Below are 72,089 nucleotides of genomic sequence, written 5' to 3' on the forward strand. Positions count from 1 at the left end.
AACAGATGAGGAAATCCTTGTATCCTGAATTCCGCTGGCTGAGCAACATCAATTTCTATGGGACTGGCAATTTTTGGCAAAAGAATAATGTGAACAAAAGTTGGGAGGCAGCAACTTCAGCTTCCACAGATGTTCCAGCAGTGAATAGCTGCTCAAGGCAGAAGTTTTGATGCTTAAGTGATGGAATGTTTATCTTAATTAGAAATTTAGCTCCTAAAATGCATAGAACCCTTTTCTAAGTGTTATTCATTAAACATAGTCCACAGGTTTATGTGACTTGTAACTATATTATTAGTATCTTTCAGGAAAAACTGACTTGTTGTAAAGTACATCAGTGAAAATAAAAGCAAAGATTTTCCAACAAAATTGCTAAAAGAGAGTATTGAGTTTCAATAACTTTTCATTTTTTAATGATAATCACTTTTAAACTGATTTTAAAAGATTTTAATACACTGGTATTAACCATGATTGAAGATGCTTAAATCTGCAGGACAGTTCACTCAATACATTTTACTATATTACATAATCAACATCTCTCTTGCAGTGCTTTGAAATGTAATATGGGTGGGAATATCTATCTCTAGATGTAAATCAAAACTATTTTTTGCCTGCTTACTTTGTCCTTTAATAGAGCCTTGAGATTCATATGTATCTTTCTTTTGTTTCTAAGAACATGACATAGTATTTCTGATTTCAAATCAGAATTAATTGTTCACTTAAGGGAATGTAACAGAGAAAAGTTATAATGATTTATGATAATCAAACATGTTTAAGTTACTTACAAAAATTGTTAGGTATGATTTTCTTTTTCACATGAGGACACTTTCTTCTAAGGTATTTTCAGAAGAAATTTCTGAAGGAAATATTTACCAGCCAAATGTTTTTGAAAACGATTAGCTTCTGGTTCAGATCCTATGTACTAAATTTTCTATTGAACTAAAAAAAGAGCTGCGCAGATGTGTAACAAAGAATCAAGGGCAGTCTTTATATCTGTTGAAGCAAGTTCACATTTAATCATCAGGTTCTTGGCAAGAATATTTCTGCAACCTGTCAGTGGAAGATATATGAGTTTAGAAAGGGAGTTAATATAATTATCTCATTATCTAATCTCAATAATAAAATAATTGAGTTGTCTAAATGCCTATCAGTGGAAAACCAATGGCAGTGGTAGTTATACATAGAAACCTTAGCTTGTCATTCTGACGGAATCTGCCTGTTCTCTGAACTCCTTTTCTTTCTGGATGAAATGGTTGCTTTCTATTAGTTTTTGTTATAATGCCTCCAGTTAGTGATTTTATTTACTAATTATAATAAATAGTAACTATAGTAGAAAGACCTTCTGCAGCTCCCCCTTTAGCTCTGGCAGCAGAACAGTGGACTCGTAAAGAAAACAGTTTGTGACCAGGCAAACAACTGAGGGCTCCAGGTAGGCCAGTTGTTACCTTTGCTTTAGGGCTGGAAGTGGCAGCTATGGAAGCAACATATTTCAGATATCGATACACCAGGCAAGGTGGGTGAGGCATTTCCAGAGCATCTGGTTCTCTGGATGGATGGACACACAGATGGAGAAGTTCTGAGTGACTGAACATCACTGAGGTTATTCAGCAAGCTGGCACAAATTTGTTTCTCAGCTAGGAAGCCTGCAGGAGAGCTGAAGGCCATTGCAGCTGAAAACCTGGAACTGAAAGGATGGAAGGTAGTGGGGGAATATAAAGAAAACTATATTAATTAATATTATTTTTAGGAGATTAGATTTTAAATTAAAATCTTAAGTAATTATAGAGGAAGTTTATACATTAAGAAAAAGTAGGACATTGAATAAAAGTACCTTACTTCATTTAGAATCCAAATGGAAGTGTATAAATTTTTTTTTTTTTTCTTAATTTATTATACTCTTAGAAATTAGGACTCAACTTACAAATATAAATCATTACAATGGGACCAACAAAATAATAATTGTTTGCTTAACAGTAGCTGTCACAGGAGGGTGTCTGTTAAATTATATCCAAATTAATGAAAATTTGAATTATTTACCTGTTGAATACCACATTGAATTATCCTTTTGAAGAAGTTTAACCATAAGTTAATGGCATCAGCTTATCCCTACTACCCCTCCTGCTTTCCCAATTTATAAATTCTCTGATTTTTGGCAATTTTTGGTTTTGTACTTAGGCTGTATAATTTAGCATCATAAATAGCTGTGACTGGCAAGCAGTGTGTAACTGATAATGTATCCAGCAGTTTCTTTTATGTTCTGGGCAATTGTAAACAAAGAATAAAACTGATTATTTCAGCAAATGTAGCAATAGTCACAAAAGTTGGTTTTAATTTTAGATTTTTGTCTATGGGCAATAGAAAAAGGATGGCACTCTGTATTGGTTAACTTCTACTGAGGATGGAAGGAGCCAAGAACTACCATAGCTACACTTATAAAATTTTCCCATGCATGTCTTTGTTTTGTAGCACATTGTGTGACTGTGGAAAAAGAGTTGGATTTGTGTATTGCCTGCAAGCCCATCATTTCACTGCTGAGCACTTTATTTATCCATTCGCTGTGAAAGATGCATTTTGTTGTCATGTTTGATTGTTAAGACTTTTTACAAGGTCTCGTAAGGCATAACTACATTTGGAATAACTTTAAGGTTATTCTGTCCTTAAGGCAGAAGTAGTAGGACTCTGTTCTCACTGGAGCGTGGGTAACATTCAGGAAGACAATGTTGCCAGTGAACTGAATTCTTCAGTGTGGAAGAAAAAGAGAGTCCCAGTGAGCAGAATTTTGCTCATTTACTCCCTGCAGAGAAATGACATTTGTTCTCCACAGCATTTTCTCTTGAGAGGACCAGTTATTGGCTTATGTCACAAGCAGTCTATCATTCCTCAGTGATCTATTCCTTAAGGCATACATGGATCATTTTCAATACTCAGTGATCCAAATTTCCCTCTTATTGATTGTATGAATGTGTGGTGGCTGTGAGAACAGAAATTGTTTTTGAGTATGTGTTAAAGTTCATTTGGTTTTTCTTCTGATGCTGCAAGGTGTTGCTCCCTCTAGGTGCTGTGTGTGTATGTATAGACATCTATGTGTTTAGATGAATAAAGGGCTCCAGTGACCTTTTACTATTAATTAGCTGACCCTAATTCTACCCAGGCCTCTGCCACTGACATGGACTTACAGAGTCTGTCTAGATAATCAGAACATCAATAGATAATCAGAATGGCAAAAGTTCCCCTTCTTCTTTTACCCACTGCAGCTGGTTTGAGGGTAAGTAGCAGAAAATAAATATAAATAACAGACAATATGATATTAGCCTATATTTTATTTTATATAGGCTAACTTCTTATTGCTTAAGAATATCTAAAGCAACCAAATTCAAAACATGTTGAGGGTTAAAAAATTAGAATGGCAAAGTGATGTCAAAATTAGTGTCAAGCATTTGGGCACATCCCCACTTTGCTCCTATTATTAGAGTTCTCTGGTGACATCACATTTTTTTCACTCCTAGAATGAAACTTCTATTCCCATTTCTAGGTAAAGTTTTAGTATTTCTGCTCTATTTTGCTTTCTGAAGGAGCCATTGTAGATGTGAACTGTACAAGAATGCAGTAAAATAATTAAATGCTCTGGTACCTGTTGTGGTGAGCAAACCCCCTCAGGTTGGCTTGTACCAAGTGTCAGCTCAGTGTCAGGAACACACCCAGTGTGATGCAGTCAGCTGGGACTCAGCAGTGACTGGGACTTGCACTGTTATTATTGAGGCATGTCTGTATTGCAATACAGTTGTTCCAGAATAGAATATGAGGGGAAAAATAAATAATTTAAATATAATCTAAAATATTAGGAAGGGAACCCACTTATGAACTTCCTCCAGCCTAAGCTCATGGCTTTTTTAGCCTTCCTGGTTAAATATACTAAGCCAACTGTTCTGCTACTTTACACAGTACATTAAACAACTTAATCATACTGTCCTCTCTTGCATTAATAAATTTAGCGTTTGTATTCTTGAAGCAGCTGTTTTCTTCTCTTGCTCTACTTTAGTTCTTCTTCAGAATACAAATTCCAGCTCATTTCCATTTTTTCCAGACCTAGCACTTCAAAAGTTTTGTTCTCCTGTTTGGTGTTTAACCCTCTAGACCAATAGTTGAGTGCCTTGAGGACCCCTGTCTTATTTTTCAAATAAATATTCCTTTTGCTGTTAAATATTTCTCAGTATTCTTGATCATCCTTCTGGAAGGAAGGTGTTCTGGGGCAATATATGTGAGACAAAAGAGCTTGTTCCTTTTCTTGAATTTTACAATATTGATTGCTTTCATGCAGAACTAATTGCCATGTTTTCACAGGTAAGTCCTCGTTCTGGTTGCACTTCAGTTTTTACACATCAAAGAATAAGACAGACTAGAGAGATGATACTTTCATGATGGAGATTAATAGGGTCTGTGCTTTGTCCTTCAGAAAACCCTGGATCATAAATTTGGTAGTTGAAAATTTTTGTCCTAGTTGCAGATACTGATATCTCCCCCCATGCCCCCAGCTGCAGAATGAACTACTGCACAGTGAAATCTGCGTCTCTTTAAAATGTGGAGAAGACTGCTTAGAGATGGTGAGTTTAAATATCAGGCTTAGATCAAATGATTTAAAAGGTTTCTTTTTTTTTTATCATGACTTTTTTTTTTTTTTTTAAAAAAAAAAACTTTGGGCTTGTAAAGACTGTTAAAACTAGGGGCACACCAGAAGATCAGATGTACTTCAACCAGGACAGATGACCCCAGCTGACCAAAGGGATATCCCAGACCATGTGGCATTGTGCTCAGCAATAAAATCTCTATGTAATTTGTCTTCCCAGGTAACTGTTACATCGATGAAGCCCTGCTTTGTAGAACAGTGGTTTGGGAAGTCTTACCTGATCTACCTGAAACAGTCATTGCAAGGAACCACGTGACAAACTCCTGTTGGCACCCAGGGAGCTACCAACCATGCTGAGAAAGAGATTTGGTTCCAGCATGTAAGTGTTACCATATGCCAAGATGATGATTGGTTTTTATTATAAATATTCATTTGAACAAGCAGTGTCTCTGTGTAGCATAGGATGCAGCTGGGGCACCACATAACAGGGTAGAGATTCATTTTGTAGAACTCCTTTTCTTTAAGCTACTACAGAAGCAGACTGCTGACTAGACCTTGAGACTGCATTTTTAATGTGCTTACTACAGTGGATGTTGTGTGACAGTGTCTGAAAGTGCAGGAAGGAGCAATTTAGCAAGAATTGCTTGTAGCTTTTTGTTTTAAACACAGCCTTCCAGGAGTTTTGCATACTATTGCCAGGCCAAAACATCATTTGAACACTGCAGGAATTAGCACAACATGCTTCACAAAGACTTTAAGGAAGCTGTCTAAAGTTCTAACACTGCTAATGCTTGAGGAAAAAACTTTTGCAAACACTGCAGGATACTGCAAATGGCAGTGCTGGAATCTATTTTATTTTAGCTGACTCCCTTCCAGTGCTCTCCTGTTATTTTTCTTCAGATCCTGCTTTTGTGTACTACACAAAGGGAAGCGTATGTTTTGTTTATTGCCTTTACTGTGCCAGCCAACATGCAGAATAAGAATGACTGATGTTCTCTGAGCTTTCTTATCTTTCATGGTATGATTTCTTTAACAGCCATTCTAACTCTTCTCCCTACATATTTTGGTGCTGAATGCAATTCATCATTTCACATCTTCTTTTCTTACTGCCTTCTCTGCGTTATCTACTTTTTCTGGCTTAGAGGACAGCAAAGTTGTAACAATCATGGTTAAGAAAAGGAAAGGAAATGAGAGCTCTGTATTACTGTCAATACAGAGCTGTTTTTTTTCACAGATATTTAACAAACCTTTACTAGAAACCTACATTTTCTTTTATTGGCTCATTATTAAGGCAAGTCTTGGGTCTGAGAGTCTCTTTGCCTTGTTTCCCTTACCGCCCCACCCCCCCCCCCCCAAAAAACCAAAAAAAAACAAAAAAAAACACAAACCAAAACAAAAAAAAACTCCAAGAAGGACCATACTTGGAAACAAGTGACAGATTTACATTTCATTCTGCTTTTTAATTCCTTGTTTCCTGGGCTGAGTATTTCCTTATGAATCCCTTTAAGTGGGAAGGTTTTGATGCTACATGTTGGCTGGACAAATGGAATGCCTCCATCAAACAATCTTACTTTACAATAAGCCACTTCATAACCATAATTTCAGATTGTCAGTTTGTTGTACTGAATTTCATTACTGATACAAAGGTGAAGGTATTTTAATTGCATTATGCTACTTACGGATCAGGCTTTTAACAGAACTGAATTGATGCAGAGATTGTTAGAGAGGAAGAGTGATGGTGTTTACACTGAGGAGGTTAAAAAGCCCAACTTCCAATTATAAAGTCATTTTACTGCCTTAGAAGGTCACTACCTGTATACAGAAGTTACAGCAAAGGGTGTCAATGAAAAGGAATGTGTTGGAGTGATTTTTATGGAAGGCACACAGCAGGTCAGCAGGAGAGGGAGGAGTAAATTTCAATTGTTGTGAGTCCCAACCCAATGTCTTTGCAGCAAAGTCTGCTGTTCTGGGAATCTCATTACTTACTGAACAGACCAGAAGGTAAATGTTGGGTTGCACAGACTGTGTCAGGTGCCAATCACTGTGCTCTGGTTTTAAAAAAAACCCAAACCCAACACTATATTAAACCTAATTAACCTTGACCTATCCCTGATTACAAGAAAATCCATGAAAGATGAAATGCCACCTGCTCTAGCATTTTATGATCTCTTCTGCAATAAACATACTTGGAGTAGTGGGAGAGCAGTCCCTAAGAGCAATAGAAATGTATCACACACTGAAGGACTGGGTTGGGAGGGACGATTCTGCAGACTTCTCAGGTTTTCTAGTTCTCAAGATTTGGGGAGTGTTGTTCTTTTTTTAATTGCCTATTGTGCAGAGGAGTTTTATTTTTTTATATGAACTGTTTCTATTTTTGTTTCAAAAACATCCAGTTACCTTCTCAAACAATTTTTTTCTCCTTTTCCTATTTTATTTCCTTTACCACTTGTAAATCACTTGGAGTCTGGTGTTTTGTTTTGCAAACCAATGGTCAGAAACCAAAATCATAACTTATGATTATGTTGCTCAAACAATTCTGCAAAGAACCCTTTAAAGGTATAGGAAGAGTTGCAAATGTGTCAGTCTTTATTTATAAAGAATGTATATATGCATTCACTAAAATAACTAAAAAATCAGCTAAAATTATTGTTCCTTTTTAGAGATTTACAGCACATGGATAGAAGAGCTTTCAGAAGTACTTGGGGAAAAGATCTGGCAGAGACTGTAGATTAAGAGTCTAATACAAAATGTGGAAAAGCTTGTCTAGTTTTCATTAATGCCATCTTCTCACTTTGTCCCTGTTCCCTCCCAGAAGGCCAATCTGTAAGCATAGACAGACAACTGTGAAGCAATTTGCAGCTGGCTGGCAGGCTGCAAAAAACCCAAACTGAATATCTAAAGTTTATATGGAAAAAAAAAAAATTAAAGTCAGTTCAACTACACCCCCAAGGTCATAGGACACTTGAAAACCAGATCAGAATAAAAAATATTCAGTCACAACTTAAACTACTCAAAAATGATTACCTTCTTAATTGGAATTGAAACACATAATTTCCTATCATATGAAATACATAAGGCTCTTTTTTTTAAGGAAGAGCTTTCCCATATACTAATGTATTTGGATTTCCTTTTGGAATGAACATTTTGATAGGATAGAAGAACAAAAAATCACAGAATGGTTTGGGTTGGAAGAGACCTTGAAACCCATCCATTTCCAACCCCCTTACCATGAACAGAGATACCTTGTACTAGACCAGGTTGTTCCAATTCCTTCCAACCTGGCCTTCAACACTTCCAGGGATGGGGCATCCACATCTTTTCTGGGAAACCTGTGCCTGTTTCTCAGTTCTAACAGAAAAGAATTTCTTCCTACAATTTAATCTAAACCTGCCCTCTGTCAGTTTAAAACCATTTCCCTTGTCCTGTCACCATGTAAAAAGTCCCTCTCACTCCTCTTTATAAGACTCCTTAAGGTACTGTAAGACCACAATGAGGATATGGAGAACCTTCATTGTAGTTCAGCTGGACATGGCCCTAATCACTCACAAAGCATGGAGGAAAAGAAAGACTTTTAAGAATCAAAGCAATTTTACAGACCAAGAGTCCTCTTCAGCTGTGAGTTAGAATATGATGTACTGTCAGGCTCCTGAGGAGCCTGTTTATCTTAGTGATGCTTATAGGTATATGATGCATGTAGGTATATGTGATGCCATCTATCCTGAGATGGTACTTGTCCAAATGTTAAATCTTCCAGGTATTTATATGTATTTTCTTGGCACATTTTGCTTTCCTGTGGTGAATCACACAAGCTGTGTAACGTGGAGCTTAAACCCCAGTGGATGTTACTGCCATGAGCTGGTGGCACAGATTCCACTTTTCCACTATTCCCGAGGAAATTTACTGCTGAGGCTGAACCCTGGGAGGTCACTGCTGTCACTGAAAGATCTGGATGTTAGATTACAGTAGGAAAAGGTGGTGTTCAAAGACAGGGAAAGTGTTTGGAGCCTGTTCTTTTGTTTACTCAATTGGGAAGAAACACCTTACATTGAAGTAACGGGAAATTAAAAAGAGCTTGGCTCTACCATTTTTATTACACAGGACTTCAAGCATGTAAGGCGTGGTGCAATTTTGGGAATATAAATAGTTATGGACTGCAGCTGTTGTGGTTTTTTTTGTGTTTTTTTTTTTTTTTTTTTTTTTTTTTTTTTTTTTTTTTTTTTTTTTTTAGTATTTTGTCCCAGCTGTTAGTAAAGAAGGGATCCAGATAAAATTAATTATCTTCTTATTTTTATTGTGCTAGGAATTGCTCAACCCAACACTCTTTATGTATATAAACACACCTTGCACATGAAAAAGACAGCTGTTGTTTCAGGATGCATCTTAATTCAGTAGAATCTTGAGGAAAGGATGATGTATCACAGGCACTACTCTGTGTCATCCCTAAATGGACCATATGAGACATTAGTAGATGAATTCTCTTCTGTTTTCTCTTCTTTCTTCCCATGGGAGATGTTCATGGCTTGGCTCTGTTTCCTGCCACATGGGAGACCCCAAACCAGACCACAGGTTTACCATATAACTGTACAAGTATAAAGCAAGAAAAGCTGGATGCAACTGTTGTGAACAGAGGGTGAAAACATCAACACAAACATGAAACTGCTCCTCTGTTATTAGACTGGCATGAAGACATGGAGATTTTTGCACATTTGCTCCCAAAATCTAAGTGGCCCGCTGAGAAGTTTAAAATGCTGGCATAACTGCACTAGGCTTTAATTAACTATGCCTGCATCTATAGCTCCCAAAGCTTTTTAGTTCCACAGAAAGATCAGAAAAAAAAAAGTCCTATGGCTGAAAATAAAACTGAGATTTCACGAAAATACAGGTTGATCAATAGTGCTGTAAGAGTTGTGGGTATGTAATCGTGTGTGCGTAATCATATGCTTATGTCTAAAGTAAAAGTTATAAGCAAACCCTTGGCCAGAATTTTTTCCAAGATTAGTTTCATCAGAAAGTGACAATTTATTAAAAGGTTTTTAAAAAAAGGTCAGTTTCTGATAGAGCTTCAGAAGGGAAGTTATTTCAGGTCCAGCATGATTACCTGATAATGAGAGACCTAGCAGGCTGCTTCTTATGGTATTCATTAAGGGGTGATAGAAGCAAGATCTTAGGTCTGATTTAATGGCTATTCCTTTCTTCTCCCTCAGAAAACTTCAGGTTAGCAGAAACACAGAAAGTGAGTAGAAAAAAAAAATATTTTTGCATAGTTATCTTGCAGCAAGAAACTTTTTACAAGGGCATGTAGTGCCAGGACAAGGGGACTTCAAACTGTCAGAGGGTAAGTTTATCTTAGATATTAGGAAAAGAATTCTTTACTCTGAGTGTGATAAGGCCCTGGCACAAGTTGCCCAGAGAAGCTGTGGCTGCCCTATCCCTGGGAGTGTTCAAGGCCAGGTTTGACAGGTCTTGGAGCAACCTCGTCTAGGGGATGTCTGTTTGTGGCAGGGGGCTGGAGCTAGATGATCCTAAAGTCTCCTCTAACCCAAACCATTCTGTAATTCTTACTCCAGAGTTCTACCTGAGTGGAACCCCTCCCTTAGTTCTATCACTAACTCAGCTACTTTACAACAGTTTTATTTTCAATATTACCTCTTTGCCGGTGAATCAATTGTCAGTGATCAGTTCATGAATGCATAGGGAAGAACGCAGTGAAGACCAAGATCACTGACCCTGAAATAGCTGTACATGTGAGTTGTAGGTGGCAGCTACTTCTACATTAACTGTGAAATGCCTTCCCCTTCTGTTCCTTGGTTCATTCTGTCCAGGCAGATTTGCTCTGTACGTGCTGAAGTTGGGAGTTCTGAATGCTCTCAAACTTTTCTTGTGGAATCAAAAGTAAAATCTCCTGTCTTTGTGTGCCGTTACAAAAATTCTGTTTGTGACTGGAGAGAGGAGCACTGTTTCATTAAGAATGCAGTCAGAGTCAGGTGTCAGCACAGCTTGTTAGACCACTGGGGCAATAAACTCTTAGGCAAGAGGCAAATAATAGATTCAGATATAGATTTTTCTTTTATTTCATCTTTCTTAGATATCTTTATTTTCAGAAGGAATCATGTAATGCCTTTACACTGATAAAAGTCAAAGCAAAAATACTGGTAAAGGAGCTCAGGAGTGTTTGAAACAACTACTACAACTTTCCAGTATCTGAATTTCTGTCAGGTGTCTCCATGCATTTCATTTCTGCCTTTAGCAGCTGTTTCAAGTCAGAGGCCTTGACTTGTATAATTTAGTACTGATTTGTAACTGGGATACATATATGTTCAAATAAATATAATATCCAATTCAGAAGTCGTAATTACCCTCTTCTTAGCTTCCCAATTATGGAGCTGCCATCTCATTTACATTCAGCCCAGTTACCAGTGCTCCATCTTCTGCTAGAGAGAAGAAGAAGGTGTCCTTATATTTAAAAATAAATTGTCTAATTTGCTGCTGAAGGAACAACAAATTAAACCAACTTTGCACTATAAATGCCATATAGTTTTTGCATCAGAAGGACTAAGTGTTGATAGGGAATACTTTGGGAGGTGTCTTAAGATATTATGAGTTTAACAACAACAAAAATCGACATGGAGATGCTGAACAATATCCAAGAGAGAGAATTGTAGTAGATTGCTTCCAGGTACAAGTTGGTAAGGAGGCCATAACAATGTGTTTCTTCTTAAATGAAGGGAGAAATAAGAGCCATGATTAAAGGAGACCCAGGAGAACATGTTACTAGTCTTTGTGGCTATTTCCATGCTTCATCAGAACACAAAGCAAGACTAATAACTAAAATCTATGCTGACAAGAGTTATAGAAATTTGTGAAGCTGTCATTATCAAAACTTATGTAGGTCTCCAGTCATGGTGTGGACAATTAGAAATTTGTAATATTTTGTATTGGTGCAAAAGCTGAAGCAATGAATGACAATATACATTTATAGGCAAATACTGTCAACAGAGTGTTGGACTTTCAGAATTTTAAAAATGCCCATGGCAACGTAATTGATGGATGGATGTAATTTATTTCTTTTTAAGGTGGGCTTTAAAGTTTTGTAGTCCTTTACTACTGCTCCTTCATTCTTTCTCTCCACCTCTCTTTTATGTCTCAAACTAAAATACCACATGAAAGAAATGTAAGTTTACATTTGTGGTCCCTGGAACTGAATAGCTGCAAGGGAATTTAAAGACTCTATTTTTTGAATACCCAGATGATGGAGACATACACTGCATCAAGTCAGACTTCATAACCTTTGTCCCTCTCAGAAAAACAAGAAATCCTTTTAGAATATAAAGTGGGCTTTGGCTGCGGTGAGGTTTGGCAAGTGTTCCTGACTGCCACAGCACATTTGTAGCTAAACTGACAGTGCAGATTCTCTAAACATCCAAGCACAGCCAGGTTTAACACATCCTCATTCTTGATGTTTGTAAATTAGTTTTGCTTCTCTCTAATAAAAATTCTTGTAGCAGAACCAAGTATTCAGCAATTCTATGACAGGAGACACTATTATTTTGGAAGCACAGCTATTTTTTTTCAAATTACCTTGTTGACAAGAGAAAAACCATGCTGGAGTCACTCAGAATGTTTCCTTCTACATGACAAAAAACGACTATCACTTGCAATTTTAGCATGCTGTGCTTTTGTGGATGAAAGAACTTTATACACTGACATCTCAATGACACATCTTTATATCTCAAAAATACCAAACTACAGGTCAGTTCAGGAAAACAATTCCAGATCTGCTGAAGGCTCAAAAATTAGCTTTTGTCCCAGTCTTGACCAATCTTTGGGTTGATATCCTTCTCAGTCTAAAGGTTTAAACTGCTTCAAAATGTTGGTATAAATTTCCTATTACAATAGAAGATAAAAATGAAGATCACCATATGTGTTATATAATATTTAAGCTCTATTCCTTGAAATTAGATTAAACTAAAATCAAATTGACATTGTTGTTTTAGTTTTAAGTTCTCTGCTGGTGAATTTACGTTATGAAGCACTACAATTTAATACCAGAAAGAAGACAATATTCAATCAGTTTATCTGCTTTTACAAAGAGAGACAGAGCAGCAGAATTGCTATCATTTATTTTTAGTTAAAAATCTCCAAATTATTATAAAGTATGTAGAAACTTTATGCAACCCTATGTCCAATGGCACTGACTAAAAAACAACTGATGTGCAGGAGGGGCCTTACCCTCCCCCTTCCAGCAGCCTTCTCAAATCCTACAGTCCTTCCCCAAATGTGTAGTTGGCAGTTGTACCTGCACACAGCAAAAAGAAGTGTCTGTGGTTCCATAAATAGCAAGAAAAAAAAAGGTCTTTACAGCCCTTCCCCCCCAAATTCACACATTTCTGCAGCTCACCAAGAAACCTACATCCCAACTGCATCTGCACACAGAGCAGAGGGAGATGGAGTGATATTTTTTTGTTTTGAAGTGCAGAACTTACATAAAAAGTTAGGCATTCTACAGTTTTGTCCCTTTTACATTATTTTAAGTGCAGTGTTGTTTTCCAGCACTCAAAAGAAAAGCTATTCTAAGCAATAGCCTTTCCAGGGAGAGTGCTGCAGCAATGCTCTGGAGTATAGATTCTGATTAGGCTGTGGTGAGCCTTGCTGTCAGTAGCCTATTTGCTGGCCTCTCTTCAGAGACAAACAGGGATTTTACATCTGTGCTTTTCTCTAAAAGCAGTTAGTGACATGAAAAGATTTGATTTGTAAATGTCTAAGGCAATAGACTTCATCTCTACAGCACACAGAGAAAGGAAGTATGAAGCACTGAATTGCACAGCTGCCTGGAGAAGAACCACTTTCTTTTCCAAGATCACAATTTATCAGACAGATGAAACAGGAGTATTTCTGTGAGAATTGTCTCAACAGCACTACAGAATACATCTACTACCTCCTCAAGCATGTGCAGTTTTAATGAGTTTCCACCTGCCAACAAAGTTCTGCAGACTCCCTTGCCCTCCTTCTACACCTTTATTTCCATTTATTATGCTCTAACTTTATATAGTGGGCTGAATCTACTGGATAAAACAAAAATCCATCAATATGGATTTTTTTTTTCTTTTTTAATAAGCAAGAGTCAATAAACAAGTGGGATATTAGGAAAAATTTCTTAACTGAAAGAGTGATTAAACGTTATAATGGGGTGCCCAGGAAAATGGTGGAGTCACCATCCCTAGATGTGTTCAAAAAACAAGTAGATGTGGCACTTCAAGTGAATACCTCTGTGCCCCCTAAACCATGTCATGAATGTTGGACTTCATGATCTTTTAGGTCTTTTCTAACCTTAATGATTCAATGATTGATTATATTATTACCATTACGTTATCTATAAATATATTTTGTAAAACTTTCACTGTCATGGAATATGTGAGGTATGACAAAAAGGGCAACTACAGCCATAATATGCACAAACTCTTGGCAATTTTAGAAATATGCAGATGCAAAACCCAAAACTCTAGATAAAGAATTCCTTGGAAAATTATATTTAGTAAAATTTCATATTTGGACAGAGGTAGCATGTTCTTAGTAGGACACATGTATTATTAGCTGTGAAGTTCTAAATGGAAGATCGTTTAAGGCATTAAAATGCTCTTTCTTTAACTCTCTGCAGATGCACCCAATGCACAGAAGGAACAGTGAACACACTGCTCTTAAATTCTCAGAAGTTCAGACATTGGGGTGGGTGGGAATTCTATCTATTTTTAGGAATGGCAAAGGATTTCAATCTAAACTTCAGTAACTCTTATCCTTTATTGAAGTCAGTTATAGAAAACAACAAAGTGCATAAAATTATAGACAGAACAGTATTAATAATTTAAAAAAATTATTTCAGTGACTAAAATTGAAATAATGTATAAAACTTTTACACTGAACTAGACAAAGAAGATAACATTTTCCTTTAATAAACCCCTCCTAGATATTGATTACTATTTCTCTTAGAAGAGTTTTGCTGGATATCTCAAAGAAACTGTCCTTTGAGCATAAAACCAGTAGAGACCAATTAAATCACAGAACATCCTCCAGTAACTTACATTGGACAGCCAGAACTAAAATATTTTTAGTGCAGCTTAGGAAGTCAGAGCATTCTGAATTTCATACTCCGTTTGATCTTTCTACAGATAAATGGGCAGAAGACTCAGAAGAACTAGCATTTATTTGAAAAATTGCTTTTTATATCCAGTAATAAAATATGCAAATATATAAAATCTTTCCCTATCCCATGTTTAAGTTATCTGAACCAGCTCCCCACGTATTTCTTTAGATTTCAAGTCAATTTTAATTAAATGTTTCACATCTTATGAAATCAAGAGAGACGTCTCAAAACTTCAGTCAAATATTTGAAGATAAATTTCACAGAAATACAGAACTTAAACTTGCATAAGTTACTTCTTTCAAAGAAGCTTTAAGCACCCAAGCTACTTAGAATGTTTAAAATGTGAATCTTAGATTATGATATTGCACAGAGTATCCAAGTTCTTTGACAGAGAGTTAGTAAGGCTGTAAGAATCAGAAACATTTATTGTTTAAACAATCCCCTATAATAAGTCTGGGCAAAAATGGATTTTTTTTTTATAGCTTATCATAAGGGTTTTTCAGTAAAATATTTAAGTCAGAGTTGTCTATCAAGGTTCCCCTTTTGAAGGGTCGCTCAGTATAAATACTGGACAGTGAACATCATCTCTGATTCATCTATCTTTGCTTACTTTATAATTTGAACATATTTAAGGAACTTATAATTTGACTCACTGAAGAAACGCAGCTAATCACTGAATGCTAATAATCCAACTCTTTCTATAGCATCAGCAGAGTAGTAAACAAGGTCACCATCCCTCTGGCCCAGGTGATGTTGGCAGATTATTGTGGCTCATTTGTCTGCTATTGTCCAGCTCTAAATCCAAAAGATCATGTGGATGAATTCTTTTTCCTGTTTCTTAAACTTGATTCTTTCTACTATGTTCTTTCCTGATCTTTATTCTGCCCTCCCTAATGTTTCTTTTGTCAACTGCAGTCTGAAAACCTCCTGGGTCCCCAACTCCTCCCTCCTGAAATTTCAGCCTCCTCTCAGCCCCTTTTACTCACCTTCGTATCTGCAGTCCTCTCAAATCCTCAACCTTTAGCTTCCATTTCTAAAATTTCTGCAATTACTCTCCTCCATTCCACCCCATTTCTCAAGAGCCCAGTCAGTTGTCAGTGCAAAAAAAAAAATGTTATTTTTTTCCCCTATGGTGCTGAAAAGTCTCGAGCTCTGACTGCACATCACAAAGGTCCTCTTATCTCCCTGCTTCTGTGCTGTCAGCAAATACCATAAAATCTAAGCAATCTAAGCAAGCTTTATATCTCCATCAGGCACTGCTTTGTGTCCTTTGCTGCTGTTCAGCTCTAAAACTAATGTTCCCAGACCAAGGACACATTAGCTGTTGCTTTTTTAGGCTTCTGTCCCTTATTCCCATATTCTGCCCTATTTTTTCCCCCAGTGTCAGCAGGAGATTACCAAGAACAGAGGCTCCCAGCTCTTACCAGGAGCCCTCTCCCTGCTCCCCTCCTTCCAGCTCGAAGCTCTGTGGAGCAGCTGTTGCACTCCAGGATGGCAGATTTCCATCCTTTCCCTCCCCTGAATGCTCAGTTTGTCTGAAGAACCAGTTCATTAAGAGTCTGGACATGTAGGTGCTGTGTGAGAACAGACAACATCCAGCCTGCTAAAGCAAAATAGTTGTGAAGGTCTTGCCTACATTAACATGTACCTTTGCAAGAATTAGCTGAAGTTCTTAGTCTTGTGATTTAGAAAACGTGGACAGGTTTCATGGGGTCACCAAAGGCAGAGAAGTGCTAAAGTCCATCAAATGTAGTTTCTGCAGCAAAGGTCAAGTTTTCAAAAAAGCAAGGACTCAAGAGAATGAAGGGAAAATAAAACCAAAACTCAAAGAACTGCAACAAAACAACAGTGCAGTACTTCCTTAGGTTAACTCTCAGACACTCTGCAACTACTTTGTCTGAAATCATAAAATAAACTAAAACAAAGCGTTACAGGGAATATATCTCTATGTGGGTGTGTGTCTAAAAATCTAGAAAAAACATTCAGAATGGAAAAACTCACAAAGCTTCTTGGCAAAGCTAAGAGCTAGTGAGAACTGCTTGTTACTAAAAAAAGTATCAGAAAGACTTACTGATGGCCATGCTGACATTCCCACCTTGAATGTGTACACTATTGGGACAGCCAGCAAAAACTCTCTTCCTAATGGGGCTGTGTAGGCTGTGTACAGTAGTCTGGGTCTTCAGCTCTTGTAAAATGGAAGGCTGTTCTCACTCCCAAACTGTGTTTTTGGGAAAAAAACCCAGAACCCTGAACCTCCTGCACAATCTCTTGTGTGTTTCCTTGACAAGCAGCCTTTATTTGCATTATCTTTTCACAGAAAGCTCTCTTCAGCAGAATTGTAACACCCCACAGGGAAATGCATCAGTTATTCTGTCCTCAGAGAGTACATTTATGCCATATCAGTGGTACCTTAAAAGAGGTTGCTTATTGTCCTCAGGAGAGCAGTTCAGCTGCATTTTCATGGCAGTGGCTGCTTCCAAATGTGTTTTCATCCTCAGGAAGAGCTGATGATCATCCTTTTGTTGATAAGAAAATCAGAAGTCTTTTCATAAACATTTAAATTCTACCCTACCAGAAATTACTTGTCAGTAAGTAAAGTATCTTTGAGATGCAAAGCATCATAAGCTTTTTTCTGGTGTCACATAGATTTGTGTTATTGGAAGGACAAGACACTGAAAGTTGCTCACGGAAGTACAAAGGAAAAAACTACAGTGACACAGTGAGGTAAAACTGGACATCCCAGAGCGCTACTTCATCTGTGCCACATGAGCTAAGGAATGTTAAGAATATCCTGTGCTTCAATCTCACTCCTGAGACCAAGGAAACTCAATAAACTAAGCCAAGTCAGGACAAGCTGAGTATTTAATACCCAAGGGATATTAGACTGAGGGAGGACAGAAATTGAATCTATCCTTTGTCCAAGTGGAATTGTGAGTGAAACTCACACTTTCACTGCTGCTTTTCAAGGTTACATTTGTCTTTATTCGACTTTATTAATGAAATAGGGAAAAAACAGCTTCAGAGAAGACCAACCCCCAAAATATTCTAGTTTCAAAAATTATTTGAGAAGTATTTAGTGGGATATGAATTTCCCCTACAAAGCATCATCCAGGCTGTTGGAATAAAAATCCCTCATTCCACTTTCATTACTAAGGCAGAAAAGCAAAGCAAATGGGAATGGCTCTGTAACCATAGCAACATTTGCCATTATTATTTTTTCAAAGAATTTCTGAGGCACTACAATTTGGGTTCTGCATTCTGAGGATAAAGTTTGTATCAGGGAAAAGAATAAAATAACTTTATTTGGTTGCAGGTCCTTATGGAAACTTTTTAAAAGAAGTGGTTTAAAAAAGAAGTCACATGCAAACAGAAAAAAATGTAATTGCTTATACTTTTCCTAAATATGGAGCAAGACACCATAGGTTACTTTCAGGAGATAGTGTTTGGAAATTATTACTATGCATGAAAACATACTAATTTAGAATGGTCAATTAAAACAAATCTTCAATAATGACAGGAAGTGTGGAAAAATAATTATAGTTTTCATACAGTATCGCCTTACTCAGAACATGTTATTTTTCATAACCATGAATATAAATTTCCTAGATGCTGTTGCTTGGGTCAAATACAAGAAGCTTTCTTCCTGACTCCCTTCACCTTGCTGGGCACGTTTAATCACAACTTATATTTATTATGAATAATTGTGCTCACAGTAGCTTACAAGCACAACCAGTTTTTTTACTGGAACCCCCCCAACCTTTGATTTTGCAATTAATACTCATTGTTTATGAGAAATCATACTCAGAAATAAAGAAGCGCACAAAAGATTTAAAATAGAGAAGGTTAAATATATTCAAAATCTAAATATTTCAATCTATGGGGCAATGTGAACTCATTCTTTACTATTCAAATATTCCAAACAGCTCAGATAAGCCAAAGTCACTGTTCCAGGGTTCAAGGAGATCCATTGGATCTCCTTTCAATACACCTATGGGCAGAGAGGGAAGGGGACAGAAAGAGACTTACTTATTAAATAGATTTTAACTGTCAGTAGAAAGAGTAGTGGAAGGAAAAGGACAGTGATCAGCAATTGGAAGACATGTTCAAATGCAGGTAGAAAAGTCCTTGCTCAGGTTACTTTATCTACATATTCTGTTTTATTTGCAAAGTGAAATAGTACAATAATGACACGTTACAGTCAGTAAGGGACTCAAGTACCACCAAAATGGCAATCATAAATCCATGACAAATACTGCCTCGAGATCCTTACATCCTGGAGCAGCATCTTGATAAAATCTTGCATCCAGTTTCCTTTTCCTTTATTTACTTTCTTTAACATTTCTTGTTAGAGCTCACAATTAGAAATGTTCTTCTAAGCTTAAGGTGGTCAATTTTGTGTGATTTATCAACCAATAAATGTAAAGCATTAGGATTTTATGTAAATGGTATGTAGCTCCCATAAGGTAGCTGTTCTTTAGGCAAAACTGAGCTACCAGTTTTAGTTTTAGATATATGAGAAATTATATCTCCTTTAAGGACTAATCTGTGCTATATGGAGCAAGATTTATATGGATTTACATGAAGGTCATGTTGGCAACAAGGGAACTAGAATTCCTGAGATGTAACATACTTTAATGCATCAGGCCAAACGAGGAAAATGCCCTTTCAAATTGTTATGAGAATATAACAGAAAAGAAAACATGATAAAACTGTGCATAGAGCTGATATAATTCATTTATCCTGGCAATTTCAAGCAAACTGAATAGCTGACTCCAAATGACACAGTCAGATACACTGCAGACACTCATGCAAGGAGAGAGGATATTCCACTCTGGGATCCTGAGATGGGCAAAGAGGATGTTGTAAGAATTGGCAAAGGAGCCCTTTTACTATACTGAGGTTTCATCTGCTTTAATGTGTTCCAATTCTAAGCTCACTATTTTGCTTCAGGCAAAAAGTGACTATTTAAACTGTTCTGTCCAATTCTGTCCAAGATGAGAGAGAATTTGCATGAATTGCTTCATCAGCAGATTACTGGTGCATGGCAGTGTAATCTCCAAAAAGAGAACAGCAGTAAGCAGCTGCAGATGAGAACCCTTTTTTCCTTGCACAATTACCTCTGGAAGATATTCATCCACTGCTTTACTCCCTGTGAGCACCCACTGGAAACAGAGCAAAGATGAGATGATGTTTTGGAGGAACCTCTATGGCAGACCCAGCTATCTGGCCTTCTGGCGAATCATCTGCCATGTCATCACATTGCAGTCTCATCCTCATGATAAGTATCTGCAAGGTTACTGCAACTGCTTGACCTAGAAAATGACAGATGTACTGACTGAAATCCCTGTGCAGGTTTGTTTGTGTGTTAACAACAGGATTTGGTTCCAACAGGGAGCCAACAGCTCCAGAAACACTGCTGATGGCAAAAGCAAAGGGTCCTCCCTCGCATGCCAGTAATTTGCTGTGATTTTGTCTTCGCAGTTTTCACCAAACCCCTGCCTCTTCCAGTGCTTTTCCCACCAGCATCATCTCTGTGCTGCTCTGGGAGGGTGGGCAGAGAACACTTTGCCACTATAACAGAATGGACTGCGCATAGAATGTTTTGCAGGACAGAATCCTGATGGCCCCTGGCTCAGCTCTGCTTACTTGCTGGTAACCAAAAAGTTTGTATAGTCTTTTTTGCAACCAGTGGCTGTTTCATCTGCTCCCAGCCAGCAAATTCTGTTTGCGTTATGTCCTTAAGGTGATAAACAATCATTCTTTCAATTATGCAACAATGGTAACTTCCATTATTGGCTCATCACACGTCAGCTCATTTGTATCAGATCTTCCTTTCCTCAGGTTTGTGATTCTTAACACATTCTAATAGTGTCTGGTAATACTCTCCTCTTTTTCCTACTGCATTAATTTTTCCATAAGTCATAGGAAAGCTTCTTGCAAGGAATGCTAGCAAAGGAAATGCCAAGATTTAATCAAGAGGAGATAAACTCACAATATCACTGTCACTGAACACTTTCAATTTATGACTATACTGCAGCTTCATGCACTGTCTGCCTTACATTTCATGTATATTGTAAATGTAAACAACCAGTAACCTGCACACAACTCACTAAAATAACTTATTTTCTTGCTCTTCTAACATTTAAAACTTTAATTTTATGCTACATAGGAGGCAAAGTAGATGTATCTCCTACTTTTTTGAAAATGCATGAAGGCCATGATGTTTTGCCACAATGACAAATTTCAGTAACATCTGAATAACTCAGGGATTTCTCAAACTTCAAATTCTTAATTTGGGTGAAGAAAAAAATTAGTCCAAGGCTGGCTTATTTATAAGCTTCTGGAAGTAATTGTCTACACTTGTAAAACAATTTAAAATTATAAACTGTCAGATTACATAAGAAATCCCAAACACTCAACACTCAGGTAAGACTTTAGCAGAAAATGATCTTTCAAATATGATTTATAGAAACATTATTTAACTAAACTTATCTGAACCAAGTGATATACATTTACCAGGGAGAGCTGAGTAATCTAAATGTCAAAGCCTGCCAATATATCAGTTCCCCCAGTACATGAAAGATTTTCAGAATCATCCCCTCACTTATTTTCAATGGGAACAATTTTGTGTGAATCAATCACGTAAATCTTCTTAAATGATGCCTATAGAGACACTATGTTGCAATTTATAGAACATTTCATTCAAAAAGGTAATAGTTTTTTTGTTGTTGTTTTAAACTTTATCTCTCTTCTTAGTGTAAAAGAGAGACACTAGAAAAAATACCAGTGTAATTTGTGAAGGATCTGCCATAAGTGTAAAACTAATAACTCTGAAAATACCATAGAGAGACCTCAAATGCAAAAAGAAAACCCAAACCCACCTTGAATAAGAGTCAATATATTCACTTAGTATAATCAGAAGACAAACCACACTTGAAATATTAACTTAATTTTTTTATATTTCATTATATGGCACATCAGCTGGAAGGAAAGAAACAAAGGAAGCAGAGGACAAGGTAAGAGTGCCTTTCTTCCCTGTAACAGCAACTCCTTAACTTGTAACAGCACTTATTGTGCTTCATTTTAGATGGGAAAGATGACACTTAAAAATCTATCTCTATCAAATCACAATTGATTTAATGAACATTAATCAGATGCAGGAGACCATGCCAAAATATTAAATTGTTACTTGAAATAATTCCCTGCAGGTAGAAAAAACACCTAATTTCTTCAAACTACCTGTTAAAAAAATACACCTGACCAGGGATTTGAGTCTGCACAGGACATGATGCACTGATACAGCAGAACCTAAGGATTATAAGGGGAACAAAGCACCTAGAATTTATTCTTTTTAATATTTTTCTTTTGTGCATGATCCAAACATCAATGACAGGTATGACAGGTAGACACAACAAGCTATTAGGTCTGTTGTGCTAATCATCTGCAAATTAAACTATAGTAAACCCAAAATAAGTCTCTGTGCTAAAGTTGTTAGACCTTCTCTATCAATATCCTGCAGAAAATGAATTATACAATTATACCTCAGTGCAAACTGTAATGACTACAAATTACAGCAGTAATTGTATTATACAGCAAAGTGATTTGATTTATTGCTTACAAGGCATAATTAATAAGATGAAATAAGATTATCTCTATATTCCATCTTTAGAGTCTATTTTTCTGAGGAGTAGTTTGTTGGGGGTTTTTACCCAACATTTCATTGCTCTGACTGCCAGAAATGCACTTTTTTCTGTGAAAGTCATTGAGCATCATCTTAAATTACTCAGACGAGTCTGGTAGGTTTTGTAAAGAATCAGGATGCATCACTAATCCCAGGAGATGAAATAAAGACATAAACAGAGATAAATAGAAGGCAATCTTGTATGCAGAGAGCTCTTTAAGGGTATCTGTTGATGAGCAAGGGCAGGGAAATGACTGAAGCAGATTACATTTGCATTTCTGTTAGGTGACAGTTCATTTTAATTTCATTGATTGTGTTTAAGTTAGGATAAAAAAATAGCCTTTATTATTTACCAGGGAAAAAGAAATAGAAAGATAGGCCAGGCTGGGGTGACACCTCACAGTCCCAGCTCCCCACACCAAACAGGAAGCAATTAGGTTTGGCAGAAAAGGCCCTCTGAGCAGCCCCTCTCCTATGGGACTGCAAAAATGGAGGTAACAGAGGAATTCTTGTTGGGCTGGGCAAAGAGAAATATCCATAAGGCAGCCTAAACTGCTTGGTCTAGAGCTCACAGGAATGACGTTCCATCTTCAAGACATAAGCAAAGGCCTCCCAGTTTAATATCCAGTCTCCTGTGCTGAGCTCAGTGTTGGCAGAGCAGCAGAGGCATTTTTTTGCAAAACACTGACATGTCAGATTTAGAAGCAGTATTGTACAAGAAATTGTGAAACAGAAAGAGAATAGAGGGGAAAATATCTTTGGACTGTAGGAAACTTATTAAAGGTTCTTGATAATGACAGGATGAGTGGAGATGATTCATTAATTGCACTCCCCAAAATCCTTCATAGTTGCCAATATTTCTCTTAAATCCTGCCTTACTCTGTTAAGATATTTTTACACACCAAGAGGTGATCAGCTAAGAATAACGAAGAGGGTAACATATGCAATACTTTCCCTCTGTGTCCTAGTGTGCCTCTCTGTTCATTTCAATCAGAGATTTTGCTGGGATTTTGTTGCTGGGATTTGATTTTGTTTTTAAAATAAATGGTCTTCACTTTATAAGCCTCCACTAATCTCCTCATTGCAGAAGTTTTTTTTGGTGGCTTCCAGCTAGATCTTTCTGTTCTTAAGGACAATATTAAATAACACAGCTGCCATGGAATGCAGTTTTCCTCATGCTGCAGTCAAATGAAGGAAATTTGTGAGCTCCAGTATTTGGGAAGATTCAGCTCACAGATACAGAAGGTTTAAGAGTTCTCTGGTTGCTATTTTGCTCAAAAGAAAAAAGGCTATTAATTTATTATTAGAACAATCTCCTTAATCAAAATGCTGATTCAGCTTGCTATTTATTAGATGATTTTAATGAAGTCTATGAAAATCAGGAAAGAAGCCAGAACAGCAATCAACTCTATTTTGAAATAAACTAAAGAACACCTGGTGCTTTGCAACTTTGTCCTTTGACATAATCTGGAAAAAACAATTTTCAGCATCTTCAAATAAGTATGTTGGTCACCAGAAGCAAGTTAGTTTACCTTTATTTTTCTTTCCTGTGTGTTTAATAATATTAACAATAGTATATTAAAATGTTAATATGAAATTCCAGTGAAAAGCCTGAAATTCTGAATGCTTGTATCCCTCCATAACAGTCTCTGAAATTGCTCTCAAACAGGGAGAATAATCTGGATGTCAAATATTTGACAAGACAATTTGAGCAGAAGTAGGTAACTGTGGAGCCAGGAATTATTTTTAATAATTGATAGCACTTCATATCCTGCAAACTACGTATAAAAAACATACTTTTCAGCCCAAGAATAAGGTTAATAAACCCTTAATTTTATAAAGATTCTTTCTTCTTCCCTCACAGCATTATTTTAAAATGTATTACTGCTGTAACTCATATTTTGATGCAAATGAAAGGGGGTTTTGGTTGGTGTTGCCTTTTTGTTTGTTTGTTTGTTTGTGTTTTTGTTTTTTTTTTTTGTTTTGTTTGTTTGTTTTTAATAAAGACCCTTTCTATTTACAGGTAAGTTACCATCAATTGTGATTTAATTGATCTCTGACAGAAGGTCTTTATACATGTGCAGTTCAGGAACAAATTGTCTATTGAATTTTGATTACAACTGTGCAGTAGCAGGAGAGGTATACTCACATAGCAGTTATTTTCTCATTTTAATAAAAAAAATTAGATAAAGAGAAACTATTATTTAGAACATTATTGCAGGTCTTCCCATTTCCATCCCAAGAAACACAGCTTTTTTCCTTCTATTCAGTGAGAAAACATAACATGCATTCACACATACCAAAAAAAAAAAAAAAAAAAAAAAAAAAAAAAAAAAAAAAAAAAAAAAAAAAAAAAAAAAAAAAAAAAAAAAAAAAAAAAAAAAAAAAAAGAGTGAAAGGAGACTAGAACATTCTGATAAAAAAAAAATCAAGGCTTTCAAGTCATGAAAATGACTGCTATTATAAAAGTTGACATTATAAAGCAGTGTTAGACTGAGTGCTAGACTCCTTTTATTTAATATACATTCTAAACCCACTAATCTTAGAATTTATTTTATCATTAACACAGAAAGCACAGCCTTCAGTTTTTATACTTGAAAATTAAGACCAAGCATTTGATATCTCTGTGTTCAAAGCTTTTCATTTACTCTCCCAAACACAACCATGTTAACTTCCAGACACTAAACACAAAAGATTGAAAAGCTCCAGCTACTTTAATTATGAACATACCTAAACATCTTGGTCATGTAGAAGAGGAAGTCCCAGTACCTGACAGGAAATAATTCTTCTAGGCTTAAAAAAAGTTTGTAAAGGAAGAAAACTTTTTAGGTGTAAAATTTTTTAATAGTTTATTAAAATTATCAACTGTTTGCTATAAAGTGTACTGATTTTAAAAGTCATATTAGAAAATTTAAATAGAAACCAAAAAATCCTAGTAAGATCTCTACTCTCTCCAAGAGAGAGAGAATTTTCTTCTCTCACTTAAAAGTAGCATCACCATTTTGTATATTTTGTACACCGTTTTTTGTAGGACTAAGTTGAAATTAACTGAGTGCAGGCAGAACCGACTGTACTTTTTGCCCCTAAAGTAATTTAAAGTTCTAATGTGTATGATTTTTGACAGCAGTGTAAGAAACCAAACAAATCCTAAACAAACAAACAAACTGACAAACCCCAAAACTCTGACTTGAGTTGCTTCTTCCTCCCAGTAGCTCTGCATAGTAGTAATTGGCACAGGAACAGCTCTACCCATTAAAGTTTCTTCTTTCATACAACAGAGATGAGAATACCTCTGAACATAATTCAAATAATTGACTGTCTGCATCAATTTTGGTTGATAAATGTCAACTAAAAGAGCTGTTATTTAGCTAAAGCAATTGCATTGTACCAAAAAATGCTAACCAGAGCAGTACTGAACACGAAATACTTCCTCTTATTGACATTGCTGTGGAAGTATTTTTCTATTTCAAAACAATGCAGGTACCCTTCAACACCAAAAAGAAAATCAAGTAAATATACCTGCAAGCAAGGTAGATTTTAGGCACTGTGACATGCAATTATACATGTTACTACTTTTCAACTTCCAATTTTAGGGTAATGAAAAATCAAAGTTCACTGAATTACACCATGCAGTCTTCTAGGTTGAAATTCAATTAAATAATCCATGAAGTAATTCTTTTTCAGAGCTGCTAAAAAAGAAGTGTAATCAACAGGGTGGAGAGCTATTGAAATAAGGCAAGTCAACAGCTCTGAATCACGGCACAGGATCAGAGCTATACTGGGATTTCTGTGTGTACAAGCACTCGTTCCAAAGTGCAATGTAAATGTCTTTCAGTATGAAAACCTTAATATTGTTTTACTTTTCACTGTGAAATCATCAGAAATTCTGATATCCTCATCAACACAAAGAGATACTCTCTGTCTTTGTTGTGAGACACTGGCACAGGTTGCCCAGAGAAGCTGTGGCTGCCCCACCCCTGGGAGTGCCCAAGGCCAGCTTGGAGGGGGCTTGGAGCAACCTGGCTAGTGGAAGGTGTCCCTGTTCATGGCAGGGAGTTGGAACCAGATGATCTTTAAGGTCCCCTCCAAACCATTCTGTGATTCTATGATTCTTTGATTTTTAGCACCCAGTGATGAAAATAGTGAAGCTTTTTTCCATTCCCTGCTTCCTAATTTCCAGATTTTGCATTGAATTCTACAAGCCTTTGGTGAGTAAAACTTATTCTAATGCATTTCATTTGCAATAGTTTAAGCCACAATGCTGCTTCTTTGACTGGCTATTTCTAAATCTCAGTTAAAGCTCGCTTTTTCTGGTATTTCAGGGACATTTGGCTGTTACATGTCCAAAAAAAAAAAGAAGACTAAACCCACAACACAGTGAAGTCATCACAACCATACATCCCACTCGAGAGGCAGATAAGGAGGTCCATATTTTCTGCATTCTTCCATGTGAACACACTCTACCTTGAGCACACATTAGACCTCCCAAAGCTAATGCACTTCCTAAGGCATTATCCCCACCTTTTTCATATGCTTTCAGATCAAATCCCTGTACAAGAAAGTCTCAGCATGAAAAAGCTGCTGCACGAGCTTGAATTATTACACTCTCAGCCCTGCTGTGAAATCTACATGAAGAACAAGACAGTGCAGCACATCAGCGGAAAATCTGCATCTCTGCGTGACTTCACAGATCACAGCACCTCCTAAGATACTATTACTGTCCTGCCAATATCAATACACCATGAGGAGGTTTCCCAGTAAGCTGTGGTGCATGGGCTGGCCCTTTTGTCAGACTCAGAACTGCACTGATGTTTCTTTGCTGGCCAGTCTGTCAGACGATGTCTGTTTGTGGCACCTCTGTGACACCAAACCAACAGTGCTGACAGCACCTCATATCTCACGAAGCCTTCAGTGTGCTGAAGACTCTTGGGTGCTGATGACTATCCCTGGGTGCAGATGATTATCTCTGGGTGCTGATGATTATTTTTGTCACTTGCCAGCTTTTTTTCCCTCCTTCATTTTCTTCATTGTTTTCTGCAACAATTGAAAAGGCTGAACAAAATCAATACAAAAGTGTGTTACACTGGCACTAAACACTGGTCAGCTACTTGCACTGATTAAACAAAGCTGGTACAGTTGAATTTGAATTTCACTGGGAATCTAAAACTTAAATGTACGGAAAAATGTGGTGATACATGCTTTATTTTTACTTGTTTGCAGAAAGAGCCATAACTTTATCAAACATTATAAACACTTTCACTGCTGACAACCCTCTTCAAACATCAACTACCGTAATTTTCCACACATTTACATAATACCGGCTGATTAAGCCGTCAGAATTTTCATTGCTGTTTGCTGCAGAAATCAAAAATAAAAACACAGAGTTTGCAATGGTTTGCCCTCTTAAGATTCTGACACAAGAGTGTAAGAAAAAATAAAATGGCTAATCTGAAGCATATAGGGGAATATTCTCCTCAGTTACTAATTCTCTCATTCTCACATAATTAAGCTTCTTCTCCCCAGTATATCATCTGCCCCAGGTGGCAGCAAACCACCTAAAACAACCCAACCCATTGGCCTGCAGCCCTGCCTGAGGAGATCCTCTGAATGGACACCCTCTTCCTCCACAAGTCTTAGTAACCTACAGGATCTCTTACCCTGACAATTTAATTCTCACAGGAACTACAAAGCCTCAAGGTCTGAACCTCAAGGGAACCCAGAGGGCTGTTACATGAGCATGGCTCTCCCCTGTGTTTCTTCAATGTGATGTGATGTATTTCCAGTCTATCAGACTCGTCTGTTCTGGGTTATATCGAAGCAGCATTGATATTCATCTCAAGATGCATATGGAAAGATATGCTATCATGTGAAAATACAAGACTTGTAACAAAAATTACCATGTAATTATTGCTGTTTCATTGTCATGCAGTTTTCTCTCAAAATAATGCATATTGTCTCACATCTTATAATTTACACATCTCTTTAACTTCCACAGTGAGACCAAAGTTTTGAAGTTGAAAGGGAGGTCAGTGGAGAACTACCAATAATACAGAACATCCACACAATCTAAGAAATTCTCTGCTGTGGGTAGTTTGAATTCCTTTCCTTTCTATTGAAAAGGGTGAGTACAAAAAAGTTTGCTTGTGAACACTTTTGAAAATAAAATTTTTAAAGTATCACAGAAAGATAAAATTGATCAACTCATTCCCTATGAAATCACAATAATTTAACCCAGGACAATACCCCCCCCCACACACACACACATGTACCGGTTTAACACTATTTCAAAAGGGACTTTATTAATCCACAGTAATCAACCATTAAAACATCTGCACTGAAGCTTCCCAAGCCACAACAACTTATTCTTTTGAATTAGTCTTCCTAACATCATCAACCAGTTTAAGACATAAATCAATTTAAGAAACACAATTGGAAAACAAGAAAAAAATAAAACTTGAATGCCTGCAGAATCACAGTGAGAAATCTGACATTCTTTTTAAAAGAGCAACTGAAACTGCCTCTGAGCTTCCATTTGAGAACATGCAATTTCTCTGTTGTCATCTTAATACTCATTTAGGGTAATTTCTATGGTTTAAAAAGAAATCTGGTAAACAAGAATGTGGATTTTATTTTTCATCTGAAAAAGGAACAGAATGGTACTACCATAGCAGTACTGTGGTAGAGCAGGTTGCTTCCACTCTGATTAATAAATAATCTGCTTTTCTCCTTGGAAGCTCTTTTGACTTCAGGGGAATTAATGCTACTCTCATTATGCTCATTGTGAGGTGTTAATCTCTATGCTATAAAGAGAAAAGGCACTGCTATAATTTACTATTTCATCTTTATTCAAGCTATACCCATTTCTTGCCTTTTACTTCAGCTGTGCATTCTGAAAGTCAAAATGTAGTAGACGCTTTCCCCTCCTTTATAGATTTGGTATAATATCACAGAAATTATCAGGAAACTTCAACTCTCAGTTGGAATCTAAGTAAAACTGTGCACTGATATGAAAATATTTCCTTTGATCTGAAAAAAAAGCAAATAGCCCATTACCTGTAATTCTGTATTTGTCTGGTGAAAATGACCTGTGTCATTTGAGCTTTTTGGTTGTTTTTGTTCCTGTGTTAGTGGCAGGAATGAGATAACTGGAACTGGAAAGAAAGAAGGTCATAGTGGTCATCTGGTGAATGCAACCCTGTATCAACTTCTTACTCTTCATAAAGCTGAAATTAGAGTTACATCATTTCAGAAATTAAATATCATTTTATAAATGGTTATATGCTAATGCACTGATTTACACTGTAGTGAAGATTTTGGTGAACTTTCCCATCTTTGTAATTACAAAAAGGAAGCTAAAATTACTTTGTCATGACCAGAAAAGAACAGGTGCATCTTTACAAGAGAGTTTTTCAGAAGTAATACCATACTTTTGCTCTTATTTCTTAACAAATTTTATGAATCTTGAGTCATTAAGAGTTTATAAAAAATGCTTTCAGTGGAAACAGAAAAGCCCACATGATTTGGTTGGTTTTAATTGTAGCAAGTTCTATTTATTTCTTCAAGAATCCAGAGGAAATAGAGGTTGAAAAGGAATGACAGAATGTTCCCTTCAAAATACAAGAGCTATCAGGTGTGTAATAAGGGCTCAGGGAAGCTTAGCAATTATGCAAAATTCAAAGGCAACTGGAGAACATAAACAATTGGTATAGGAGTGAGCAGAAGAACTTGATATTCCATGCGTGAGGAGTCTTTGGTCATGGAATTTCAGGGAGTAATGGTGGATGAAAGACAGGACACTGAAGCACAAAGGAATTCCAGTGAGCTCAAATAAGGGTCAGTCAGGCTCAAGGGAACGTAAGAAACTTCGGAAGATTATGAGTGGTTTAGTGGTCCATATTTCTCTGTTCCCCAACCTATCCTATTAATCTGGTTTTTAAGACCTTTTCCCTTACCCCATTTCAATGAAAAAACCCCTCTTTTTCCTCTCCTGGACCTTGCAAGACCACTGCCAACATGTTCTCTGAGTAGCCTTGTTATCATCTCCATCCTTTTCTAGGATCCAGATCAACCTTTCCTGCTGCTGTCCAGCAAGAAGCAGCCCCCTCTGCCCTCTACAACAGCGTTTCAGACAAACCCAGTTTTCCTCTCCCAGCTTCTGGGAACAAATGGGCAAGAAGGAAGAGGATGGTGCAAGTTTTATCCTAGGAAACAGGAGGGATAGAGAATAAGACATCTCTGGTCTTTTTATCTGGGAATAGAATCTGCTTTACAGTAAAGTGCTGCCTCATGGAACAACAGACTTCAGCAAACTCTACAGCTCAGCGCAGCTGGATCTGCAGAAACCCTCCCTGTGCTGGACAGGTACTTTCTGCTTGTTATTAAGAGATGCTAAAATGGCTTGTGTGAGTTTGAGAACATGTCAACACATCCCATTCTTCCTTCATTTGCCTGAATATATTAATTCTTTCCAAGCTTTAAAAGGCTAAAGCAAGATTAACTGTGATGGGGATGAGAGGAGAGGCTCCAAATGTGTTAATGCTATTATAGGCATCAAGATGTCTGTACAACATTGATGAATTATTTCCAAAAATATCACCGATGCAGGTAATCCATCTTACATTTTGGTCAAAAGGATAAGCTTCTCCCAACCCAAATATTGATTGCTTACGGTAGAACTATGTTTAAGAATAATAAAAAGCATTTCAGTCAGTGCAAACTGTGGTCACAGACACCTTGAGGCTCATGCAACAAAAAGGGAGTTTTTTTGTTTTGGCATATTTATTTCTCTTACTCCTTTAAGTGCTGCCTGTTATTCAGCTTCCACAGTAATTGTTGTTCTTACTTCTGTGATTATATTTTGCAGTTATCTTTTAAAATAACAAATAAATAAGGACTAATTTTTACAACAAGAGCAACTCACAAGCAAGTACACAGGCAAAAAAAGGGGAACAGAGAGAATGATGAGCAAACAATGAAGAGAGTGATTTTCACTCTGGTTGTAACATTGATATGATGACTGTAATAAAAAAAAGGAGATATTTTTGTTTTAATATTAATTGTACGCTTTTATTTAAAAGTTAAGTAGTCTTTCAAATCAAAAGGTGATTTCAACAGTATTCACAGAAAATGCCAGTAATATTGTGCTAAAAGTGTGACAAGAATTGATGGGAGAAGTTTGGAGCCTCTTGTGATCTATCCACCAAGAACCTCATCACCTGAGCAGTACAAGTTCTTAGTTACGGTGATGAGAGTTACTGCTCCACTGGCAGAGAAATTCAGAAAAACAAATAAAATGATTTATCTGTTTTTTTACTGAACTCCAATTTTTACAAAAGAACAGACATAAGGCTGACAAAATGTAATGTGTTTTCTCATTATTGGTAGAAGAGCAGAGTTATTGTGGGGCTCACAGTCATGTCTGCCAAACAGAAGCAACTCTTCTTCCCCTTTGTGACAAGTAAGATATTTATATAAGAATTAGGAAACTTCAATAAAACCAGAACAGCATCTTTTTGTCATCCTGTTCTTGGTGAATATCAGTTCATATCAATTGGAACTAAATCATAAATGTGCAATGTGCCACCTGACTCTCTCTCCTGATGTCAGTGGGAGACTGTAATTCCTGTTTGTACCTCTTAACTGCCTAAACCTACTCTTTGCCAATGGCTGCAGTGGGCTTTCAGTCTCCCGGATTTCCCAATATTTAATCTAACCATTACACAATAACCATAAAGGCAGAGGACTTTCTGCTTTGGTCAGTCACCCTTCCAATTTGTATTTTCAAGAATCAGCTGCCTCAGGTGTTGCATTTAGCAAATCTCATCTGAATTCTCCAATTTCTGGTTTATTCAGGGCCATAGCTCATATTGCTGGACTGTCTGACAAAAATATATCCTGATATCTTTTTAATTTGCCTGTGGAATTTTATCTTCACAGCATGTAATGTCTTAAGTACTATTTAAAACTTGTTCTGAGATTCAGACAACTAGAAAAGATGGATTAATTAACAGAATACCAGTAATGTGTTAGTAAATATGATGCAACATCCTATCATCATGTAACAATTTCAAATCTTTCTAAGATAAATGTTATTGAAAAGAATAACGAAATTCTGAGCTAAATGATTATTCCTCTTATAACATCATCTATCTTATTGAAAACTTTAAAGTATGCAGAATATGGAACAAAACTGCTCTTATACTGTGAAAGCAGAGATTTTAAACATGATTCATTTTCCTGTCAGACTATCTGCCTAATGCCAGACAAACTCTGTTAACATCTTTCAGCCTTCCTCTCCCCTCCAAAATGTTGATAATAAAACTGCTCTTCCCTCTCCTACCTTCTATCACATTGTGTTGTCTCTACTACAGTGATTTTACAATGTAATACTCAACTTCTTATATTAAAAAAGAAGGACAATACAAATAGTGTTGACAGTAACAGGTACATTTTGTTCTGGACTACACAAACAACTCTCACCCTAATTTGGCAGGAGTCATACTCCTTCCATCTGAAGCCAGGCCTGCATTGCACATTCGCTCCTATCACTTCCAAACATATCAGCCTTTGTGAATGGTACTTTCTGGAATCTCATTATAATAGATTATACATGTTTTATATGTTGCCTCAGAGAACTGCATATTTTAATACCCATACATCTCACCCAGAAATACTCGATCTGCCAGTTTTGCTTTATCTGCCCTTCATAGATAATTTGCCTTCTGAATAGAACTGAAAAGAGATTTTAAGTGATTTTAATACAGGAAGAAATCCAGCAGCTGGAGCCAACTGTTAAAAAATTTGAAGCCCTATTAATTTTTTATCACATGTCCAAAAGGACACTGCTTTATGTAGATTATACAGTCATATTCAAATAAGTTTGGAAAAGAAGCTTCAGACTTTGTTCTCAGAATAATTTTAAGTAATGGATAACGATGCCCATGAAAAGATGAGCGAGAAAAAAAGGCCAAGAAGAATCTATTTTGATCAACCAGCCAACTACAGAAGCATGTCAAACACATGCATTTTCATTTCCCTAAGAACAGGTTCAATGAAGCATTAAAGAACATATTACCACAGAGACAGCTGTATTCCAGCATACCAAATCAGGAGACACACAGGTTACTTCCCTGATTTATGTATCCCATAGCATCGTCCTGCCAAGGCTGAGTCCCCTGACAGAGAGAGCAGACTAATTCTAAAGACATATGCTAGGCTTCATCTTTTCTCAGAATCTCAAGCCATTGTGATCATGGCAGAATTTGACACAGAAACTGAAAAATTTATAATGCTCAGCCTTGCACGGCTTGCAAAGGCTTCCAGAGATGACCAAAGCAGCACTTATTTCATGCACTTAATAATTGTATCATAAAAGCCGAATCAGTCTGTTTACAGAGATGAAACTTCACAAAAATAAAATCTTTATTCTAGATTTTTGACCTTTCTCTTTAAATTCTCAACGCGTAGGACCAAGGACATAAACTTTTTATATTCCCACTGCAGCTGGGATTTTTTTTTTCCTCTTTCAAAGTTTTCCCTGTCAAAAACCCCCTAATGCTACTCACTTACTGCATGATTTTATTCAGTATTCTTCAAAACTTGAGCTGTATCTCAGAAAACAGCATTGCTAAATAGCAAAATCTGTAACAGTATCCCCTACCACCTTGAAATGGCAAATGAAAGCTCCAGATCCCTTGGTGTGTGAACAAAAAGCACTGCTTGTATAGAAATGAAAGAAAAAAAATATAAAAATCATGATAAAAGATTTCAAACTGAAAGCAAAGTTAATTTTTCAATAGTCTAGTTCCATTACAGAGGATCAACACACACACACACACACACACACAGATATGAAAGCAAGAAGCTGAAGCTTACCTTGAAGAAGTTTGGTGGCACATCCTTTCACAAAGCAAAAGTGTTCCCTATTCCCCAGAAATGTATGGAAAGAAAGTGTGTGCTCCAAGTCATCACTCACAACAAGCATGGCTGAATCCAAGACTTACATGGGTCTTAAAAAGGCAGAAACCTGTACTAGTAAATTTGTGTAAATTTTGGTTATGCTCCTATTACCAAATCAAGAGCAGATCACTATCACTGCTGGGGCAGGAGAAGTTCAAAATTGAAAATAAGGCTAATTCCTTGCAGTGATTTGGGTTCTGTCAGGATCTCTCTTTGGGGCATATTGTCACTGCATACTTTACTTAGAAATGCTTTGAGAAAAGCAGACAGTGGACCAAGCTGCCACAGGAAATTGGACAGCTGGGTTTTCTAGGAATACTCTTATTTCTGCTGCACTACCTGTTAAAGGAAAGGTAGGAATAATTACATGAATCCTGCCATGATGCAGAACAATAGAACAATTGATGCATTAGGAATACCTTTCAATCTAAATAACATGAAGAACAAAAAATCTGTTGCACTTCTCTGTGCAAATAGAATCACTTATAATGCCAGTCAGAACTTCTATTTGCATCCCAAATTATTAAAAAAAACACCCCAACACATTCTTTCTAATTACATCTATCACTCAAAGTTGCCACTCTATAGAATCTCTAGGAAAGTCATCAAGATTTATTTTACTACCTACAACTAAAATAAAAAAAAAACCAACAACATTATGGGCATGTAGGGCTTTATCCCCATTTTTCATAGTTCACTAATATACATAGGTACGAAAGGAAAAAAATTGACACAGGTTCTTGGCTATATCATACACAAAAGTTATTGATTTTAAAAAGCACTTTAATTCAAAGTAGGTGACAAGACAAACAAACAGTGCAAAAATTCGATTGGGTTTTGTGAGATTAAAAATATTACACAAAAGAGAAAGCTCTGCAGAATATGCTGCATGATAAACGCCATCACAAGTCCCTAAGATAAACAGAAAACTGGTCCAAAATGTTACAGTTTTCATGGCCATACTGTTATTCACTTGTACAGAAGAGCTTTTCAACTTCCCACACACACATCTTCTCACCAACAGCGCAAACCTACACAGAAGGATCTCCAACCAAATACAAAGTAACATTAAGCAGACTGAATTCTGGTTACAACGAGCAGTAGGGAGGAATTCATCAGGTATATTGACTGTTAACTAACTTTAAATACCATTTATTTTTAATAAATGCACTGCATGTATTCATTCTCTAGGATATTGCTTCTGGTAACACCTCTATCTCCTGAAATACAAGCTATGAAAACACTTTCAGAATTACCATTCAGCCACCTCAGGGCAAAAACAAATTCAACGTGAAACCTCATGTAACCGAAACATTAATTATTAAAAATACCAATAAAGAAGCCCCAACAATTCTTCCAGTACTTTGTCATGTTGTGTTATCAGTCTTCAATTGTGATTCACACAAATGCAAAGATAACGTCAAGCAAGCAAAGATAAACTGAAAGAAAGACTTGGCATGTAAAAAGAATACACTGAATGTTGTACTGAGTGTACTGCAGACACCACCCAAGGAATGCTCTTGAAGGCTGATCTATATAAGTAGGCAGTATTACAATAGTTATCTTACTCACACAGATATGGCCCCCTAAGTCACTTTTTTTTTTTTTTTTTTTTTTAAATCTTCCAGTAGGCAAACTCTGTTCTGTGCACATTTGTCAAAATCAGGGTAGAGATTTTTATAATTGGCACTCCCTCAGCCTGTTGTTTTCTTCACTTTCAGTTAAATGGCATTGAAAAAGGGACTGAAATATTTTTCATATGTTCAAAATTTTCAGAAACTTTTATTTTCACCATAATCCTTGAGTGAGTGACAGCTTCAGTGAGGACAAGCAAGGGTGAGCGCTCCTAAAATATGTTTTGTTCTGTACATAAGAGGTAATGGTCCAGCAATGAACCAGTGAACCAGCAATCAGGAAGAAACAGAAACACAACCTATATGACACCACTTTTCTAAAATTTGCTAATGCTGAAGAACCTCTAAACCAGACAGAAATAGTCACTGTATGTTTTTTCCACTTACACCACCAACCACACAGTGGTTGGTAAAAACTGTTCCCCCACTACCTGTCTGTGGTAATACCATGGGGAAGCAAAACATCAGAAGGCTTTAAATTGTACAAAACCAAATCATGAGAACATGTCACGTTGTGATTTTGTGAAATATATAAAAAAATACCTGAATACAGTTGTGGCAATCTCTTAAGAAAACAAAAATTAAACTGCTTTTAAATAGCTTTTACAGAAAGCTCTAGAAGGCTTCTCTGGACATACACATCCATATGATCTGTATGGGAGGTCCATTAAAAATTGCATTAAAAAATTAAAAATGACTTCATTTACTCATACTATTTTGGGTAATAAACCACCTTAACTGTGAAAGAATGAGCTAAAAGATAGAGTTTGCATCTACTTGAGTTCTGAAAGTGCCTGTACAAATGGAGGACTGGGTACAAAAGCAAAAGACCATCATAATAAAAAATACCAGATAGTCTGGTTTCCCATTACAACTATTATGGTAGGGAGGAAATACAGTTGAAAAGAGAGAATTATCACCTTTTGTTTTTTTAAAATCAAGGAATTGTGCTGAAGGAGCATTATAAGAAGATGAAATCTAAGCAAATAAATAGGTGGAATATTTCCTCCAGATTCTGGAAATGTCACCTCTTAATTATTTTGTCAAAGGAATTACATGAGCTGAGAATGTCCTGGAACAAAATAACGTAATTTTGACTTTGCAATTTACCAGATGTTCAGCTAATGCCAATTTACACAGCACAGAAAATCCTACCTGGAAAATAAGATTATTCTGTTCACTTCTGTACTATTATTTCATCTTGATCTGCCCCAGGTATTAAACGTTCCATTTTTTTATGGATCTTCTATGCGTGGGTAGCATTAAAAATTGAATTCTGTGTTTTAAAACTTCCCACAAGGTTTAATTGCTAGTGAAACCCATTTGATTGCTTTACTGTTTTACCCTGAAGAGTTTATTCTCAATTTCCATTATCTAGAGCATTTTGCAACTTGTGTTTTTCCTGTTGACAGGCAAGAAATACAAGTCATAGAAGCATTCCAGTAAAACACGTTAGACATCTTGATTATGTGATCAAGTACATCCTGCAGAGGATCATAGAAAGAGGTTAGAGAAAGATGGGAGTCATTTTGCTTCAAAGCTTAAAATGTCTGCAGGGATTAGGGGGATGTTTATGACTGCTGAGTTTGGACATATTCTCTTATCTGATCTCAAGTTCTTTTGACAAAACAAGCAAGGCACAGCAATGAGCTAAATGGACCATGTGTCAACCAAAAACTGTCCTGCCAGGAGGTACAGTAAGCAGAGCTCTCATTGACAGCAGTGAGTTATTTGGAGAACAGGACCCACACCTAGTTCTGCTGTAAAGAAAAAATTTATTATTTCTGGCCTTTTAATCTGGCTTTGAAATTGCACAAGATGAGCACACTCAGATATAGAGAGATACAACATAATAGAGGAAGAAGAACAAATAAGAATTCCCAAACACATATTCTTTAGTTATAAAATTTATCTTTACAGGTATGTCTACAGTGGTTCCGTGAAAAATGTAATTATAGTCCAGAACTAGCAGCATTTTCTTTAGTTACAAGTAACAAAAGGAGCCAGAGGTAAAGCACAGCATGGAAACTAAATCCTGTGAATAGTATGTACTTCATTTTTAAATAGTCTCAATATATTGAAGTTTCTACACCTATGTCTAACAAACACATGGAGTCATACCCTCAGAATATCCTTTGTTGGAGTGCTCTCATTAAAGATTCTATTTTACTCTCTTTTTCACTTCTGCATTATTTTAGTGAAATGAGTAGAAAAATCCTTATTTTTAATTTTTACTTTCATTACCCTTCAATGCCATCAGCAAAATTATTGCTGAGAAGTTTTCCTTGTCAACTTTATCAGAAAACTTTACTTAAGGCATCAGTTTTACTAGAGCCACTGAGCTTAAATCTGCTTCCATTTTCTCACTTCCTCTGCTCTGTAAAAGCTTCTGTGATTATTGAGTAGAATCATTATTTCAAAAGGTAGAACACTCAGTGTTAGTTTCAATCTTATCTTGAATACCTGTCAACTGTCCTGAACATAGCTTAAAAAAACATATAGAATAATCTAGAATTTTTTTCCATCCTTTGAAAAGGGTAAAATTGAGTGGTTTTCAAGTAAATTATGTAATAAAGGTTCTTTAGCTCCCTTGTACTAAAGACATAATCTGCATAGAACAAAATACTTCAGAAGAACCATTTGGCTTTCATAACATCTGAAATGACTTGTGTTAAAGAGCTTGTGCCTAATAATAAAATGCTATGCATTTCCTTATGAGTTATCTCATCTTCTTTAAGGAAAAGTTTTTTAAAAAACTCTCTTTAAAATAAATGAATCCTTACAGTATTGTTTTAATTTAAAATTCCAATAAAATAGTTTTATTATAAATCTGCTAATGACTTATTTTTGTATGAAACTGCTTGATGAAAGTACATTTTTTACATTATATTCTCAAAAAGTTGGAAAAAGTTGGGGTTAGTATTATATACTATGTGTATTTTATAAATACTGTCATTTTCTACTGAGGTTGAAACGTTACATAACTTTTCAGATGACAGCAGTAAAGTTGCATTCAGTCATGTGCACTGAGATGACAAATCTACATTAAATTCCTATTCTTCTAAGTTTTCCATCAGTCAGAGGTGAGACAAATCCAAACCTTGGTTCTTTCAACACCACAAACTTCCAAATCCAGTAATTATTGAGTGTTAAGGAAAACCAGCCTTGAATTTTGAATTTAGATCAACTCAGAGAAGAGGAATTCAGCAGCATAGTGAAGAGCAGCTGAGAAATCACTTTCCTACCCTCTCCAGTTTATTTCAGTGTAATTAAAAGGAGTTGTGTATATGTATATTTATATTAGATTCCATTGCTAATATTAAAGAACTGCCTCAGCATATAGTTCCCTTTCTCATCATTCCTATGGCATTTTAAACAGGCAAGTAAAACATCATTTCTGTCCTCTGCAGCTTGCCAGAGAAAGAATGCTGCAAGTCCTGAGTGACAGTGAATTGTACAGAAAAAAATTTCACTGTCTTTACTACAAAGAATCACCACATCCTTGTGAAACTGTGCAGTTACATTTTTCTGTCTTTATTCAAGGAAAATAAATAAAATTTATTGAAAAAGCAAGGCAGTAACTATAATACACTCCACCTAAGTAAATGGTGTTACTAGATATTATTAGTTACAATCCAGTTAGTTATGTAACAATCTTATATATTAGTAACATGCACATATTAGTGTCCTTACAGTACCACACTTTAAGCACCCTCAGAGTTAGTGCTCAGCCTCCCAACTTCATTAAATGCCTAAACCATAATTTGAACTCTAAGAAATTGTTTTATATTATTTTTTAAAGGTAGTATACTCTGTTCATCCTTGGGTTTTTTAAGCTTTAAATTTTATAAGGCACATCTTATACTGTAGCCTCCCTCCTGCATAGGATTTGACATGAAATTCCTTTTTTTATATAGAATAGAATGGATAGTTATTTTCTGACACTTAATTTGTTGGATTTTTCAGCTGCTATGGTGTAGAAAGAGTATAGGGGAGCAGGGGGAAAGAATTCTTATTCTCAGTTAATTTCTGAACATAATGTAGTATCACGTGACTTTTACAGACCTTTCTGCCCATGATTTTATTCCATTATCTCCCCACCATTCCATCACCTGTGTTTGTCACCCGATTTCTGACACTTTGATCCTTATCTGACTTGTGACAAGCAATTCACTTCAGTGAACTCCTGTACATGAATCTGGTAACATTTTGTAAGACAAGAAAATACCTTCATTTTTACATTCCAATCATTGGTACTTCGGTTTGCATTTGCTAATCCCCCTTTTCAGTAATTGTCTAGGTCATTTACCTGAGGGAAAAGCGTCATTACAGCTCAGACTTGCTTGAAAATTGCTATCTAAGATTTATCAAGTTTCTGCTGTAAACACTAGGTTTGTCATGACATTTTAAGCTGTTGTCAATAAACTAGATACAATTTCTATTGGCCTGTTGGTAGTCCTATTGTATTGGTCAACACCAGAAATGCCAAATCTGCTTGAAAGCTGTTCTGGCTCTAACCTCGGATCGTCGCTATTGGTTTATAGGCTGGCATTGACCTCAGCTCACGCATAACCACTCTGCTGCTTTTTCACTAGATTTAATTCAGAACCCAAATTTGTCCTTAGAATAATCTGATGCCCTTTATGTTGAAGTCTTGCAACTTGAGTGCTCCATTTCCACGGTGTAATTATTCTTAAAGCCTTCCTTGATTGCTTTATATGATGATTATGTAAAAAAACCCTTGGAAACTCTGCTTTAGAAACTCCTCTTCAGATTATTTCAGTCAGTATTTCTGTAGATTGTTCCTAGAGGCACCAGAGACTGTGCTGTCTCTGAGAAAATATGAATTTTTCTTTCTGCTCTAATTTTTTCATCATGATCTGTAACTCTATGCAGCCAATCTCCCTTAAGTAATATCAGGGCCTTTACTGGTGTCTGTTGTGGGTATGGATGGTATGGCTTGAAAAAATCATGAGAGAAATGATGTGACCGGTTGCACTTGGGTCAATTATTTTAACCAGATGGATAGAACAGCTGGCTTACTTATATAGGGACATTTCCTTTCATTCATTAAATCTTCCTGACGTGTTCTTATTGAACAAGAAACATCAAAACAAAAGAATATAAAAGAACTTCTCGAATTTCAGGAATCAAAATTACATCTGAATTTACACTTTGAACTTCAACTGCTTGAGTAGCCAGCAGTAGCAAAGCCAGATTAATGTTGTTTTTTTTTTTTGAATGGCACATATCATGCTGCTAGAAAGAAATTTGAAACTACATGCAAAAAAAGGAGGACGAAGTGCTTTGACGAGAATGTAAAGCAGATCTGAATCTATGCTTGTGTATCCACTTGGACTTCCATTAGTGGAACTTAAGCAACAATCACAGACTATTCCATGGCTTTCTCAGGATTTACTTGTTTTCTGAGGACATGATTTGCAAATTATTTGTAATTCAAGAACATTGATAGAAGCCAGTTTGCTGGTGTGCAGATGGTGGGTGAGTGAGCTAGACATTCTATAACACAATTTAGTTACAGTGAACATCTACAGTTTTATAACTGCATTCTGAAAACATAAATAATCTGCTCTTTCTACAACTAAATGAGAAATTGTCTTTGCTTATACCTTCCCAAAGTTAGTGCTATCGGTTTTGAAAATGCAAATCTGTTAGTGATGTGATGATCTGAAATTTTTGGTTGGATTTGAGGAACCACACTTACACTGATCATAAAAGGGCAAGAAGAGAATGTCAGGAGAACCAGCTTTTGCTGAGAGCACCTTCTATGGTTCTGTCTTCTTCACTTTTTCCAGAAATAATTCTGCCCTCAGCTTTTTGTGTATAAAAACTTATGACATAAACTAGGTCTTCAGTAGAATGAGTATAAGGAAACTTCTGTTTTGGGATCACTGCAAAATGCAGCATTTACTTTAGTTAACAAAACTCTCTGGATTTCCAAGGACAGAACAAACAAACCAAACCAGTATATGTTGAATGTAGTACTAATAAAAATTCTTTTTTCTTTTCTGTTAGTATGTTTATAGCCAAAGATTTACCACTTGTGCTTTCCCTACTTAGTAAGGATCACATCATACCAGCCAGGATAGTATTAAAATATTTAGTATTGCCATGACCTATTGATCATTAGGGTCTTAAATTGAATTTTCAGGCCTGTAACTTGCATCAGTGTTACTTTTATTCATGGAGCAGGTTTTTTTTTGAGAGGATGTTTGTTTTGCAATGAGTTTGTATTTGAAAAGGCAGCTGTGAAAACGCAGTTACAGTACACATGTTGCACCTGACAGATGACTCATTTTAATATGATGTACTTCATCTGAGCATCGTTAAACAGCACTGAAAGCTTGTTTTCACACGGCCTGACACCTTTGCATTTAATTTCCTTCTCCCTGTAGAGAAAATGTATGTTAGCATTTTGCCAGAGAGATTCCTCTGTGCATTGTCGTATCCTGTGATGGAAATACTGTGAAAATGCCCTTCACTCCTCTAGATCTAGAACAGCTGGGAGTTCTCTGCCTTCAGTGAGTTTTCAACTATTCCTTTGTAAGATAAAAATATTTTACTTTGTTCTTTATGTACCTCTTGTTTTACATTCCAGGTGCTCTATTAACATTCTGTTAAATGGCATCTCTCCAGGTTTGATCTGGAGTAGCTCACTGATGCCTGACAACATCACTGTTATTCTGGGCACCTCAGTGAAAACCCTTGATTGTAAATAAAAGGAACGGAGGGTTGTCTTGATAGAATGTGTGTGATGAACTACATGAGAAAACCTGTGGTTTTGGGATGCCATAGAGTAAGGCAATTCGTTAGGTCTGAAGCACAAATTTTAGAAATTAATCAATACACTAGTCAAAGCTAAAAAAAATCCCTTCTATGCATTTTATAATGAATGGAAGAAGAGTTTGATTCTCGGCTGAGTAATGCTTTTAAATTCAAATTCCCTTTTTCCAAAGTAATTGAGGTGACACATTTCCTATGTCCAATTGTTTCAAATGCTGAAGCCCACTATGTGCTACTTGCCTTCACATCAAAAAATCATAAACAAGTTCTACTCTGACTTAGTATTTATCTTCTCTTGGTGTAGTATTCAAGAAGAATCTTCTAATCCCCATTTTATTGACAGGTAAATTTGCAAGAAAATCTTCTTGGATAAATAGTGCTGGTTTAAAAATCTCCCTGCCATTTATAAAAACCATTAGTCTGCTACATCTTTGCTTGAGCAAGAAACTATATTAGATTTCCTCTTTTCTCTGTCGTAGTGAATCATCCAAGTGAAGTATGACAGAAACTGTCAGTACCCTCATAGCTCAGCTAGCAAGGAAATTAACTCCAACTGTGCGTTTAGACAAGATCACACATATTCTCTCCCTAATATAAACTTTGTTCTCCTCTCTTTGATTGATTTCACACAGTTTACTCTCAAGTTCCAAGTGTTTCAACATTTATAAACAGGTACTTACAAAACTGTACTGGTTTGGGTCAAACAGTATCAAAACTGAATATCCTGAGGAGTTTTTCTGACAGCTGGTCACCAGTTCTCAAACTGTGTGTATTGAAAGCATTCAACAGATAAATACTATAATAAACTCCTATTTTACTGTGTAGTTTTTCATTTATACTGGGATTTTGAATTAAAAGTTTCCATGTAAATTATTTTATTGGTTTTAGACAAAACCTTACTTTTCCAAATGTGTTTCATTTTTAAAGGATGTATAGACATTAGAAATGTCCTGTCTAAGAGTGACACTGCTGAGAGTATATTTCTTTCCATCACATATGCAGTAGAAACTGCCATGTCCTGTATAACTTTATTTTCTTGCAAATAGACTAAATGGAGTCTGAAAGTACAGATGTCATGCTTGGCATAGAAGAACAGTGTTTCATGTGCTCTGACTTTTTATTTAAAAAAACCACAATCAACACCCCTTACCCTTATCCAAATAACATGTTTTTTCCCCCTTTTCAGTTATTCAAGACTGCATTTAATTAACACAGTTAAAATTATGGGGCTTTAATTGTGTAGTTCCTTAGGTTCATTGAGATGGTGGGGCTTTACTGCAAACTAAATGGGACTAAGGGATGAGGAATTTAGGACCCATAAATTATGATGATTATATTCTTGCCTCTGGTTTTAAGGAATGCTACATCTTTCTTCAAAAGTGACTTTGCAGCAAGAATCCTAAAAATATAAAGTTTAAGTCATTATAAGTACATATTCTCTGGGTTGAGTTATATTTTTAAAGGCAGAGAATTCTTGGTTATATCAAGGTGAATTGCATTTGTGGACCTCTCAAATATACTCATTAACTCTGAAAAACCTTTCTTGGGCTTAGTTCTGTTATATCCTTCTTACTGCAAGATGTGTCGTCAGGTTTCCCAGTTATTATTAAAGTCTGTGTCACAGTGTATAAAGAGATATATATATATTACATAGTGTATGAAGAATGGAAAAATAAATATTAATTAATATTATTAAATCTGTCTGTATTCTATCCTCTTTTCCCTAGAACAGAAAAGTCCTAGCTCAGACTGAATTTTATGAGCTCAGTTAAATGCTGATTATTCTTTTCTTGGTACCCAAGGCATCAACAGCACACTCATCTGACTCTCCAAGCACCATTAAGTCAAGTCCCTATTGCTACTACAGAGTGTTACTGGTGCACATAATTATATCTGCTCTGTGTTTATCAGCAGGGTTCACTCTCCAAATGGTCATGTTCAAAAGTGATGTTTCCTGTGGGCTACCTCGTGAAGATCCAGCTCTGAGTCAGTAAAACTCCTCTCCATCTGTTACAGGGTGCTCTTAACTACAGATCTGGCCCCACTCTGGAGAGGGACTGTGTTTTGAATCACATACCACTTAGAAATGTAACATTCCAAGCAGCAAGAAATAAACCATTGACTTTGAGCTGTACACTAGAGCAATAAAGAGGGCAAGGTAAAGTGCTGGTATGGAAATATTCACAAAGGAAAAAAAATTAATTTTAATTGCTGAATTTGACTGGCAGCTTCTTTTCTGATTGAGATCATAAATAGTGTTTCTTTCCTATGAGAAGCTGGGAATGTTTTGCTCACAAAAATAACAGCTAATAAATGCAATTAGTCTGTTAAGATACTGTCCTGTTTTACAAATCTCATTGACCTTTGCTATTTCCTTTATTTCTAAACTCTAAGAATTTGAATCATGTTTTTCTGAAACTGGTGTTTATTTCATTCTGATAACTTTGAGGTGTATTACATGTGTATTGTATTACACTGCAGGCTATAGAGGCAAGATAATGAAAGCAGTATAATCTCTGAACGTGATGTGAAACATTCAACTTTTTTTTTTGTAACAAAATTAATTCTTTCAGAGCAATTTGCTGCTCTATCTGTTTTTTTTTTTTTTTAACAAAACCCAAATCCAAGTAGCTGATGTACTGAGCAGGACCAATATATCTTTTTTGGCAAGGCCGACATATTTTGGCCACAAGATGAGAGGTGAAAGCTTTGACAGCTCTTCAGAGCACCAAAACCAGTTTTTATGAAGTCCAGTGAGAACCAAGATAATATCTAGCCTTTAGCTGAGTAACTGCCAAATTATATTATATTAATTATTGCTATTTATCTTGGTTGAATTACCTGATAGGGTAACAAGAATTTAACAGCAGCTTAATTTGAGAACATATTTCACTGTATATTCAGCTTAACGTGGAACAGTTTCAGATTTAATCATGGCCCAAATTTTGGGTAATACCTGTGGGCTGTAGGAAGTTCACATAGGCAGTAGTTAACTTTCAAGAAGAGTTGAAAAGTACCTTTGTATTAAATTTTGTGGGTATGTTTGATCTCTACTGGCTATGAGAAAACTCATAGCTGAGTTTTCTGTCCCTTGCAATGTTTCCATTTGATAACCATTAGTCAAGATCATGAAGGGTGCTTGAAGTTAACCGTGTAGAGCAAACATAACTCCAGTTTTGAGAACTTGTTAGAGGAAAAAAACCAAACAACAACCAACCGACACATCAGCCCACTGGTCTAATAATATGTTTTTTTTCCAATTTTACTTTTATTTATATTATTTTTTTTGCTCAAATCTGTTCTGCACAACACCATCCTACTGTGAAGTACAAACCATGGGCTTGTTGAGGTTCCCAGAGACTTTCCCAGAAGACCAACTGCTCTCTTCTTTCAACTTCTTTTGGAATTAGCAGGTTGACCAAGCAAAATTGCTTCTTTTCAAAGTGTACAGGGAGGGGGCCTGAAGTCATTTCAAGCTGTGTTAAGGTCAGAATCAGGTTTAGAACCCAAGGGATGTAATGTGCAGATCACCATTTAAATACCACAGTTCCTTCCCTTTTATCAGCAGCTATAATATCAGTTGATAAGCAGTGCATGTAATTAGTCTTATCAATTAATGATGTCAACTGTCATCTTGCTCTCCATAAAGGCAACTGAAATTCTCTGTCGTGATACAGAGAATGCTCCTGATTATTTTAAAATTGTTAAAACTCAGGAATACTTTTGCATATTTGTAGGAGTTTACCCAGCGTAGAGAGGTATTTTACCAAAAACAGATCAGAAAACACGTCTTCTGACTTTCATAAACTGCATGAGCCTCAGCTGCACGGTGCAGTCTAGACACCAGCCTTCTAATGGTCAAAATTTCTTGTAGTCCCTTTAGGCACTGGAAGGGCCTCTAAGGTCTCCCTGGAGCCTTTTCCTCTCCAGGCTGAACAACCCCAGCTCTCTTGACCTCAGTAAAATATATTTGCCATCTCTTGAAATGCAAAAATTAAACTGTGGCTCTTAAGAGTTTAATAGGGTAAGTGCTCCATAGCAAAAAGTTATGCCCTATGCTATTTGTGGATGAAGCCTGGAGAAGATCAGTTGCAGTATGTTTTGATGTGAACTGACTCTTCACATCTGGAAATGCAGCTGCAAAAGTCATGCCTCTCCCTCTTGCAGATTAAGTGTCCTGTTGCCTGTACAAGACCAAAGGAGAAAAAAAAAAAAAAAAAAAGAATTCCTCTGTTGGAATGTAAACCTGGTGGGTGCTAAAACACAGGATGGCTGTCACCCTTTGATCTTCTCAGAACTGCCGGTATATTTTTCTGTGAAAATGCCCACTGGGAGCAGACCAAGTCTTGCTCTTTCACTGCAAAGGTGCAAGGATTGAATGGATGTTGGTTTTGATTCGTATCAAGCAAGTTGCATTTGTGAACTACGTACTACAGAAATACTCAGCATATTTGCATGTAATAAAAAAATAATACTGCAAGATGGCAGGATCGGGGGGACCTACCAACTGAAATGGCAACTGGTCAGAGAAAATTAACAGTCAATTTCTAGCTTTACCAGACCTAAACTCTTTATATTTTAAAGCTACATGTTGCAGTATGGGGCTAAAGTATATTTTGTTAGACAGAAGGATCAGGATAAATAAGTCTACAGTGCTGAAAAGCAACTTTTATTATAATAGGTAAATAGGTAACTCACAACAATAGCTGGGGAAAATTCAGTGAGGATTTGAAGCTGGAATTTGATTCAGAGGCTTTCAATACCTGATAGCTTATCTCTTAACACTGTTCCTGGGAGACTGGAGATTTTTCTCATGCAGAAAAAATATACTTGATTTTTTTTTCCTTGCAAATAAATATCAAATATTCTCATTAATTTTAATGACTTTTGCAGAAGCCAAAGTTTCAGCAATGACTTTTTTTTTTCCTTCAGAACTACTAAGTTCCAAGGGAGTAAAGTTTTAAATTAATTGAGAGTGAGTTAATTTTTTTTTTCCTTCCCTTTGGGAAATTGTAGTTGCAATTGAAAAAATCTGCTTGTTTTCATCACCCCTTTAGTTCTTTTACAGATTGATTCGGATGTCGCAGGTAGAGCATATTTACTGCAGAAAGCTTCTCTATTTTCTATTCACTCCATCTACCACAGCTCGTCCATCACCAGAAGGATCCATTTTCTCAGTATTTAGATTATAAATATGAAAATACACAGTGGGCTTGAGATTGGCCTGGTACCCTAAAATCTTCCTACTGAATGTTGACTGATTCCTAATACCTAATATGCTGTTTTTAAGTACAACTAATGAATGTCCCTCCAGCTTTCTTCTTTCTGATACAACACTTTAAATACTTGAAGGAATTTAGAAGTTCAAATGTTAATTTTCCAGTGTTTTGCATTTAATTGTTTTGAGGACTTGCAGTATGGTGTTACTGAATGAGTTAAAGCTCTATTTGAATTGTGTTCATTAGTTTACTTTAACATGGTGTAAATCTCCCAAACTTATTAGAAAAAAGGAGCTTTGGCCACAAGTACTTTGAAGTAAACTACACATCACCAATGTGGTTAATATTTTTAACTGTTTAATGAGTGCCCATCTATTCAATGCAATCTCTAATTTTAATGGCCAAAATCTAGTTTATGGAAGAAATTAAAGTGTGTGTATATGTGTCTGTGGAAAAAACACCTCTACTGGTAGAATAAGAATAAAGAGCAAATAATTGACTCTTCTTTAGATTTGTTTGTGTCTCCCAAGGTTTTATTATTAGAGCTCTTTGGTCTAATTAATCAGACTGTGATTACTGGGAGATAGGGGTTCTTGTTCTTTTTCAGATCTAAATAGCTGATCTTAGATGGATGGTAATTTCCTCAAGTTTTTCCATAAATTTCATATATTGCTTCAGGCAGGGATTGTCTTATACAATTAACATATATTAATTTTAAATTTCTTTGCTGGAGGCTTGGTTGTTCCTAGTTTTGCCTTCTCATCCCAACAGTCTTGATGGTGGTTAAACAGCTCTTACTAAAAGCAGTAACTGCTCTTTCATACTTTGAAGTGACAGAGACTGAACCTTTGATAGAAAACAAAATCACATAAAATCATTAAAGCATTGAAAATGTTGGGAAGAATTGCAACGTAACAGATGTTGCTTCTGGCTCTTAGTGTAGTGTTGTAGTTGTTGCAATTGTGTAAAGAGAAATTAAGAGGCTTTTCAGACTGTGGGATCAGTAATATCTATGGCTTTACACAGAATGGAATTTTTGTGAGAGATAATTGTTTTTAAGGTGTCAGCAAAAGCTCAAACCTTTATCATTGCTGAACAGGCTTAAGTGCTTGAGGGCTTGAATAGTGTACTTTGGAGATATGCAAGATTTCTGAGTGTTTCTCTGCTAAGGATGTGCTATAGATGGAATACTGTGTTTTGCTTGTAGCTCTAACCATGTTTGACCTTTTCCCCTGAAAAGTGGCAATTAAACTTTCTAGATCTTGTTAGCATATGAAAATGTGAGATAATTGCTGCATTTTTAAGAGAAATCATTGCCAGCTGAGTTTCAAGACAAGCATTTTCACCTGGGTAAAGCCTGGGCTGTGGTTGCAATCAGTTTTAAGGGTGACGTGGTTGCCTTGGTTCTGGCAAACCCTGAAGGGCAAATTTGATTTGCAACCGCTCAGCTTTGGTAATTTGTGATCAAGGAACGAGCTGGTGTGGTGGGCAAGAGGGAACAAATGGGGAAGAGGCTCAACTGCTTAGAAGCAGAAACTCCAGTGCTAATACAAGTGTCTATAAGGAATCTTCTTGTTATGCATCTTTGCAGACTCCTTGTAGAACTCTTTGTGGCTGTAGGACTCCACAGTGCTCTTTTGTCTATGTACTTTTTCTTTCTTAATGTTCCAAAACAAACATGTTTAATTTGCCTCAAGGGATACACAAAAGATTTCCAAAACAAAATAAAGATCTGGAAACTGCTGAATTGCTTGTTGTTCAAGTTGGGGGTTTACCCTGAAGAGTTGTGAGCGTAATGAAAGTTGGTGAACTCTAGTTTGGACAAATTAGACTTCATCTGGCTCTATGAGTGTACTTTTCATTTTGTCTCCAAAAATCATGTATTTCTGTTACAGCATTGAGAAAAGACTGAGAAGTAACCTATTCTTTTGTCGTACAAGGTTTTCTAACTGAAAAGCTGTTATGGACACATAGTTTGGTTTATGGCTAGTTTGTTGTTTTTTTTTTTTTTTTTTAATCCTGTTTCTGCTTTAAAAGGAGGTTCTTGGAAGAATAAAGAGCATATCAGTGACTCTTTTTGAAATTATCTCTAATTTGGGGTTGGGTTGGGACCAGGTGAACTCAATATGGCCCTTCCAACTCAAATTGCTTTATGCTTTTTTTTTTTTTTACGTTTGGTTATGTTTGAAATTTGTGTGATGTAGCTCTTGCAGCAGGAAGCTGAAAGAAGTTGCCTGGTTTAGTTTTCAGTTCTGGGATGATCTTAATAAGAAAATCTGTGGGCTGTGTTTCCATTTCTACGTGGTGTTTGCCTTTCAGGGATACATTAGCCTTTGTGGGAAGATGGGTGACTTCTGTAAGGAGACCTGTAAACTGTTTCTCAGGACTGCCACAAATAAAATGAGTGCTTTTGAATAATAGTACTGTTTTTATGGAGCTGCTACAATGCTTAATTAAATATTTTAGGATAAAATGTAAACCGGATATGTTTGGTTTATGGTTAGCATAATCTCAACAATTTTCATTGCACTTAAGTTTATGGATAAATGCATTTTTGTATGTCTCTTAAAAAAAACCAGGTTATAAAGATCTTTGCATTGTCACCCAGTAAGACCGATCTACAGGTTGAAACAGTTCTCAGTGCTTTTAGTTTGACCAGAAGTTATGTCCTGTCTGTGAGACTCTTTTTTAAAAGAACATTTTTTAATAAAATACTGGGCATCGCTTGCAACCTCTCATCTGAAACTTATGGAATTTCACTTGATTTTGGTCTGAGCTATACAAATGCTTAACCAGAGACTTAGAAACTGATGCCTGAAGCAAAAGTCCCAGGCAAACCCCAAACCAATATTCAGACATGCTGTGCTTGTCCTATTTTTTTCTCTCTTATGGATTTTTTTTTTTTTATTTTCCTTAAATGCTCAGTGCTTTGTATCATCTGAATACTCCTTATTCTTTAACTTTGTTTTCAATATTAAGCCCTATTTTTAGGATAATGCAGTTATTTAAGGCTGGCTACTCATTCTTCAGCTCTGGATTCTACTTTTACAGCTACACTAACCCATAACACTAGATTAAGTATGATGATAGTCATCAAAGGAGGGAACTGTGTTGCTCTGGAAACTGGCTTCCTGTCTTTTTTTCCTCCTTATATATTACCTTTTTAAATGAGATATTATGTTGCAGAGGGTAAATGTGATAAAATACTTCTTGGTGTTTTTCCCCCACTTGTTAATAAAATAAATAAGTTCAGGGAAGTCAGTGCATTTCTCAGCCAAGATTTATTGTCTTTTTTATTTTGGTGTATTAGTTAGAGTGTGGTTTTAGCTTTAATACTGCATGAGGCTGCTGTTACATCTACCTTTTCTATCTTTTATCTATATTTTAATAAAGCAAGACAAGGGTGTGGTGATCATGAGCACATAGTTCTGGAACAGTGTAATAAATGAGGTCTTAATGGGAAGTTGGAAATGCTGATGATTTATGGCTTTCTATAACACTCATTAGGCATACATATCAGTGTGTAACATGCCATAAATTATATTACATGCTGTAAAAAGCCATGAATTGTCACTTTTAGTGTGAGTTATCACCATTAAAGACTTTTATTCCCTGCTGTTAGTGTGAGTTTCCATGGCTTCCTCAACAATTCCCTGACTAATGATTTCAGCAACTGCAGAAAGAAGAGTGAGAGATGCAGTGGCTGATTAGGAAGCACAATTGCCTTAAAGCTGTTTAGTCAGGGGTTATACTACTTTTTGGAGAAAATATGATCTACTTGCCTGGTAACATCCTTAATGTTGAGCATTTCTGAATATCATTTGGACCAGCTGCCTTATTTTTCTTTACTATTAATATCTGCTTTCTGAAAACCAGAAATGCTTTAAGAATAACATCACCAGTTTGTACTGAACAATCAGCTGCAGTAGAATAAAGATAAACTCATTCCTGAGGAGCGATTCAGTCTCTCCTGTTGATCTCCCCACCACAGAATTTGCAGCAGAGGAGATATTGCTAATATTCCTACAGTATACTGTAGTAATGATAATATTTTGAAGTGATGAACTATGAAAATGCTGGGTTGTGCATCATATTCTGTGTTATAAATCAATTTGAATGAAGCTAAATAAGGTGAGGGAATTGCAGGTAGTACTACCTTTTTATTTCTTATGCAACACTGCAGTGTTATTTGGCTCCAGGGAAGGTGTTGTGTTCCTCCAAGTTGTAGTGGTTATCATTTCCAACTCCATGTAGAATTTCATGCAGGAGGAAGGCAAGAAAGGATGTATTAAAATATAATTCTAGTTTTAGACGCCTTTGGGGTTACTTTTGTTTGAAAAGTGAGTAGTACCTTTCAGGCTGCTGGCTATAAAGACTCATTATGAAAACTAGACACTGCAGCTTGCAAATGAAATGGAAAACCAAAATAAATTATCATGGCTTTTCCAAGAAATTCTTTCTGACAAGTCTGTTTTATTCCCTGAGCACTTGTGTGCACCAGGGCTCTTGGGGAGATTTGTCTTTGCCACACCTTCATTAAACTTATTTTATCAAATGTCTTTCCTTATCCAGCCTTCTCCAGTTCAGGGTATCGAAGAGAGAGGGGCATCTCTCTAAAAAACATCTTTGTAATCTTGTTTCAGGCATGATGAAAAGGATACTTCGGATAAAATCAATTTTAACATTTTACTACCCATTACTGTGGCATTATAAAAGAAGAGCTTTTTGTGTTCCTCCATTCCCCCAACCCTCACCCTGCAGACTGAAGCACATTTTTGGCTAAATCGTGCCCTCTAGTGCATCAGCTTAGTGGCATTAAAATAACAAAGCATCGTCATGACTGAGGTGGGGTTTTTTTACCCTTTTTTTTCCTCGTGTGGCTTGGAGAATTAATCAAATATAGTCCATATGAATAGCTAACTTATACTTTTTACCAGGTGAGAGAAAGGTCGGTGGTTTTGCATTTGTAATGTATTCCTAAAGCTGCCAGATTTTATTATCAGACCATGCAGGAAAGGAAAGTGGCTGTTTATACTTTGTAATTCTGATGTAGCTGCAGTTTAAGAGCTATCTGTTACAGGGATGACTTCAACAGCAATACTAAGCTAGGAAAGAAAAGGCTAATTATAAATTAATTTTGGATTGCTTTCTAAAAATAGAGTTATAGTCTATTTGATTTACATTGAAAAGAGCCAGTGAATATCAAGAAATTAAAAAAAAGTTACCTGATGTAAATCTATAAACTGAATGAAGTACCTGTTGATGTAAGCCCAGGAATACCTCTTAGAGTCAGGAGTGATGAACTACTTTTTGCTGTCTACTGATTCCAGCTCTTGCTGGAATTCAGCCTGAGGAGTGCAATATATTGCAATTTGGTAATGGTAGAATAGATCATGTGAGGTTTTAAAATGTGCATGCACTTTACACATTCAATTATGTTCCACATTTCATAATAATGCAAACAATATTTGTAAAATATGTTTGGCATTGTCCAGTTCACTCAGACTTATTTCAAAAACAGAGCATGTGCCATAAACTTGCCTTCATAGTGTATCAACAGGACTTTTATGATCAGTTATTGGAGACACATTCCAATAGGAATTGGGAGTGAATGAAGCACTTTGTGTTCAATTTGTATTTCACGAAAGAAGCATATCTTATGAAAAATTTTAAGGCTCTAATCCTACTGACTTGTTTTGCAACTGTTAAGATATGGAATTTGTCCATATGCTGAAATTTTTCACTCTTTCAAATCCAGCTTTCGTGACAATCTTCAACTCTTTCTTTTGGTTTGTGGAAAGGAGAAGATTAAGTACTAGTTTTAGAAGTTAACATCAGGCCAAGTTTAAAACGAAAAGAACACATTACTATACATGTCACTACTCATCAGTAAATCTTTTGCAGTTTATATGAGGAAGTTTTAAATGCAAATGAAGGACAGAACTGTTAAGTTGGTATTTTGAGTGATAACTGCTGTTTTGGGGACTATGCTCAAGTGACTTTATCTTATTGTAATAGGCAGAGCTTATGATTTCTCTCCTGTTTCCCATTCACTGTGATTCCAACTGTGTCAGCACGCTCAAGGTCTGTTTTTCACTAACAGATGTTTTTTCCACTTCTGCACAAAGTAACTGCAGCTGATACTTAATCATAAATATCTCTAAGAAGATATTTTTAAATTAAAGTGATATAAATTACTTCAAAATTACCACAGGCTTGAAATATACACACTGCATTTATTTGTTTTGAATTGATGAATTGTTTATGGAGCACATACATACATATCCTTTTGTTCCAAAATGAATGGGTAGAAAAATTTGGAAACATTGGCTGAAAAATTTCTTTCCATTTCTAGCTTGCCTCTCCTCAGCTATTAGTCAGCTGTGCATATAAGAGCTCTGTCTGAATGAAAATAAATCAGTTCTGCTAGTTAAAACTAGCTTCATTGTTGTCTTCGAGTTGTAAGGATATTATAAAGATTTCTCTTTCCCATGGTTAAAATCCTCTTTCTGATTTCTTGCCTAAATTTATTTAGGACAATGTGTGTTTGTCTGACTTAAGGTCTTGAAGATGTTTTACTGAAATACCCAAAACTGAAGTATAGACTAAAACCCAAATATTTGCTCCTTGGGATTTTTAAGAGCCCAGTGAAAAATTCTTCATGTCAGTAAGTGTGGCAATATCTTGAGTTGGAAGAGGAGAGCTTGTATTTTGGATGCCAGTTTAGTCTTAGATTCTCTTCCCTGATGGATGCTTTAATGGTAATTCCAATCAGTAGAAAACCTTTTGATTTTTTTTTTCAGTGTAATTTTTGTTAGTCACCATCCAGTGTTTTTGAACTGGCTATGTTATATGTGAAATTCAATTCACAGTCAGTTGCTGATGGCATGTCCTGAAGGAATTCTGGACTTGTATTTTCCAGTTGGCCTTTTATGTGCTTTTCTATGAAAAGTAGTTGGTAAGAGGTTTTCAAACTGATATTCATCCATTTAAAAGGTCTGAAATGAAAACCAAAACCTTATTTCATGTTTAACCTTCACTCTCATTCTACCTTCAAGCATTAAGGTGGTTTATGGTATAGATTTTGTTCTTTTGTCCTTCTCCAACTGGAAACAGTTTCTGCAAAAGGATTCTTATAAGTTTGGGGCATTGCAGTTGTAATTGTGCTTCTCCAGAGCAGGCAGCAGTGAGTAGTGTGTCATTATTACTTGCTGTGGAACAAGTATTTTCATCTGGTAGCTCAGTGTAAACCAGGAACCAATGATCTTGTGCACGTGTAGGTTTTTTTTGACTACATGACAAATAAGGCAGCCTGGTGTGAAAACTCAGCTGCTAAACTTACAAAACACTTACTGATATCCCCAAGGGTCTTCTGAAGCTGTTAGTGCTCAATTCTATCAAGGATACTCAAAATAATATTTTACTAGAAATTCTTGAAAGTTCTCTGGCTCTGTACCAGCAAATAGAAGTTAAAAATGAGAATCAAGGAGTGCAAATTCATTGCTACTGCAGCATGTAATAAAACTTTGTGCTGAGAAAATGAATTATCTTTAAAAAACGTGAGTAGAATATTGTTGATTTCTAAGGAAGCCTTATAAAGGAAGGATGATGATGCAGGGAGAGCAAGTTTCAGGTAGTGTTATTTCTTTGTACTGTGTAAAAATTGTAATGTGACTTCAAATAGCCAGTGAAGTAAGTACAGTGAATTGTTTCACCTGTATATAACTCTGTGGCTGTCAGTTCACTCTCTATCACTCACAGTCATCATTTCTTCCACCAAATCACATCCAAACAACTCCTGTGGTCATCTGTTGTCTTTTTCTCTCCAATCCCAGTTGTTAAATCCATGCTCCTTTGAGAAGACAGCCTGTAGCAGCCACCTCTCTTCCTAGGTGGCTTTTTTTTGTTTGTGGTTTTTTTTGTTTGTTTGTTTGTTTGTTTTGTTGTTTTTTTTTTTGTTTTGTTTTTCACTTTCAGAGATCTTGAAGGCTAAAATGCCATGGGATATAGGTAGAACTAAATTGGTGTAGATCTTGCAAACTACTGTGCGTAAACTCTGAAATTACATGCAGTGGAGGAAAGTTACTGCTGCTGTTTACTCCCAAATCTGCTTGGGCTGAAATTGCAAAATATCTGTGAGATCTTTTTTTTTTTCTTCCCTGGTATCTTCCTTTCCAAAGTATTTATTTGCTTATTTGGTTGATGATATCAAAGTTGTTGATGAAGGCTCCTTGTTAATTTTCTTCTAATATTATTTTTATTATTGTTACAAGAAAAACTAAATTCATGCAAAAGCACTTGAATGTTTGCTGACGTCTACTAAATCCTTGTGGTTGTAATAATTCCTAGGCAATATACTTGTGGAACTTTTAATAACAACTGTTGTGGCTGCTATGACTTCAAGCAGTAACACTGTACAGAAAAAAACTGTGAAGCTCAAGTATAATTAGGGGAGCACTTTATGATTCTGCCAATGAGCATGTAATTAAAAAAAATTGGTGGACATACTTCAAGGGAATACCAAGGTTGACAAGACTGCACAGATTGCTTTCAGCAAGGTAATTTGTTAACAAAATGCCTTGTGTTAGACCTTTTGGTTCTTCTTTTGACCTCTGTATAAGGTTTGAGAGAATCAAAATAAGCCTTATACAGTAGTTAAGAGATTAAAACCAGTACATAGTTCATGTGAGCTAGTAGGCCAAATGGTGAAAGTAGCTGTGATTACTAGGAAGGGAAGCAAAAAACCATGGATATGCTTCAGTTATTCTGGAAATGCTATTGATATGTTAGGTCCCACTGGCTGGACAAAATCAGCCTTTTGAATGTGGTGGGAAAATAAAAGTGGTGAAACTTAATGAACAATTCTGAATAAAATACTTCACAGAGAATAATGCATTCAGTGAAAGTAATTTTTTCTTGAACACGTTCAACAGTATCTTAGACCTATCTAAAATGTATTTTGAATGATTAGTAGAATAATCTTGAAGAATGATTTTGAGATTGTAACTGACTTGTACATATTTATTACTGAGAATTCCAATTTGACACACCAGTGATGTGGCATTGTTTGTAGAATTTGCATAACAAAAGTTCTGGGTTTCCTACTTTAGCAAAAGTGAAAAATAGGTTAGTGATAGTATTAAAAAAACAAAAAGATATAAAAGAAAATATATGTTTCTATTAACATTCCAGCCAAGCCAGCAAAATTTTATGCACAAATGTTCTGAAGAGTGAGAGCAGATGAGGGAAGTAGATCAGGCAGAATCAAATCCTATTAATGAGCATGTAAAATTCACCCTGTTGGTGAACTGATACTGAACCACTTTATCGCTCTCACTTGTACAGGCTGTAACCTGTGCTCTCTCTGTATCTGCAGGCTGATTGAATCTTTTTCCATCTCCCTTTGCAGTGTCTGTGCATGTTCTTAATTTTCATTTCCACATTTAGAGATACAGTATCCTTTGAATTATTATAGACTGAAAGACTACTCTGCTTATCTTTAAACATCCTGATCTGAGTCCAATAGTTATAATCTTGGGCTTTGCACACTCAGAACTGAAGCTTAACTCTGCACTCCTACCTTGTGGTGCTATGGTGCATCAGGAGACAAAGTGCTGCTTAAAATACAGTAAAAACCTTTTCACTGACACTACTCAGAATAATTCTAGCTAAATGTCAAGTGATTATCTTCTCTTGCATCTATAGCTCTGCAGTGGGCTGGGTTTATTTGTGGAAAGCTTGGATAAGTAAACTGTCAGAGTAGAATACAATAAAATATTTTAGAATTGGATGTCTTACTACTTGTCTTTCTTACTTGGTTGTTTCTCTGTCAGCATAATCTATGGTTTCTCATGTCAAAATAATTATCTCAATACCACTTTGCAATCAATAACTATTTGAATACTGGATAGGCACCGAGCTGCTGCAGCACCCGACAGTAATTTGCTTTAGAATTGCCAGGGAGTTGTTGGTATCCCCAGCTGCAGCACTGAAACTGGGAACAGCTTTGATTATGGGTTTGTCTTTGTGGTTTGTTTGGGGGTGATTTGTGGATGGTGGGTTGTAGGGTTTTCTTGTTGTTTTGTTAGTTTGAAGTGGCAAACCAGTTGCAATCACTGCTGGGTGATGCTCAAAGCTATGGTCAGCTGTGAGCTGCTGAGATCACTGGTCATGGCAGGGGTAGCTCTAGAGGAGTTGGCAGCTTGGCAGTTGCCCTCCAAGACAACTGATAGAGCCAAGGCCTGTGTTTCTGACATTACTATTTGAAATATATATATATATATATATATGTAGGACAGACAAACTCTCCTTAAGCCACATAGTCTTATAAGTAATAACCACAAAAAGCATGAATTTTGCAGGTAGGATGTTCCTACCATGTGTGGCATTAACCACCTTGAATCACAGCTTCAGTAAGCACATTACACTGGGGTTTTTTATCTCTTCTGTTAAGAAGAAAAATTATTTGAAGAAAGAAAATCTTGAAATAACGTGAGTTCAACACTTTGCTCTCAGTTCCAAAGTTGGGGGAAGTAAAAAACTAAGTTCATTATATGCCAGACTTAAAACAGAGCTGTCCTAAAGAGCTTGGTGGGAGTGGGAGGAAGAAGAGTAGGTCTGTTCTACTGGCCAGAGGTGTTGTGGGAATAGCTGTCAAAATATATTGATTGTTTCTGTACAGCTACTTTAAAGGATTTTTACTCCACAAAATCAATAACAATTGTTCATCAATCTTAATGAATCAAAGTGACAATTAAAAGTTTTAAGAGTTGGTGAGTTATACTTTAAAATTAGACTTAAATTAGTCTTTTGTATTTCTAGATTATAGAAAGGTGTTTTAAAAAAAAAACACCCTTTCTTTTAGAAAGTCAGCTTATTAAGTTTTATCTCAACTTTACCTCATTCAGTTTTGTGAATTTAGAAATATTAATGGATTTACTGTTTGCTAATTTGTTCAGTGTAGAGTTTTATCACTTGTTCTTTGTATGGTTTTTCAGGTAATGTTCTGTCACTGTTTAGCTGCTCTTTAAACTGTTGAGTTAAATGTGGTAAATGGATACATTTTATACCGGTTTGCAGTAATTAAAATAAATTAATTGAGCTGCTCTGGTGTTTGTACTAAGTACAATAGCATATTAGTACTTAATAGCTTTACCACTCAGTTTTCATGATTCTACAGCTATAATTGGACTTTTTTACATGCACACTTAAAGCATTTATACTAATTATTTTTCCTTTTAACAGTTTAACATTTTAACAATGATTTTAGCTGAGTAGAGTTCCTCCTGCTGCCTGGCACTTGTTAATGATAAAGAAGTAAATATGTATATGCTTAATGCGCCTGAAATCACCATGTCTTTTGCCTTTGATAGAACACTGCCATTTTTGGTACTAATGGAGGTAACTTGGTCACAGCGTCCTCTATATTCCTGAGTGACTCCTTCAGATAGAGTTTTTCTGATAGGAACAGCTTAGTGAAGAGGTGCAGGTTTAAGTTAACATTACATCTGGTTATGGGGGTTTTTTTCAGTCTATTTTCTTTACTTTGGTCGTGTGTGATTATCCTTGTGGCCCTGATTATCTTTGTGGCCTCTGCTGAACACACTGCAGTTGTCAGTGCTTGTCTCGAACTGGAGAGTCTCAAACTGGCCCCATACTCTCAGGGCTGCTGAATAGGGAGTGTAATCCCTCCCATCTTTCCCCTTGGTAGCCACACCTCTGTTAATTCAGCCTGGTGTGCATTTGCCCTCTGCCCTTCAGGGGCACCGATGGCTCATTTTTAACTTGTCTGCCAGAATTGTCAAGTCAACTGAAAGCTGTTCTTCAGGCAGTTACTGTCAGTTTAATTATTATTTTCCCCAAAATATAACCCAGTGAAAATAAATCTCATAGCACTGAAGAACTGAAAAACTATTCTGAAAGTAAGAGCATACTTAAGCCTCAAATCTTCTTATATGCCTATCAAAGTGAGTCACATCTGTTTAAATGTGTGAAGCACATCCAAAGCTTTCATTAGTGTTTCAGGTCTCAAGGTATAATCTTTTCTGATTAGTAAGATTAAATGCCCATTGTCAAATGCTGATGAAGTGGAAAGAATACATTTCAAACCACATAAAAGTCACCTGAATGTAGTAAATTCCTCATCAGACACTAAATCTGTGTCCATAGGGGATGAACTAATAGTTTCTCAAGAGCTCATACCACTTCTGGTGCATTCTAACCTTCTCTCTGTGTCATAGATGGTGCTGGAATATGTTTGACAAGGCAGTTGACTCCAATATAAAGCCCCCATGCAAAAGTCAGTAGTCAGTCCAGCCCTGCTCAGACATTCAGTTTACTGACTTACCTGAGCAAGGATTAACTCTTGTTCTTCAGCCTTGTCCTAAAGGGACTAAATCAAACGTCAGCAGTGGTTTCAGTGTGTGTCCATGTTGTGCATCCTGTATATTTATAAATATTAATTTATCACTGGTAAATAACTTTCGTTGTCTCATAGAATTTCTCTGATGAAGAGCCTTTGTTCTGAAGGTTTGCAGTAGTGGTCACTGGGTCCTTATTCACATCCAAGTCTTATACATGTGAATTTAAAACGTATCTCAAGTAAAGCGCTGTAGGACTGCTGTCTTTATTTGCAAAATAAGCTTGAATTTTGTAATCATTTACCTTCTTTGAAGATATTCTGTATTTGATCTATGTAATGTTGGATGTCTGCTCCAAGTATAGGATATTTTTGTAGTTTTATGTAGAAAGTGTTGAGAGAAATGTAGTCTGTTTTGTGGAAAGAAGACGAGTACAAAACTAGGGCCAAGCTTTGGGCATGAATACGTTGGAAATACAAATTGCAAGTGAATAGATTTAATTATTTTCTTCTTACTTCTAAGTGATTGTTCAGGAAATAAAACGTGGGTATTTTGCTCTTTTGTGTGGTTTTTCAACTGCTCGTTGTAAGAGAAAATGAATATGGAAGAGAAGTTAAACATGCCTTAGTGTGTCCTGCCTTTGAATCCATTGAAATATTAGTACATTGAAGAGGATTACAACATGAACTCAATTACCACATTTTACTTCTACTGCAATTTTTCTCAATTTAGAGGCTGCTTATTCTATTAAAAGAGAAGACTTGAACTAATGGTGATTGGTGATCTGCCCTACTGACTTTTTTCTGCTGATTTAAATCAAATTTAGTTGTGCCATTGAGGATATTATTTAATATCTATCAGTTCATTTATCCAATTTAGACACAGGAAAGGATTTAGAATGCACGTTTTCAATAACACAGGGAAAGCTGAGGGCAGAACAGGTGAATTGCAAATAAGGGCTGAATACACTCAATTCAAATGTGCTTGGGGGTTGGGACCTAAGTCTCTGTCCTGACAGGCTGTTGGCAAAGTCCCTGATGAGATTTTGGTGTGTTCAAATGAACGAACCATGAAAACAAGTCCCAGCCGTGGTTTGGCACTCAGATGTTCCAGAGAGTGCCTGTAAATGAGGCTCTGTGTTCTCTGCTCAGGTCCCACTATGTTTTTGCAAAATCAGCTGTATGCTGAGCCACTGGAAATTGTTTAATCTCTTTTTCCATCCCTCATGTATTTGGGGTTTTAAGCATCAGAGCATCTTTAATTACTATTATTGAAGGTCTTTCAACTTTGAAAATTGGAAATATATTTCATCAGAGATTCCATCATGGTAATTGGCATGTTGTTGCAATGTCTGCACAATGTTGTTCTTATTTCAGTCTGTTACAGAAAAGATTGTTTGCCCATTTTTTCCCAGAATTATAAAATTAATTCAATCTAGGCTCTATGAAGTAATCTTTGCTTGTGGAAATGCAATTGCAATTTTTCAGACTGTGAATTATTCAAGTCTGCTTTGCTCAGAAAAATAGATTTTGAGATACAGAGGAGCATTGTTTCCTTTTATTTACATTAATCAGAACAGTATGGTTGTCACAGCTTAGTTTTCTAATGTTATGGTGGGGAAGTATATAATTAAAAGTGTCAGTGCTAAAAAGTTTTATAAAAAAAAGAATCTTTAAAGTTAAATATTTACTTGGTCCTTTCACCCAACCCACCTATATTCAACTATAACAAGCACATTGATATAAGATTATGAAGAAAATATGAAACCCAAAACAATCGGTAAGACAGTCCTGAAGAGTCAAACTCAGAGTTCCTTCATGTTTCTGTGACATTTCATGAGATGTGACATGGTGGTTATTTCATGTGAGCAATTAGATTGCACGTGCAGGCTGATAATTAATCTTCTGCGTTGACATTTATGCATCCTGAGGGTGGTTAATGATGGCACAGATTGCCTATGGGGATTATGGACTTGATATTTTTGGAGGATTTTGGCAAACAGCAGAACAAACTCCTGAGCAAACCAGTCATTTTATGCCAATGAAATATTTCAAATAAAAAAGAGAGAACAAAACAGTCAGAAAAAAAACTACTCTAAAGCAGCTTCTAATTATCTTATTGGATATTAAATAGTGCCTTAGCTGCAATGACATTTGGGTGCACATTCAGTTTTTTGGAATTCCTCATACTGTTCCCAGGAAGTCATGCTAGTCCATATAACAAAATATGAGCTCACAAATCTTGAAACACCTTCCTGAACCTTGTTGAACCTACAAGATGCCAGGAATGGTGTTTCAGACTTCTTGTGCATGAGAAGGAGAAATCTAAAATTTTAGCAGGTGCTGTAACAGGCTTTTGTCTTCACCTTGCTGAATTCCTTCCATTGTGTTGTCTTACTGATGGTCACATTACTGCTAATTGTTCTCCTACACCCAGTTTTCTCTGATCCATCCTAAGGTTTTGGGACACCTGGGACAAGAATCTTTTTAAAAAGAATCAAGGGATTATGTTGTGTGTTTAGCTCATGTTTGTGAATGTATGTTTTCGTGGATCTTCTGGAATTACCTGCTTAGGAAAACCCTGTAACTAGTAGTTGAGTGGACAGTTAAGACTACCTGTAATAGGATTTACTGCATTAGGATGTAGAGTTTACATGGGAGCAAGACAGATGAAAGATGTCAATCTGTGCACAGACCTACCATATTCATTGGCTCCTAGTGATCAAGGCTATTTTATTACTCAAGTGCCAAGGTGTGAGTTACTATGAATTATCATATTAGATATAGGGTAGTACTGCTTGTAATTTGTTACTGGTTTTTACTGCACATATTGCTAATATTTTACATAAATCTCTAAATATTCTTGGTCCTACTGTGCCACCAGCTTTGCTATTCTGGACATATTACTTAATTACTTACTTCTGTCCCATGTATTTGTCTGATTCCATGTTAGTTTATGATGTTAATTCCATTGTGAGATGCTTGGTTGACCCTGTACTCTTGAATAACGTACAGGGTCTTTGCTTTCTTCGCAAATACAGGGAATAATACACAGGCCTAATCAATTATCTCCTTAAACTTTGTCATTGATGCATTTTAATACCTCATAATGTGCCTAATACATTAAGAAACAAGGTATATATGTTGACCAGAACTATAAATGACTTTGGTGTTGACCATCAGTCATTTTAACTAGCAAAACTCTGAATACACTGGAATTAATTTGTTCAATTAGAAATTAATAGAGGTACCTAGTCAGAGTATAATGTTAGTTTTGAAGTTATAAAACTGGAAGTATTACCAGATGCTAAAGACAAAAAATAATTGGAACAGCTGGAGCAGAAATAGGATGTTGTTAAATATGCTCCTGGTTTATTACCATCTTCTCTTTTACAAAGGTTTTCTTTGAAGTGACGTGGCAATGAAATTGGTCAATTACTGAATTTGGCTTGATCATTTATTTCTGCTGAATAATTACGATTCAATTTTATGACTAAAAGCTGTTAATCCAGGGCATAATTAATGAAACTTTAATTCACTAATTGTAAGCTGATCACTGGCTGATGTAATTAATAATTGAATTTACTTCCTGGAGGATGTTATAACAGTAACACTGAAGTCAGGAATTCTTTCTACCAGAATTGACAAACAACAGAAATGGTGTCAAAGACTGCCTGCTCTCTCATTCCTCTTCTGGAGCAGAACCTTTCCTGGAGGTTTACTTCATGTCTAGTATTTTAGTCTTTTGTCTCTCTGAGACAAAAAAATACCAGCAATTGTAAGCAGGGTTCTTATTAGAAAAAAATTATTTGACTGGTCAAATTTATCCATGGTTATAAGCCAATGAGGAGACCTCTTTTATTAAAAAAAAAAAAAACCAAACAAACAACCATCACCCAACAAGCAGAAAACCCCCTTAACCCCCCTCCCCCCCAAAAAACCCTAAACACCCAAACCAAGCAAAAAAAGCAAAACAACCCAACAACAACAACAAAAATGAGATATATTTTGGTTCAAACCTGTGAATAAAGGTGAGAAAATTTTCTGTTACTAGTTTGACTTGTTCATTTACACCTCACAGGATACTTTATATAGAAGTGCAAACCAAAATACTCTTTTCTCTGAGACCACTCTTCCTGTTGATTTCCTTTCTAGTACTACTTATTTCAAAATTCATAAGATGTAAATTAAAAAGTGGCAGAATATTTTGCTCATAGGTGTGGTTTGCAAGTTGATTCTCAATTCCTGGATGGGGAGATTTTAAGATAAATGCCTTATAAATCATGACTGGAAAAAGAGAAATTTCGAGGTCTTGAAGTATGTTTTATGTAATCATTGCTGTTAAAAATACAGTCCATTTACATCTTGTTAGTTTTTTGCTGGAGAGTGTTAGAACCTGGTGTTCATTGCTGTCACTTTTTCTCTGCACATTGCCTTGTGAGCCGTAGGGTCGCTGTCATTAGTGCACTTTCTATGACATTTCTGTCAGCACTTTCTTTCACCAAGGTCTTCTCTAGCAAAGAAGGATCTTTTTAACATTTTACTCTGCTTATGACTCTGTCTTACATTACTTCATCATTTGTTGCTGATAATAACTGGCTTGAAGTGTTTCACCTTGTTCTAGAAAGGTATGACAGCTTAAATTTTCTGGGATTATCTCTTTTAACTAACTCATTTCTTAATTTAGACTCTTCAAGACTCAGAGATAAAGTGACAAAATCTCAGAAAGCCTGTAAGATAATGCCTTGTTAGTTCAGTAATTTCAATTAGACTAAGCTTAGGCAGTTGGATACTGCTATTCTATAATATTTTGGGTTTGCTTGAGAGAGAGAGAGAGAGAGAGAGAGGAGTATCCTTCCTTTTCCAGTCTTTCTGTCTTCAAAATACATGTGATTGGTAACTAAGTATGTCAACACTGGGAAGTCACTGTATTGCATGAGTCAGGGAGAAAGAGCTGGAAAGTGCAACAGTCTCCCTTTCTTAAGCTGTTAGAAATTGCATAGAAATCAAATTGCAGAGTTACCCTTTCATACCTCTCTCATCCTTGCTGCAGGTCACTCACTGATGAGCTTCCTTCTTTTCATGTGAGTGAATTTATCTTGATGGGAATTTTTACCAAATGACTTTTCCCCTCCTGAAATTCTCTCTTCATGCCCTGAGTAGTTCTTTTAATGGAAATAAATTCATAAGAGTTGTAGGCTGGTTCAGTAGAAGGAAGGCCTATAGGAATGACCAGGTTTATAATGAGGAGGGAGTTCATATTATGGCACAGAGGTATATATAGAGATCACCAGAATGATGAATAGAAGGAAGAGGTACCATTTAAATGGAAATATATGAGTTTGATTACTTTCCTGAAATAGTTTGTTTCTGCATATTTTGATGTCTAAATCTTGTGTGTTTTTTTTTTTTTTTTCCCTGCTTTTATCTAGTCTGATATATTTGATGATACTGGCCATCAAATTTTCTGAGGAAATGTACCTTTTCTTTTTTGAAAAATAGAGCACTCAGGATATTGTTATGAAGAATCCTGATCTGAGAATAATTGTGTCCCCAGGCCATGCCAGCCATGGAGTTCACCAGCACCTACCTTCTACAGCCAAATTTAACTAAACTTTTTACAGTATTCCATAGTGTTACAGCAAAAGCAAAGATTTTCTATTTCAGCTGAGTTTGGAACAGAATTGTAGTACTGGTATTAAAACCTGTGTTAATAGATGATTAGTTAAATTCATGGTGTGTTCCCTTACCATTTTCTGCGACTGTTGCCCCTTTTTCTTAGAAGTCTGCTTGGTTTGATGGACATCATTATTCCCACCACCTCTCCAGGATTTCCCCTTGAGTCCTTGCCCCTGATATGAGCAGGACTGGCATGAAAGGTCCTTGGTTGTGTCCCCATCCCTATCTAAGAGCTTGGGGATACCCAGGGGAGCCCCCACCGTGGTTTGCTGTGCAGGTACAATCAGTGTGTTCTGCCAGGCCTGGTGCCAGCAAGTGCCTCACCTGTGCTTCCCATGAGAGGAGATGTGAGATTTGGATGGATTTTGCTGAGTGTTGGAAAGTTGATGGAGGAATGGATCCCCACCTTAGTCCCTAGTATAGGAATTGTTTGAGCACTAGTAGGTCACAGATTAGTGGAGTGTGCATCACCAGCTGTGGGAAAAGAGGGCAGAAACAGAATACAAGAAATCTGAGAGGAATATCTTAAATTTTGAATCTTAGAAACCTTTCCAGAATTTGGAGTCTCAACAGAAAGTCCCATTTTTAGTTTGCTTTAAGGATTCAGGAGCATTGGAAGAAAGCAGAGGCATTGCTTTGTCCTTGTTCTACAAGTGTCTTTTGCATTGTCGCCTAAAAATCAGCTTCATGCTTATTTGAAATACTTGTGTTACTGAATCAGCTCACATTGTGACCTTAGATTATGGTAAGACTCAAGTAAATCAAAGAAAGATTTTCATCTTCCATCACTGCATTACAGTTTGATTTCAATATTTAGCAAAGAAAGTAATGGTGACTAGCAACTTCTTTCATTCCCACTAGAATTCAGTACAGGGAAACTTAGAGAAATGGATGGTGCTGGTGTGGGGGATTGAGAGAGAAGATGGGGAAGAAGGTAAAGTGCTTAGTTACAACAATCAGATGTATAATATATAATGGTAAAACCAGCTTGCAGGTAAAGCCACTACTTTTGCTTTTTAAAACAAGAATTTGTTTTAAGGGAGGTATCAAACTGTAAACCTACAGAGAATAACAAGTGATGTTACTCCCCCCAGAGGGACAGTACATAATACACAGTCTTGAGATATTTACCTATTATCATCATACCACATCATCTTGAAATAACAGATTTAAAACAAACTACTGCTGAGTTTTACAGGCAACAGCAGTGCACAGTAAAGGAGAATTCCTTAAGATTTGTATATTCTACTTTTGCAGTGCCAAAATTGAAGCATTTTTTAACTTGACTTCATTGTAAACAATGTTGAGAATAATTGGGAGATTTACCTGCCTAGACAGTCTATTTGCCTGTATTTCACCTAATGTTAATGAAAAATGAGTGCTATTTTCCTTACTTGTCAAGACCAAGTTATTTAACCCTGATGAATTGTGGATATGATAACATAGGTAATATTTTTACAGCTGGTGATACAGAGTTGTAGAAACTCCAATTTACTGTGCAACTCCAGGACACAAATATGGTAAGGGGCAGTGCTTATTTAATGGAAAAATTGTCTTTTACTTTGCAAGAACTGCTTGCACAGAGTTTGACATCTGCAAGTAAATCCTGAAGCTATTAAAGTTAGTATGAGTCCTGAAACTCAGTCTGAGGTGTGGATTGACCCTGATTGTAAACAGTATGTTGAGGCCTCTCTTATTGTAGAGCTGAACTCTTACTTATGAGGGAATATAGCTATAAATGAGCAGTGCCTGCTGTGCTGGGAATAGTCTGAGCTTGATAGATGATTAGCTTTAAAACATATTCACAACCACTTGCATGACATTTCTTTGAACTAAAAATGTGTTTATGTACTGGTTTCCCAAATGGCACCATTGTGTAATGCAAACTGTGTGAGTGAGTGGAGATGTAATCCATGACTATTGTGGTCTTTCATCAGTAAATCTTCCTTCAACCTTTTTTATTTTTTTTTTCCCCCTGATCAGCAAGAAAAATATGTTCATTGAACATATCCTGAAATACATCTCCATCACTTTGTGCAGTTTACAAATAAATGTGATGAAACCTGGCACAGCTGGCATTCCTACTATGGACAAAAGGTGATGAAAGCCTTGATGTTTGGGCATTAAGCATTATTAGTAGTCTTGGATGCAAAATGTACTTTACCTCTGTTTCTAGCTGGGGTTTTTTGTTTATTTGTTTTTGTCATTGTTGCTTTGGGGTTTTTTGTTGTTATTGTTTTTTTTGTCTTTTTTTTTTTTTTACTATCAGACAAAGCTGAAGTGTCTATAAATGTAAACTAACTTGTTCATCTAGAATTATGACCTTCTCAGACTGGTTTTTTTGAGTGGGAATATAATGATAGTGTTTAGATAGCAGTAAAACCTTTCTATTTACAAGTTTCCTCTTTAAAGAATGCCTCATAAACTTGAAGAACAAAGATATAAGACAAGCTTGCTTTGTGCAGATCTTAGGAAGACTGACAGATACAGAGATAAAAGGTATTAAATGTAAGAGAAATAAAAACTGTAAAGGATTAAAGTAATAAGACTTAAGAATAAAAAAATCTACTAAATTACAAGATGAGGATGAAGAGTTTTAGGAATAAGATCAATATAACAATAAAAACAATGGAAGTTGACAGGCAAAGGAGGGAAGGGCTGCAAGAAAAGGTAAAAGCTGGAAATAAAGGTACATGAAAAGGAGGAGGAATAGGAAGTCCAAGATCCATTCACAAATAAAAGCACTAATACTTAAAAAGCTGATGGGTTGTAATGAGTCATGTTGTTTACACAGTTTTGTGTCTTGGATAACATTTAAGTCTTTTGTCTATCTATTAAATAAAAGTAGCCTTAAAGGAAGTATCTATACTTCCATCATTGTTGAAATCAAAACATTGACAGTCTGGTAGACACCAAAGGGATAATTAAACCTTTGTGTGTCTCCTTCTGTCTTACTGCATATGGGATGAATCAACTGTGAAGTTTGTCTGATAGTTCTGGGCAGCTTCACTGGGCAAAAAACTATAGAAAAAGTGAGATGAGGCTGTTGACCTCAGCTGTTTTTCATGGATATTGCCATTATCCAGTTATTTAAAGATAAATATTTCTCAGTTGTGAAGTATATTGGTAAATATCTGCTAGATGTAAATACTGTCCTTGTAGTCTGTCCTTTGCTTCTCGGGAGTGTGAGGAGTTCTGAACAGATCAGGTAGTTGGGCTAGAGGATCATTGTACATCCCTTCCAACTGAATTATTCTATTCTATTGAATAATGCCCAGACTAGATGAATAATTTGCAGATTCCCTAAAGTCTCCTCATACTTTTTTGTCTCATTGTCCAAGTATAATGGCTGTGAGTTTACAAAGGTGATGGGAATCTTTGGTACTGGCTGGTGTTGCTGCACAGGCTTGGAATTCTGTCGTTTAAGTGATTCTAAACCAGTATCATACAAATATACCGACAACTTCATCTATGTAGTTGCTCAGGGAACTCTCATAGGAGGCTGTGACCTCAGCAATATGAGTTTTAAAAAGAAAACAGCAGCCTTACAAGGGACAGTAAGAATCCAGTGTCACTAAAAAAAAGTGGTATTATCTTAGTATTTTCCACAACCTTTCAAAATACTGTCAAAATTACAATGCACTTTAGAAATAAATGTTGAGAGAAGAACTAGAAAGATTGAGATGGGTTTTTTTCTTTGTTCAAAGTACAGCACTAAAATGAGCTATTGCCAAAAGAAGATGAAGAAAATGCACAGGTAACTGCAGCTCAGCTTCACACGAAAATGGCAGCAATCAGAGTAACGTGGGATTTTACTTGGTGTTTGTAAAGTTGCTAACTGAAATAAATGGCTCAATTTCTATGCATGAAAAAGAAGTTACTGGGAACGGCTCTTGATTACAATAGACCCACTTGCATGAACCAAACAATTGGCCTCTTATAAGCAGTGGGTAATGGTGGCATGCAATACTATCATCACAAGTGGCCTGAAGTTTCTGATGGTGTGGAGCCTTTTAAGAGACTTTAACAGCTTAGAAAAGCTTCTGTTTGAAGTTTCTAGTTCAATTTGCAGTTAATACAAAACTAGTATCAGTTACACACAGTTCACAAGAGCAGGTGAAGCATACACCTTTTATAAACAGATAGAGTGAGCACAAACACAACTTTTAGTGAGTTTTTTCTCTAAACAAGCATTTGAGACATTTAAAAATACTTTTTCATCTGGCTGCTGTGGCTTTCCCTGTTTGCTGCATGTTTTTCTATGTTGTGCCTGCGAATGTGCACATTTTTCCCCATTTTGCTTTTTGTGCTGCTTGTGAGTTTTACCTTCTGCCTTAAGTTTGTCTTTTTCCCCATCTCTCCTTTATTGAAGTCATGATTACAATGGACACACTTCTGTGTGCCTTTTGTGAAATAAAAAGAACACAGAATCTATTTTCAGCAATCAAAAAACCTTGGAGGAGGAAACTAAGGCTTATGAAAGCAAGAAAGAAATGGTTTGAATTGTGGGAAAACACTTTTTCTGTGTTCTTTAAGAGCTGTGTCACCGATGCAATGGTGGATTTGCACTGCAATGTTTTTCTACTGTCTCTTCACACATTCAGTAAGAAAGAAAGTCAGTTCAGAGAAAATTATTTTAATTACACAGAGATATAAAATTTTAGAGTGGGGCATGGGGATTTGACCATGTGACACCCATTAATGTTAATGGAACTCATGTAGCTAAATCACTCTTCACTTTTATGAAAAAGGTATCCTAGAGAGTTTACATAAAGACACAGTTGTCTATCACACAGCTGGACTATAAATCATTGCTACTCTGTGTACAAGTAACATAGCAGGAGAGAGGAACAATTTAGCATAGTGGGGGGTTTTTTTGTCTTTTTTTTTTTTTTTTTGTGGAAAGACAGTTTTTATGTACTTGAAGGCTGCAATTTTTCTAATTTTTTTTCTTTTTGTAATTAACAATCTGAGCATATTAATAATTTGGAGAAACCATAGTGTTGTTCTTCATGTCAGCAAGTGATATACTCAGCATCTCTGTAGTGGCTGGGATTCTAAGGAAAGGTGTGTGGTTAAAAACAGCATTCTGCTTGATGCAGGGGCTTTCAGCTCCTTGCCTCACATGATTCCCCTACTCACATTGCCTGCCTTTAATGGCTTTTCTTCCTCTAGTGTTATGGAAAATATGAGAATTTAACACCCAGCAGCTGTTATAGAATAGAGCAGGGTAAATCTCAGTCTCAGAAACCCTATAACACAGCAGTTACAAATTATCTTAAATTGGGAGTTCATAGTGCAAATATTATCTAAAAAACCCACGGTTTTGTCAGCTTGGTGTGCTTCCAGTAGGTTAAAACATTAGTTTTTAGAAAGGTTTGCTGAGTAAATTGATGTTACATTAAGGCATGTCTGGAGAGCGAAGGATCTAATTGCAACATGGAATATGATCAGAAGCCTATAAGGTACTTCTCTTGTGCATAGGAGTGCCATGAAATGCTTGAAACATGCAGCTGTGTGACATGGTTTTGTCATGTCCTGTGTTGAGGAATACATATTGTGCTTTGTGAATGTACTTTTTGTCCTCCAATCTGTTGGTCAATTTACTTTAGAAATTCCTGGATGCCCATGTTTTGGATGTCCAAAACTTCCTTAAAGCTGAAGCACAGGTATGGATGTTCTGCTTGTGGGTGTGGGTGCTGCCTAAGCTGAAGCATAAATCTGTGTAGATTCAGCAGGAATTGGATTGGGCTTTGCAGAATTGTTATTTGGAGACCTTTCATTTCAGTATTTACTGCTGCTCTTTTTTTTGAAGGAAAATTTCCAAATCAAATTCTTCTTGAAGAATTTCTTCCCCCTATTTCTCATTTGGTTTGGGGTATAAAAAACACCAAAACAACAAAAACCAACCAGCCAAACCACTTACACCCCCCTCCCCACCCCAACAAACTCCTATAATAAGAAAAAAAAAAAACACACAAAAAAAAACCCCAACAA

This window comes from Empidonax traillii, unplaced genomic scaffold (assembly GCF_003031625.1).
Source record: "Empidonax traillii isolate 1590-97213 ecotype Southwest subspecies unplaced genomic scaffold, ASM303162v1 scaffold76:size1281806, whole genome shotgun sequence".
Lineage (NCBI taxonomy): Eukaryota > Metazoa > Chordata > Aves > Passeriformes > Tyrannidae > Empidonax > Empidonax traillii.